At 36.9% G+C, this 72089-nt stretch overlaps 3 gene segments (V, D, J or C); all 3 read left to right on the top strand.

Annotated features, from left to right (window-relative positions):
• The first annotated feature begins 14180 nt into the window (after positions 1 to 14180).
• LOC103231424 (T cell receptor alpha variable 8-3-like) lies at positions 14181 to 26851 on the top strand. The segment is given in 3 exon segments: positions 14181 to 14506; positions 14615 to 15024; positions 26760 to 26851. Coding segments are annotated over 3 exon segments (462 nt in total).
• A 4798-nt stretch (positions 26852 to 31649) lies between these two features.
• LOC119618093 (T cell receptor alpha variable 14/delta variable 4-like) lies at positions 31650 to 33184 on the top strand. The segment is given in 2 exon segments: positions 31650 to 32483; positions 32642 to 33184. Coding segments are annotated over 2 exon segments (471 nt in total).
• A 17847-nt stretch (positions 33185 to 51031) lies between these two features.
• LOC103231422 (T cell receptor alpha variable 9-2-like) lies at positions 51032 to 51605 on the top strand. The segment is given in 2 exon segments: positions 51032 to 51108; positions 51249 to 51605. Coding segments are annotated over 2 exon segments (381 nt in total).
• Positions 51606 to 72089: the final 20484 nt, after the last annotated feature.

Below are 72089 nucleotides of genomic sequence, written 5' to 3'. Positions count from 1 at the left end.
GACTCCGCCTCAAAAAAAAAAAAAGTTATATTTGTTTTTAAAATTAATTTTCCAAGACTTTGGTGGCTGCCATCTTGGGTTGCTCCTTCTTTGGTTTGTACACTTACTGAGAAACGGCTTTTTTGATTTCTGCTTCTTGCAATGTACTCTTAGAGAAAGGGATTTCGATATTGGTATATTCTCTTTCATTCTATTTCCTATGAAGTTGTTGGTGGGAATAGAAAAGGCCCGTCCAAGCCATCATTGATGGATACTGATCACATGGCCCTTGAGTAGAAAAGAGCCTGCATCCTTCATGACCTCCAGCCACCAAGTTCTGCAAGGAAACAAAGCATGTTACGAACAAGAGGAAGAACAGTAGTCGTTTGTGCTTCTTTCTCTGTAGACACAATTACGTTTCTTGCATAGATAACCCTTCATAGTTCTGATTTTCTGTTTAGGTTGAGATGGAAAGGCAGAAAGAGACACCAAATTCATAACTTTTGGAAATTAATTTGAAGATATGAGCTTTTTACAAGAACAGCCATGAGAGAAACCAGAAAAATAAACGGTCATACAAGATGTCATTGAAAGTCTATGTACTACTTCCTAAACATACTGCACATGCTCACTTCCCAAGGGTAAGACTAGTACTGCACATGCAAGCAGCCCACCCTAAGGGAAGAATCATGGGAAAGGAGGAAGCCTATAAAGTCCTAGGGTCAAGCATTTACCTCAGTAAAATGCTTGGCTCTCTTCCAAGTGTACCTTCCTTTCTTTCCTATTCTAAAGCCTTTTAAAATAGCCTTTTTCCACCCTTGCTCTGAAAAAAAAAAAAAAAAAGAAAAGAAAAGAGAGAAAGGCTATGTACTGGCAGGTTTATCTCTATTACACCAACCCGTGTAAGTACTGTTTTGACATGCATGTGTCATTGATGCAAAATGCAATGGCTTTTTCCAAGCCCCTCTATTCCTGGGTCTTGTTAAAAAAATGTTGCTAATGTTGCTAAGGCTGTGAGCTAGAACCATGTTTGTTCAGCTAGATTTTAGGTCATTCTGTTTTGAAAGAATTATTTTGAGTTACAAGAAACTTCTCTAAAAATTGGAGATAGCAGAGTGGTATAGGGATGTGTGGCCTGACATGGAGAAGAGCCATGCAATGAGAAATGCTCCTTGAATTGCAAGAATCTCACCCAAATTTTTATAATAGAATACTTCATGACTGTTATTTCAGTGTAGGAAAGTGGCTATTAGAAACAACTGCTCTTACTCATACAACGATTGACATTTGATATCATACACATACAAACATAAATATCCCCACAGACAGTAACTTGGAGCATTTGCTTCTCAAATTTTTAATTTAACGAATGTGTCAGATTTTTAAAATGACTTGTTCACATAATAAGGCTCTACATTTTGAGTACATGTTTGATCACTGTCATGATTCCACAAGATGGCAGTGTGTTCTTAGGGACCTTGAGGAACGCTCTCAAGTGCTGGTGTGTGTGTGTGTGCGTGAGAGAGACAGAGAAAGAGAGAGAGAGACAGGAGGAGGAAGAGGAGGAGGAAGGATGAGGGGAGGGGCTTAGTGGTGAATTAGGGGTGTTAAAAAGAGCATCATTTTTTCTAGTTGGTAAACAGATTTTTTTTTATGATTTTTAAGGTAGAAAAAGTAGAAATATCCATTCTAGGTTCATTTTTCTAAGGGTTTAAAATTTGAATCCTCAGTGAACCAGGGCAGAGAAGAATGATGAAATCCTTGAGAGTTTTACTAGTGATCCTGTGGCTTCAGTTGAGCTGTGAGTTTGGGGCATCTCTATATAGGAAAATAATGTATAGTATCTGGAGTTATTGTCTGTTATAGGTCTATAGGTAGAAGCATGAATTTTTTTTTCTAACTAAGGGAGAGTGGGGGCACCAGTGAAAAGAGGATTTAAATTCTGGGGAGTAAGCATCTATTACCCAGCCAGTCTTCTCTGTCTGACCACTGCATTTTTTCACAGGGGTTTGGAGCCAACAGAAGGTGGAGCAGAATTCTGGACCCCTCAATGTTCCAGAGGGAGCCATTGCCTCTCTCAACTGCACTTATAGTGACAGTGGTTCTCAGTCCTTCCTCTGGTACAGACAATATTCTGGGCAAAGCCCTGAGTTGCTAATGTCCACATACTCAAGTGGTGACAAAGAAGATGGAAGATTTACAGCACAGCTCAATAGAGCCAGCCGGTATGTTTCTTTGCTCATCAGAGACTCCCAGCTCAGTGATTCAGCCACCTACCTCTGTGCTGTGAACACACAGTGCTCTCTAGACACTGGCAGTCTGTACCCAAACCTGCTATGCCCCAGGAATGCCTGATGTAGAGCTTAGACTGCAGGGTAGTGAAGTTCTCTTTGCTCTCTAGGTTCAAGTGGAAATTATAAGAACTAGTATGGAGGATTAATTAATTAGGGAAGTATTTTCATAATTCTGAAAATAATTGAAACACTGAAAAACATAAAAACAAAAATCTTGGTCTGGTTGAAATATTTTTTAGTCCTGTTTTTCCACTCTAGTTTTAAATATTTTTTTAATTGAGGTCTGATTGATAAACAAAAAGGTGCGCATATTTTCTTTACACATACAGCACAATCTATGCCATAACATACCCATAATTTCTAAAAGTTTACTTCCTCCTTCCTTTTTTAAAAATTAAGGTATGATTGCTATACAAAAAGGCACACATATTTAATGTATATATCCTGGTGCTCAGTCTAGTGTTATGCCACTTCTTTATGAGATTGGTTTTATGGTTTTTAAATTATATAACAAGAAAATATTTTCACACAATGACAGATATTCTCTCATAGTTCCCAGGACACCTTCCTCTTTCCTTCTTTAGTTACTCAAAGCGTTTGACAGTTATTGATTTGGAAATGCAACAGCAAAACAGAAATGCAAAGCAGAGAAAAAGTCATAAATGGAAGACTTCAAAAATTCTATCAGTCAAAAATTCTTTCTTTCTTTTTTTTTTTTTGAGACGGAGTCTTGCTCTGTCACCCAGGCTGGAGTGCAGTGGCGCGATCTCGGCTCACTGCAAGCTCCGCCTTCCAGGTTCACGCCATTCTTCTGCCCCAGCCTCCTGAGTAGCTGAGACTACAGGCGCCCGCCACCACACTCAGCTAATGTTTTGCATTTTTTTTTAGTAGAGACGGGATATCACTGTGTTAGCCAGGAGTTCCGGAAAGGTCTCGATCTCCTGACCTTGTGATACCCCTGCCTCAGCCTCCTAAAGTGCTGGGATTACAGGTGTGAGCCACCACGCCCAACCAAAAATTTTTTTAGTTATAGAACCTTCATCTCCAGCCTCAGCCACAGCACCACTCCTGATTTACGTAAGGGTATATTTAGTGGATAGATGGAAGAACTAGATTCAGAGGGTAGGACCTGGTTAAAACTAGAAGTCTAGACAGTTGCAGTGAGTAAATATTAGAGAGGGTCTATCTTGCCATTTTGGGGTAAAGTCTGAACTGAACTTAAAACTCCTGGCTTGAGCCTTGTAAAAGAATATATTTATACCTATGTACTTAAGTGTGGCTTGGAGATGATAGGGGGCATTAGCCCTAGCCATAACGTGCCATATCCCCAGGCAGGGTATGGGAGCATGGAACAATCTAAACTTTATTGAGAAGGATCTCTGAGTAAGTATCTAAAAGAGGTCCAGACACTAAGGAGCTTTAGTATGATGAGCAAAGACCTGTGTGAATCAATTACCAAAGACTATATGGTATCAAGAATGTTTCAGCAAATTTTTGTCAGGAGAGTTGGAAATGCTGAACAACGTATAAATACCTCCCTCCTCTGACTCCCTGGCATTGTAAATTTGTCCTGCAATGTATGCCAAGTCCAGGAAAAATATTTACTTCCTAATGAAAATAATGCCTTTTAATATTTAGTACATTGAGTTACAGGAAAAAGCTTGAAAAGTTACATTGATTGTAAAATGAATTTGTAGACTGTTAGTCATGACATTATTTAGGTAGTACATTGGAAAAATTTTGGAGATGAAGAATCAAGATTTCTGTTCAGTTAGTTCATGCAGTTACTGATGAAAGATGCAAGCCAATCAACATTTGCTTCAAATTGTTAATTTGCAGAACTGAAGACTTAATAAATTTTTCCAAGTCAGGTAAGATTTGTAAAGCAGTGAGGATGATCAGAAAGTTGTACTGAAATCAAAATACTTAGATTTTAGTGCCACTTTTATCATATGCCTTCAGGCACCCTGGCACTCTGGAAAGAACCTGGGCTGCCATGCTTGTTTGAATATCAATTATGTTCCTAACAGGCCATTTGTATTAAGCTGCACTGTTATATATATTTCAGGATTGGACTCAGCATTAAATGAGATGAAATATTGTCTTCGGATAAGTTCATTAGAGGCAGAGCCTGAATTGGAAATTGTTTATCCATAATTGATTGAGAAAACCAGGTTGAGATGGGAAAAGGCTAAGCATAAACGTGCCAGCTAGTGGAGTCTTTATCCAGTCTGACCTCATGGGAGCTCTGGAGCATGAATTGCATCACAGGATTGATCGTTTCCACACTGAGGCAAGGGGGCCAGAATGCTGACCTGTTGTATGTAAGAATAAGGTCGTCATTGGCTGTGGTGTTTCTTGGGGTAGAGGTATACTCTACTGGACAATGATGACTCTCATTGGCAGAGGTCGATTTTCTAGGGAAAGGGGCAACTGTGAGCTGAGAGTAGCTAACATTCCCAATAGTGATAGCGACAGGAGACAGACAAATTCCTAGGCAGACATGGACAGATCCCCGGTGAAACCCAGCCTTCCTGCCAAGGACAGTTCAAAGCCTTAAAACTGAGCTGCCAGTTCCGAATAGAGTACATAACTGCCAGTTCCGGATAGAGTACATAACTGTCAGTTCCGAATAGAGTGCATAACTGCCAGTTCCGGATAGAGTACATAACTGTCAGTTCCGTATAGAGTGCATAACTGTCAGTTCCGGATAGAGTACATAACTGTCAGTTCCGAATAGAGTGCATAACTGTCAGTTCCGGATAGAGTACATAACTGTCAGTTCCGGATAGAGTACATAACTGTCAGTTCCGGATAGAGTACATAACTGTCAGTTCCGTATAGAGTACATAACTGCCAGTTCCGGAAAGAGTACATAACTGTCAGTTCCGGAAAGAGTACATAACTGTCAGTTCCGAATAGAGTACATAACTGCCAGTTCCGGAAAGAGTACATAACTGTCTGTTCCGTATAGAGTACATAACTGCCAGTTCCGGAAAGAGTACATAACTGTCAGTTCCGTATAGAGTACATAACTGCCAGTTCCGGAAAGAGTACATAACTGTCAGTTCCGGAAAGAGTACATAACTGTCAGTTCCGTATAGAGTACATAACTGCCAGTTCCGGAAAGAGTACATAACTGTCAGTTCCGGATAGAGTACATAACTGTCAGTTCCGGATAGAGTGCATAACTGTCAGTTCCGTATAGAATACATAACTTGAATCCCCGCCTTACCCACTCTCTCTTGATTGGTTCCTTGTGGATGATGCCTTTTAACCAATCAAATGGTGCTTTTTCCAAGACCACCTATGGACCAATCAGCATACACTCCCTCATTCTAAGCCCATAAAAACACTCGGCCTTAGCCTCCCAGAAGGCTACACACGTTGGGTTCCGTTTTGCTTTCCAGAGGTTTCCTGTTACTCAGTAAAATTCTCCTCTGCCTTGTCACTCTCTTGGTGTCTGCTTACCTCATTCCTCTTGGCCAGTGGGACAAGAATCTGGAACCCACCGAACTGTGGGAGTGAAAAGAGCTGTAACACCCTCTCCCACTCGCTGAACTACGGGAGCGGAAAAGCCTCTGGATGCCATTTCCTCCCGCTCTCCGAACTACAGGAAGAAAAAAGCCATGACAGTAGCTGGGGATGGCGACACCGTCCTGGGAAAGGGGGTCTTGGCTGGGCACAAGCAGTGTTCACTATTAACTTGGAACTCACCTGGCATGTGGGCAGCATTCAAGAAATAGTAGACTTTGTAATTATATTCTGAATTTTAATTTCATTCTCTATTTTAAGGAGTTTATATAGCTGGCTTTACTGATCTTGAAGAGTTGAAATAATGTTAGGTTAAAGCACTTCTTTTTTTTTTTTTTTTTTGCACTTATCACATGTAGTGATTTTATTTTTTATATGTTTTTATTTTTTTCCTTATTTCTTCTAAAAAACATGTGAAGAACATGCAGTTTATTACGTAGGTATACCTGTGCCATGGTGGTTTCCTGCACCTATTGACCGGTCCTCTAGGTTCCCTCAGGTTAAAGCACTTCTTAACAGAAAGCATCTAAATAAAGGTAAGGAAATATTACTCAAAGTTAAAACTCAAGGTATTTTAAGAATAATGACTAAGGCAACAGTATATTACCTTACTTCCTTTTGGGAATGATACCATGACATTCTGTTCATCCCTTTGTATTGAGGTAGAAATGACTCTGATGGTTCACAGTTCATGACTCTGGGCTTCCATCTGTAGAAAGAACAACAGAAAGAGATCCCATCTATACTTATACATGATTAATGCTATTTTGTTATTAATTTGTATTTAAGAATGGAGGACTGGGTAGCAGGATGGACTTCTCATATCACTGTGCCCATGTTCCCCACAATGTTTCTTCTTGAGTAGTGTGGGTATGTGGGTATACCATGTGATTTGGCAGGCTTCTTTTTAGGATGAATGAACAGGGAAGTGGTAATTAAGTTGCTCCTCTTTGTTCCTTGCACCTAATATCGTTGAAGATGGCCTAATTCTGTCAACCACTCATAATAAAACTGCAGTAATCTCAGTGGTGCATTTAAACTCTTGTGAAAGTTAAATACCCAAGTAAAAGTTGGCTTACTATTGCCTATCACACGCAAGTACAGAAGCAGGATGGTGAGAATGGAGGGAGGCTAGTGCAGCTATTCCATGAGTGGACCTTCACTATGTTCTCTTGTGTTCTGTTCTTCCCATTGTCCATCACCTGCTCTCTTTCTCAACCTGGAACTTCTCCAGGGTCTCACCCAGTAGGTTCCCTTCACTTGTATTTCCACTGCAATCTTCTCATAGTTCATTCTGGGCTGACTTCTCCCCGCTCTCTGTTTCATCCATCAGTGTGCTCACATCTACTTTTCATTTCATGGTAATTGTGATAGTTTTCATCTTTTCATTATTACTTTTACCATTATGGATTCAAGTCATTCTTTTTATACTTCTAAATTTTATTTCAGTGGGAATATTGGAAAGATAAGAGGAGAATACATGTGCTTAGTTAGGAATTTTGAATCAGGAGCACATCCTAGTAACATTTAAATTTTCAAACTGGCTATATGATTTTGTCTTTCACATAAGTCTATAGGCAGAATCAAGGAATAGATCAGAAATGCAAGGGAGAACTGATTTCAGGCTGGCACAAGTGAACAGAGTACAAAGAAAGGAGGGACTTTGTTCTGACCTTGTGAAAAGAATCCTTGTTGGCCAGATTCTCATTTCACCTGAGATTTCTCTCCTCATTTGGTTTTTTTATTTTTTAGGATGCAATGATCTCTATGCTAAAATAAGTTGGATGAAGATGGTTTCTCATTCAAGAGTTTCATGTTTTTAGGCCATAGAGTCGACCGCTCCAGTTCAATACAGTCTGTCTCCCACCCACAGGGGACTGCTGCTCACCTAGCTCTGTTGAGTATCACTGTCAATCTTTCCCAAATCTACTATACCTCCCACAAGGTCCTCTCATGTCTTGTCTGCTGGTTGCGCTCCTCCCAACTTTCTGAGTGAACACAGGTTGATTTTACTTTTCTTTTCCTAACTCTTCCCAGGAGTATTTATTTGTTATATTTTATTACACTCATCATTCCACTCAAGTTTCTCCATAGATGGGCCTCTGTTAATGTTCTTTTTAGTGTGAGATATAATTTGGCACAATATATCAGTCTATAGGAGCTTTGACAATTGAAACAGGACTCCTTTTAAACATGAAGTACCTAAGTTGTTTTTTCCTAGAGTTACAAATATCAAAGTTGTTGACCTGAAACCAAGGGGCCTCTTTCACATTTTCGTTTAACAAAAAAATCTTGCTTATTTGTTTGCTTTGATTAATTAATTAATGACATGTGATCCATGCTGATTTTAAGTATGAGACTCTGGTCTAATTTGTTTATTCTTTTAAGAATCAAATAAAGGAATAATCTCTTTCACCCACTGTAATGCTCACATTCAGAAACACAGGGCCATATGAAGCTGAGGCCAGACTGAGGCAACTGATCACCTCCCCTCTCCTTGATGAATGATTTTACAAAATAATATAGAATGTCTCAATGGTATTCCAAAGTCTAGAATGTTGTCTTCTGTGACTAATTGCTCAGTAAAGTAAATTAGTCTTCTATTTTTACATTACTCTCATTTCTCATGTATTTAGGATTAAAACCATGTACTCTACAGAAGGTGACATCATCACCGATTTGGGAAGAAAGAAACACTTTCTGTTGGTTTTGATACCACACAGTTTGCTTCCTTGGATCCGTGGTTTCGCCTGTGCCCTTCAGGGGGCAGCGTTGCACTAAGGAGGCATCTGTGTTCATTGCAGACAATCCTCATCCAATGAGCCTCCTCCCTGCCGCTGGCTGATGTAGCTCACTGATGTCTGTGTAGACAGGGAGCTGTGATGAGAACAAGAGGTCAGAACACATCTAGGCTCCTTAAGAGAAAGCCTTTCTTTAACCGTTTTTGAAACGCTTCAAAGGCAGAGACTTGTCCAGCCTAACCTCCCCGCTGCCCCTATCTCCTGAGGCTCAGGGCCCTTGGCTTCTGTCCGCCCTGCTCAGGGCCCTCCAGCGTTGCCACTCCTCAGCCATGCTCCTGCTGCTCGTCCCAGTGCTCGAGGTGATTTTTACCCTGGGTGAGTAACATTCCATTACCTTTCTTCCTTTTGTAAATGTGATTGTGTTGTAATTTTCTCTGAATAGAGACATCTTTTCTTCATAGCAAAGTCTGTGCTGCCTTTACTTACACAGCATTGGTGTTGCAGGAGGAACCAGAGCCCAGTCTGTGACCCAGCTTGACAGCCAGGTCTCTGTCTCTGAAGGAGTCCCTGTGCTGCTGAGGTGCAACTACTCATCATCTTTTCCACCAAATCTCTTCTGGTACGTGCAATACCCCAACCAAGGTCTCCAGCTTCTCCTGAAGTACATATCAGGGACCGCGCTGGTTAAAGGCATCAACGGTTTTGAGGCTGAATTTAAGAAGAGTGAAACCTCCTTCCACTTGACGAAAGCCTCAGCCCACGTGAGCGATGCGGCTGAGTACTTCTGTGCTGTGAGTGACACAGTGCCTGAGACTGCAAGGGAGCTGAACACAAACCTCCTGAGATACTGAGACTTTCTGTGACTCGAGAACTCAAACTTGAAGTCTGTTTTATGATATTAAATAGCAATTCCAAGTTTCTGATGCTTATTGATGTATGCTGTATCTTTTTCGTCTGTTTATTTTTAAACTATCTATGACTTTAAAATCTATTTCCTGTAGGTAGCATAAAAGAGCATCTTTTATTTTTATCTACTTTATTAATCTCTGTTTTTGCATTGTGAAGTTTAGATAATTAAAATTGAATATAAATATCAATCAGGTTGGATTTAAGTATATTTCATTATTGTGTTTCACCCATGTTCCTTTTTTTGTTCTTTTTTTCTGACTCTTTTGGATTATTTAAATACTTTTTCAATTTACATTTTAATTTATCTATGAACTTTTTGGCTATAACTCTGTACTTTTTGAGTAGTTGCTCTGGAGATGGCAATGTACATGCCTAAATATCCCGGGTCTTATGTGAGCAAATACTGTACCTCCTTATGTGAAATGTCGAAATTTTACACAATGTCCCTTTATCTACCAACACTAAAGTTTGTTATTGTTGTTCATATGTATTAGTCACATACATTGAAAACTTCACCAGGCCTGGCACAGTGGCTCATGTTTGTAATCCCAACATTTTGGGAGGCAGAGGTGGGAGGATTGCTTGAACTCAGGGGTTTGAGACCAGCCTGGGCAACACAGTGAGACTCCATGTCTATGAAATATAAAAGAAATTAGCCAGTTATGGTGGCACTCACCTGTAGCCTCAACTACTCGGCAAGTTGAAGCAGTATGATAGTTTGAGCCCAAGAGTTCAAGGCTGCAGTTAGCTACGACGATGCCACTGTATTCCAGCCTAAGCAATAGAGTGAGATCCTTGTCTCAATTTGTTTAAAAAATCACAATATAAAGAAAACTTTACCATACAATGTTATAATTTTTGCTTTCAACAATTATATGCACTTAATAAAACTTAAGGAGAAGAATAAGAACTATTTTATACTTAAGAGCTATTTATCATTGCTGGTATCTTCCTTTATTCCTGAAGATTTGGGTTTTCTTTGATACCAGGATATATAACTGAAATTCCCTTCAAACTTAAACACTCCCTTTAGTATTTTTTCTAGAGCAGATTTGCTGGGAAACATATTTTTCATTTTTGTTAATTATCTGAAAATGTATTTTTAACTTGCCCCTTATTTCTGGAAGATAGTTTTTACTGGGTCTGTAATTCTGTGTCAACACTTTCCCCCTCACTTTAAAGATGCCATTTCATTGTCTTTTGGCCTCCATGCTTTCTGAATAGAAATCCATGGCCATCAAGTAATTGCCCTCCAATGATGTAACATGTTGTTTTCCTCTAGCTGCTTCATATATAAGCTGTGTACACACACACACACACACACACACACGAAAAATTATACAATCTTTTGTTGTCAGTGATTTAATTATAATGTGTTTAGATGTGGTTCTCTTTGGTTTTACCTTGTTTAGGGCTTGAATTGATAAATGCATGTCTTTTCAGTGAATTTGGCAAGCTTTTGGCCATTCTTTCTTCAAATATGTTTTCTGACCCCACATCTTTTTTCTCTCCCTCTAGGACTCCAGTTAGATATAACTTAGACTTTAGAATATTTTCCCACAGGTCTCCAGGGCTCTGTGTTTTTTTCTTTCAATTTTCGAATTGATGTTAAGGGTTGTCAGTGTTTCCTGACCTTGGCACTACTGATATTTTGGGCCTTATAATTTTTTTTATTGGGGTGTGGGGCTGCCCTGTGTGTTGCAGAATTTTTAACATCTCTACACTAGATGCCTATAGCACTACACACCCCAAGTTGTGACAGCCAAAATTGTGTCCAGATTTGCCAAATGTTTCCTAGGGAAAGACAAAGTCAAAATTAGTTGGATTAAATAATCTATATTGATCTATTTTCAATTTTGTATATTATTTTCTCTGTCATCATTTTGCTATTGAGCCCTTACTGTAAGATTTTTATTTTGGATACTGTATTTTTCAGTTCAATATCTATTTTTTTCTTTACTTTGTGGAACATAATCAAAAGAGCTACTTTGACATCTTTGTCTATGAGTTTTAGTATCTTAGTCATCTTGATATTTGAATTTGTTGATCTTTTACTTAAATATTAGTTCATTTTTCTGGCTCTTTGTCAAATAATTTTGACGTACATCTTGAACATTTCAAATATTATGTGTGTACACTCTGTTTTCACCTCCTCTTCTTCTTCTTTAAAAAACAATCATCTAAAAAATGTTAATGTTTTTGTTTGAGCAGAAAGTCAACCTAGTTTGGTTCACACTGTTAGTTGTTTCTCCCCTTTTGTGGAATTTGGTAGCTCAAAATCACAGTTCAGTTCTCTAATCATTTGCAATGTTGGTTTGGGTTTATACCTGTCGTGTGTAGCTCAGGGATTAATGAAACCAGTTTGCGTGGCTCAAATCTCAGGTCAGTTCCTGAACTCTCTGCTACATTGGTTTTAGTTTCTCCTGCATGGGTGCCGCTTGGGGGTAGTCTGAGACTGGAATGGTGATTCAAATATTAAATAACCTAAGATTTGCTGTTCTGGTCTGAGTCAGGTTCACGTATGTAGAGCCTTGGGATTAGGCTGAGACTTAAAACTATTTTCCATCTCTTCCCTAGGGTCTCTCTTTTCTAGCCTGACCCACAGAGGCAGAAAATTGTGTTTCTTGCAGAGTTTTGACTCCCTACATCATTACCATATTGATGTATGCATTGGGGCCTCCCTCAGGGCAAAGTCGAGAGAAAGAAACAGAAAAAATATGAAATTCACCCTTGTGCAGGTTGCTTCTCCAATTTTTGACTTCCCTACACAATCTGCTAGCTCTTGGGTAATTTCAGAGTCCACAGTTAGTTTTTTTTAATTAAAAAAATTTTTTTGTGTGTTTTGTTCAGTTTTTACTTGCAATCCATGGCCGAGATTGGCTGTAGGTATCTTAAAGTTATCTTCTATTCTACTATGGTCCTGCATTAATTTGTGGTTGTCCATAATATTCATCAGGAATGGCTATTTGATGTTTTCTTTTTCCACCCTCTTTAGTTGTATTACCCTTTTTAGTTAATCTAATTCATTTTTTATATTTGCAAATTTTTCCCATCAAGATTGTAAGACCATTTAATTAAGGTCTTAAATTTTTTTTTGATATTTCATTTCTTATTTTTCAAATTTAAGAAGGTCTTTCTTTGGTGCAAAAAAATTGAGAATGCATACTTGTTTTTATAAATAATTCAAGTATTATATTTTTTCCTAAAGTCTAAAAATTTTTTATTCTGAATTATATCTGGATTTAAGAGTATCTTAATGCATAGTAGGACTATTCAAATACTACTTTTTTTTTAGTACCTAAAACAGAGATGATTAGTTTTTAATTTTCTCTTTCACTGCCTATTTTTTTCATTTCTGATTTTTTGCTTCCTTTAAATGAACCATGCATTTTGGTATTTAGGGCTGTGTTTGGAGACCCTTAAATCTTCCAGGTAATCATATGTTTCTTAGAATGCTGCCAACACTGTTCAGTGAGAATATTCTATTTATGATCTTATTCTTATTTAACTATGAGGTGTTGCTTCTACTACTATAGAGGATTGAATAATTCCTTTACTTTCTTCTAGTGCAGAGCAAAAGGCAGTGTTCTAAGACATCACACAACCCTATGACCTTTGACTTTGAACACACTGGGCTTTGCAAATGCTCAGCAACTTTGAGAAAAGTTAAAATGACCACCATTCTGAAATTGAGAAGAAGTTGTTCCTCATGGCTTATTTTCGATTATTTTTTTCTGCTCTAAATTTAATCTTCAATATGATCCCACCTACTTTCCGTCTCCTAGAAATATGTGTCACCAGATGACCTTCACCAGATGACTTTCATTTTTTTTTACTCTTGTGAATTTTAGTCTATTTCCATTTTATTTCTATTCTTTAGGAAGAAATATTCAAGAGAAGGGAAATGAACATATAGCATTAAGAATTAGAAGTTTACACTCAAAGATACACTTTTACAAAATGATAGCATTACTTAATTTTCTTCATTCAAGACAATCTTTTCCGACAGGAACAAGTGAATCAAGAACCCAAGGAGAGAACTGGGCTTATACTTTCAAATCAAAGGAGAGAAGTATTCTGACTTTGTCAAGGGTCCCATTAACCACAAAAAAAGCAGTGACTTTCTCCATTCTCATGTTTTCAGAGTTTTATTTTTGTTCCCATCTACATTTATTATTATTTGTTTTTATTTTTAAATTTCAACTTTTATTTCTCGCTTGTTGTGGTTGTATTTTCTTCAGCCCCAGAGGTTTCTGTAGTTTTATTTTCTTTACCCCTAGAGGCAAAGCCTTCCCATCATGAGTTATGCCTTGTCATTTGTTGCATGGAGGCACTACTCTCCTTATGTGAAATCTTTTCCTCTATGGCTGCACACGCACCATCCGAGGGAAACGTCTCTACCATCCTCCATCACCACTGTGGCAACACTGAACCATCCAAAACTCAGTCCAGGGCAATTGATCTGAGCCCCGACTCTCATGGACTCATATCTAAATTCTGATATACCTTTCAATAACGATTCCTCTGTGAGGTGACGTATTACTCCATTTTTACGTGAAATCTTATTGCTAATGGACTCTAGCACTAAAACACCATCATAGATTTGGTCAGGAAGAAACACGTCCTGTGGAAGTTTTGATACATCTCAGAAAACAGGAAGAACACACTAATGAGCGGTCTCTGCTAAACTCCCGTTCTGCACTTGGCCTCCAGAGGGCGAGGCCGCACAAACTGGAGCTTTTGTTTCTGTTGAAGATCAATTCACTGCTCAGTTTCTGCTTCCTGCAGCTGGTTGAGTTCTTTCTAGACAGAGACAAGTGACAAGAATCAGAGGTTTAAAAGCAACCACATTCATCTCTGCAGGTTTTGTAGTTTTATATAAGCAAGGAGCTCGTCCAGCAAACCTTCCGCACACTTCTTGTTCTTGGTCTCTTCAGCCACTTTCCTTCTTGTTCTCTGGAGATCTTGCAGAAAAGAGCCTATAGTGTTTCCCTTGCTCAGCCATGCTCCTGGTGTTCATCCCACTGCTGGGGATACATTTTGTCCTGCGTGAGTAAAATTTCTTTATGGTCTTTAGTTTCACAGGTTTTGACTAGAAATGCTTACTTTTTATACTGAGTCTGCACTGCTTTCACTGATAGCACATTGTTTTTCCAGGAACTGCCAGAGCCCAGTCAGTGACCCAGCCTGATATCCACATCACTGTCTCTGAAGGAGCCTCACTGGAGTTGAGATGTAACTATTCCTATGGGGCAACACCTTCTCTCTTCTGGTATGTCCAGTCCCCCGGCCAAGGCCTCCAGCTGCTCCTGAAGTACTTTTCAGGAGACACTCTGGTTCAAGGCATTAAAGGCTTTGAGGCTGAATTTAAGAGGAGTCAATATTCCTTCAACCTGAGGAAACCCTCTGTGCATTGGAGTGATGCTGCTGAGTACTTCTGTGCTGCGGGTGCCACAGTGCCTGGGTCTGCAGGGGGAGCTGAACACAAACTGCCTATGCTAGAGAAGTTTTCAGAGACTCAGTGTATCTTCCTGTGGCATTTTCAAAGATCTCTTGCTTTTATGATGGTGAGTGAGGCAAAGAGAGCTGAGTACATCCAGGCATTTCTATATAATTCTGCAATTCCTGCTGTGTCCCATGTCAGGTAAACTTTGTTTTAGAAGCTTTTTGTTAATTGAAGAAACTGCGTAATAGGAAATAGTATTCTAGAATGATGGAGGAGACATACTTCTTATCACCTAAGGTCTCAAGGACCTTTCCTTGACTGTGACTGCATTAAGTGGTTGACTATGGGAATGTTGATACGGTCTAGGAGAACCTTGGTTTTCATTTATCATTTAATCTCTCAACTAACCCAGAAAACGAAAGATAAACTTCTCATGTTCTTACCTTGCAAGTTTGCATTCTTGAGCTGGTCATTCATAGGATATTTTCTTAGAATTTATTTTTTCTGGCTCTAACTGTGCTATTCAGGTTTCAGGATATCTTGTCTCAGTAACTCTATTTAGGAAGAATTATGAGAAATTATTAGCCAACAGTGAAAGTTTCATTAGAGTCATGAAGGACTCAGAAAATTGTCACAGCGATGTGAGTTCTGGCAACTAGGAATAGTGCACAAGGAGAATGAAGACTTAGAATTCGTCAGTGTTTCTCCAAAGACTTTTTCACAGTTATAAAAATAGCTTCTATTCTATTGATATATTAATTATGCAAACCTACATTGTAAGTTTTTCTATGAAATTTCGTTCATCTCTTCTAGCTACTGACACTTTTACTTGTTGCTTTCACTCTGTTGTTATATGGTTTCACTATTGAAATATTAAAGATTGATTCTTTTTTTTGAGATAGGGTTTTACTCTTTCACCTAGGCTAGAGTGCAGTGGCATGATCATAGCTCACTGCAGCCTTGACCCACACCCCCAGCCTCAAGCAATTCTCCCACCTCAGTCAACTTCCTGAGTAGCTGAGACTACAGGTGCGCACCACCATGCCTGGCTGATTTTTTTTTTTTTAAATTTTATTTTTAGTGGAGAAAAGGTCTCACTATGTTGCCCAGGCTGGTTTCAAACTCCTGAGCTCAAGCAATCCTCCAAACTTTGCCCCCCAAAGTACTAGTATTATAGGAATGAGCCACTGAACCTGGCCAAAGATTGATTCTTTTATAGTAACATTTTGATAATCTGTCATGTGGTAAGTTTTGCGATGCCAAGCTCTGTTAGAAATACTGATAAGAGTTACAATGGTACTGGATTCCAGGCAGCTGCTGGAAAGTATAAATGTGTGACTTTCTTATGTCTAGAGTGGAAAGAACTGTATCAGAAACTTTTGTACTCCTTGTCTGCTTGCTGCCTCGGAGGATAACCAGTGCTTCGGAGGAAAAGGAGAAGGAGGAGGAGAGAGCTCTTTAGCTGCCATTTAGCTCATACTATAATGTCTACGAGGGTAGGTACCTAGGAACCCTGAAAATATAGATCAAATTAGTAAATTGTGGGCAATGGCACTCCTTAGCCAAATGGTGAACCAAGATGTCAACAGTATGTTTTAGGATGTGGTGATATGACTACATGTGATAAATATGTTTAAGTGATTTCTGGAATGCTGTGAGGAAGGTGAATGATGTGTCAGATATATAAAATTGTGAAAAAGAAATGTATGCTCATTTAATGTTCCTGCCTCAGTCCCTTCCTTCTTTGCTGGTTTTGGACCACACTCTCATCTACCACTGATAAGACAAATAATTTCAAGTGACTCATTGTCATCAGCTCAGCCACACTGCCCAAAAGGACTCATCATAGTATCATGAGCACTTTATGCAGATCGAGTTGAGAAAGAACTGCCCATTTCTTTTGATTCTGATCTCAAACTGAATATTAAAGAAAAATAAATTTCATACCAAGGACCCTAAGCAGCTGGGAGAGCATTCCCCATCTCTCCTACCTCACTTCTGCCTGAAAAATCAAAGTAGTCTTGCTTCCTTCTACTAATAATTTGTTGCTTTTGTATAAGTACATGATTTGTAGGAGAAACTTCCAAAATAAGGAATTATGTTAAGAAAGTGGAAATTCTGAGTTATTTTATCAATGATATCAATCATTCCGACTGTTCAGAAAGAATTCTGAATTTTCTTGTAATTAGCTGATCTTACTACATATTCCATCACCCAGAAGCAGGTACCCTAATTGAAAGGCGGAACATTTTACTGAAGACCAAGCTAAAGCCCTGATTGGGAGACAACAGCACATATGCTAAACATTTTCTTCTCTCCCTACATCGTGTTTTTATCTTGTGTACAAGCTGTTGGAAATAAACTTTATAATTTAGTGTAAAGGTAACAGAATTTTCAGGCTGAGTGAAGTGGCTCACACCTGTAGTTTCAGCACTGTGGGAGGCTTAGGCAGGAGGATCACTTGAGGCAAGGATTTCAAGACCAGCCTGGGCAACACAGCAAGACAACATCTCTACAACAATTAAAAAAATTAGCCAGGCATGGTGGTGCCCACCTGTAGTCCTAGCTACTCAGGAGGATTGCATGGGCCCAGGAGTTCAAAGTTACACTGAGCTGTGATCATGACACTGTTCTCTAGCCTGGATGACAGAACAAGATCCTGCTTTTAAAAAAAATTTAGGAAGGACTGTCCCTGAATTTGAAGAACTATTAATGTAATCAGTGATAAAGTCAATGACTTTTGGGGTTGTGCATCTCCTCATTTTGGAGAAAGAATGAAAATTTCTTCAGTTGCAAGACAGATTTCTGTATCTCGGAGGAGATAGAAGTATAGAATTATTTTGTTGTTGTACATGTTTCAAATGTGTGTAGAAGAATGTGTGTGTTGCATAGAGAAGCTTGAAGTAGTTGAAGGAATCAGTTTATTGACTCTCAACTCTAAATTCACCCTTGCTTCTTCTGTGAAGGTGGATCTGGAACCTTCGACCATTTTCCTTTGCCGGTTGACACAATGTTAAGCTTTGTAGTAGAGAGTCAGGAAGAAAAGGTTTTGCTTTCTGCTTTCCGTGTGCTCACTCATCAGGATCCTGCACCATGGGAGTCTTCTCCAGTGTCCAGTTCACGCAGAGCACTTGCACCAGTTTCCTGCAGTGCACAGTGCCCAGGAGTTTCCTTCAGAACCCCCCTGTTTTGGGGTGATTCTGTGGAAGAAAGCCTGCAGTGAGACACCTCCCCGTGAACAGCTTTCCCCAGTGTCCTAGAGGATGATTTTCTGCCATGTTCTAGACGGTGGATTTCTAGCAAGTTCTGCTGGTACAGCACCACAGCGACTTCCCTTTCATCCAGTGAGCCACAGCTGTGTCTTTTCAATAACATCTGGGTCTCAGCCCTGAGGATGGGGCTAGTGGCCTCTTCCCTGGTTATCCTACCCTGCCCTAGGAGTAGAGGCTGCACCTTATGTCTGCTATTCCTACAGGAATAGGAATAGCAGAGTTTTCTGTTCTTCATATTATTCATTCTCTTGTTACTCTAACACTCTGTTTATTAATCCTTAAAATTTTTCTGTTGAAATTATATGGTTTCTCTTTCCTGATTGTACTAGACTGAGACATGCACCAAGGACTTCAAGCAACTGGAAAGCATCCTCCATCTCCCCTCCCACTCCTGCCTGAGATATCAAAGTAGTTTTCTTGTTTTATTTCTCTATTGATTTATTGTTTTACTTACTTATTGTTTTATTTACATTATTGTTATATAATTATGAGAAAAATTTACAATAATTTTATTAAGAATTTGGAAATATTGTTACTATATTAATAAAATTAATTTTACTATTAACATTTTGTGCACATTATACACAGAATATTATTATACCATTGGCGCAAATTGAAATCAATTTTAAAAGGTTTTAGCATACCACACAAACAGGCATTCATTCACCTATGAGGATGTGTCTGGAGATTATAATTCTAAGTCATTTTTCTGGCATGTAACTCTCTTAATACATCATTATTTTTTGATTTTCTATTTCCTTCAGATGGAGGGAGAAGACAATGATAATTGCAAAACCATCTGTAGACAGAATATTTCTGTCACCCTAGAAAGTTTTATGTGTGCCTTTCTAGTCAACTCACCTTCTGGAGACAATAGATGTTCTTATTTCTATCACCTTAGATTTACTTTACCCATTATAGACTTCAAATCAATGGAATCATACATACTCTTTTGTGCCTAGTTTCTTTCATTCATCGAGTTTTTAAGATTCCCCCATGTTCTCATGTGTATCAGTCTTTCATTATTGCTATTGCTGAGTAGTACCTTATTATATGGATAAAGCACAATTTGTTTATCCATTCAGCTGTGCATACCACTGACTGGACATAGAATCTTTTAGGGATTAAATCTTTGGTATCATTCTTAAGAGTGCAAGGTACAGTTGTTCTAGATGTTTATATCCTGTATTTCAAGGGTAGGGTGTGCCTCTAAAATACTTTAGTTGAATCATGTATCTTAAATACCTTTATTTAAAAACCATTTTCTATCATCCATTATGCTACCTAATATGTCACTAGTTTTGCAAATAAAAACCCAACATCTAATATTGCCTATGCTATTTAGCAAAGCTTTGGGTATTATTCAAACTGTGGGTAGCTGAACTGTAGTTTCCTCTGTCGTGGCCTTATGTATTAATCACAACAGTGGCTGACCACCCTGGAGTTTGCTTTCTTGACTAAGTCAATTGACTCTCCTTAGAGTTGAGACTTAACTAGTACATATCCAATATTCTCTGGCTTTTGTTAAAAAGATTTAATGTAAATTATACATCCTAACACTGTGATATTTTTATTCTTACTTGGTAACTGATAGTCAGATATTATGAACAAAATTTAGGTCATTGTTCCTGCAGGTCCTAAAGATCTGTAAGTCATGTAATTATAATCCTTGCTCAACAGTCAAATTGTTTTTTGTGATATGTCTTATATAATAGGACAATAAAATTGACCTTTATATTAATATTCTAAGGCTGGCATAACAAAATACCACAGACTAGGTGACATAAACAACATAATTTATTATCTCAGAGTTCCACAGGCTAGAAGCTCAAGATCAAGTTGTCAGCAGGGTCAATTTCTTCTGAAGTTTGCAGATCATGTTGCCTTTTCACTGTGTCCTTACACGGTCTTGCCCTTGAGGGTACACATGTCTGTGTCCAAATTTCCTTTTCTTATAAGAACAGCAGTCATACTGAATTAGAGTCCACCCATGTGACATCATTTTACCTTAATTATTTCTTTAAAGACCCTATTTTCAAGCACCATTACATTCTGAGGTACTGGGGGTAAGGGCTTCAATATGTAAATTTTGAGTCGGATAGAACTCAGTCCATAACAACTCTCCAAGTAAATATTACATTCGCAAACAAAACAGTTGAAACCTTTCTTTATGCACTGCTTTACTAATTTCTCGTGCACACAATGATCATGTATAATTTTGATGATGAGATTTTCCTGTATTGAGTTTCTTTCTAGAGGAATGAGAAATATGCAATTACAAATACAGATAGCTTATAAAATATTCTAAACTGCAAAAAACCAGTGATAAAAATTGAAAGCTCTTTTTCAGAGGTGGCTTCTTTTTCCTTTGTGCCATTGGGGTGCAGAATTCTCTCATGTTTAGATTTGTTCTTTCCTGAAGATAAATCTTAATTTCTGCTTGGTATTTTATCTCGACAGTTTTCCTTTCTTTCCCCATTCTGTTTTCTGTCTGAATGTTATTTTTTTTTTTAACCTCTGTCTTATTGTTTCTCTAATATTAGAGTCTACCTGTGCAGAAGCCAATTTAGCTAACTTGCTATTTTTCTCTTGCACTCCTCCTTTACCACCTCATCAGCAGAACTGACATTATAAAAGAAAAAGAATTGAAATTCTTTTGAAGTTGTTTAGGACAAGTGCAGTGGGTTAAGCAGATGAGGAAGGTGGCTACAGTCCTTAAACACAGGAGCAGCAGGAAGGAAGAATCCCATCATATATGCTCAGCTTTCTTGAGGATTGTTTTCTGTTTTTTTCAAGTAGTATGTATCAATATTTTAAATTTTGATTCAATCAGATAATCTTTTTAAAAAATATATGTTTTGATTGCTGACATGCTTGGATCCATTTTAAATTTATTTGTTTTATGTAGTGTTTTCTTGATTTTTTCTTGTTTCTTTTTAGCCTGTCTTCTCTTGCATTGATAGTTTGATGTTTCTTCATACTGCTTTGAAAATGTAATGTATATTTCTGTTATGATAAGTACCCCTGTTATACAAATGTATGTATAGAAATATGCATATAAATGTATGTATATATGTGTATGCATATATAAATCTAATTTTTATGCCCAATGTTATTCTTTTTCTTCCCTCAGTGTTATTCTGTAACATTTTTTCCTTGTATGTCCCAGTCCTTCTCCTTTACCTCCTGCTGACTTATGATTTTTAGAATTACCTTTGTGGCTGATTGGAAGAAACTACACATAGCTATATACATCAGGACAATAATTTCAGCAAGATATTATGAAATGAACAATAAACTATAGCTCCAATGTACATTAAGAAAAGTAATAAAAAAGAAAACCATCTGACACAATAATTGCAACATGAATTTACTCCCTTCCTCCTCAGAGCCGTTGTCCCTGATCTTCCCTCTGCCTGGAGTGTTTTTCACTATTGGCCACATAGATGCCTTCACTGGCTCATAGTCTTTGCTCCTGGAGAAACATGGGAACATGTGAATAAAGTAGAATGCTCAAAAAGTTTATTGCAGCATTGTATTTCATAGCTAAAAAACCCGTTGTATTAGTCCATTCTCACACTGTTGTAAAAAATGCTGAGACATGATAATTTATAAAGAAAAGAGATTTAAGTGGCTCACAGTTCCACAGACTGTACAGGAAGCACAGTGGCATCTGCTTCTGGGGAGGCCTCAGGCAGCTTTTACTCAAGGTGGAAGGTAAAGACGGAGAGGCCGTCTTACATGGCAAAAGCAGAACCCAGAGAGAAAGGAAGGTACTACACACTTTTAAACAAACAGACCTCAGGAGCACTCTGGACAGTAGCAAGGGGGAAATCCACCCCCATGACCCAGTCACCTCCTACCACGCCTGACCTCCAGCATTGGGTGTGGAATCCTGATTAGGGAAAAGGAGTCAGGCTGGCAGGACCAGGGGAAAGCAAAGGTATAGGTCTGCCTTTTTTTCATGGTCCAGGACATATAAACAGAAAGAGGAAGCAGATAAGTTATAGGTCTTTCTTTATGTCTCAGAACCTATAGCTCTCCTGAGCAAACAACATACGTAACTCACAGACTTCCTGCTTATCATCAAACACCTCTATCTATCATCCAAAACCTCAGTTGACAGAAGAGTGCAAGTTAGTTCCTTGCTACCTTAGTTAGATAATGCTACCTTGGCATTATCAGTACTGCATGTAGCACTCTGCAACCCAAAAACATCCTGTAAAATCTCCAGCAAGCCTTTGTTTCCTTGCCGTCAGCTCCTCTTCTGCTGATTGCTCCCTGGCAACTACTTTCATACTTTCTTTAATAGATCTGCCTTTCTTTATCTACAACAGTCTTGGTAAATTATTTTATCCCCACACCATGAGCCCAGGTAGTCATCGCTCACCTGTGACTTTGGGGATTACATTTCAACATGAGATTCGGACAGGGACACAGATCCAAACTATATCACATATCATCTTAAGTCTTCATCAATAGGAGAGGACTATATAAACTGAAGTATATCTCTAATAGGATGCAATGTAGCAGAAGTTCCCATATGTGTTAATATAATAAGCTCTACAAGATACATTATTGAATTTATAATGTGAGTTACGAAAAGGTATGCATGAGATGCATCATTTTGTATTAAATTTAAAAATAATAACAAAAATACCATTTTCAGTTTTTTTTTTTTTTTTTTTTATTTAGTACATGTGTATAATGCTATAGTAAAACATTTGGAAGTATCAACTCCAAACTGATAAGATGAAGGGAGAATTAGGGTAATGAGTGATGAAAGAATCAGAATTGGGAGTGGTAGTAAAAGTAGATTTTTGTCTACCTAGTATGCTGTATCACTTTTAATAATTTCAAATGTTCATCAATTCTTTCTAATATTAAACCAATAAAAAGTCATAAAAGCCATCATAAAGGTTTATCCATATCCTATTCTATTGTCCTCATGAAAAAGGAGAGAAAGGGGAAAATGACCACCCTCTTTATAAGGTCTTGTCCAACCTTCCTAAGTGTTTCCCCCACCTCTGTGGGATCATTAGCTTTTAGTTCACACTCTGCTTAGGATCGCAGTGTGATTTTATTATAGATTTTACTGATTTTATTATAGACATGTGTAGTTTTGTACTCTTCAGTAGATTATAAACCAATGTCTCATCACTTTTTATATACTCTTAAAACCTAATAAATTAATCACTTATGGTAATACTTCAAAAAGTCTTTTTGGATTTTCTAAAACAAAAGCAGAAAATTCAAATAAATTGCACAAGATGGGAATTGTCAAATTATTTTAAGATATTAATTTCCATGAAATGGCATTTTAGAAGTGGTAATTGGTTCACTGTTAACCCCCATTCAATCTAGGCAGTTACATTGTTTTCTGACCACCTCCGTTTCCTTCATAGGAAACGTGAAGTGAATGGGGCTGTGTTGTGTGACTACTGAGGAGCTAAGTTGGTGCAAAGTGGTCGTTGTTGATGGTTTCAGTCCACTAGGGGGCACTCGAGGAGTTCCAGAAATGAAGACTTTCTGATGTTCTCAGAGGATGGAACAGGATACAAGAGGACATGCGAGTCAGTCAAATCACAGATAACAGGCAGCTGGTGCGGGGTGGTGGGTGATGTGTGTGTAAAGTTCATCTTAGGTTTTCAGCTCTGACATTCTATATAAAACCTCAGAAAGCTGGAGTTCATAGGTCTATGAATCCGTTGTGAAGATGATTCTATAAGCAGAGGTAAGGGAATTAGAATTTTAATGGGCATTGGGAGCATGGATGCTCATTAGAAAAAATCTTCATTACATGTTTTCAGTTTCTAAATTCTTATGATTAAAATTCATGAAATTCACTGACCTGGAAATTATTCTAAATACCCCTGATATCTGATCTTTTCTTATATCTTCTCTGAGACTAGAAGGAAGAGGAATAAACAGAAGAGAAGAAAATAGGAATAAAATAAGGATCAAGAACAGAAAGAGAATAGGGAGAGGACAATATTTAATTTGACCAGCAATGTGTGACCTGGTCAGAGCAGTTGTGAGAGCCTGCAGGGTGTGTGGGGAAAGGTCTGAACAGAGGAAGGGGAGAGGTAGAAATTAAATCAGAGTGGATATCATACACACATCCTATTTTTCCTCCAACCAACCAATCTCTAGTTGGAAACATTTTCTAATCTCCTAATTTCAAGAAACTATTTACTTCTAAATTCGCAATGCATGTTATCAAATAGTTTTCATTTATCAGAATTTTCATATATTTGAATTCTCTAATTTTCTGTCAAACTGTGTAATTTGGGAAATGGGGTCTCTCTTCCCGTGACTCTTTAAAGCACTACTTAACACAGCTGAGACACAGATTCTTCTGAGAGGTACCATCTCCCTTCCTCACATATTATCCGTAAACTACTCTTCCATAAAGTGCTTTTAAAAAACCCTATATCTTCACACATTAGAAATAGTGCCTCTTCCTCTCGTAAGAGATTGCTGTGCAGTCTCACTGGGCCACTGTGAGGGTGGTTTCCTGTTCAGATGAATTTTTAAAACTTATGTTTTTAAACTTAAAAACTTTTAAATAAAAGACTGATCATGAACATTGCAATAAGGCATGTTGAGGAGTTATCTGAATCCTTCAAAAAGTTTAGAAACTCGGCCAGGCGCGGTGGCTCACGCCTGTAATCCCAGAACTTTGGGAGGCCGAGGCGAGCAGATCACAAGGTCGGGAGATCGAGACCATCCTGGCTAACTCGGTGAAACTCCGTCTCTACGAAAATTATAAAAAATTAACCGGGCATGGTGGCGAGTGCCTGTAGTCCCAGCTACTCACGAGGCTGAGGCAGGAGAACGGCGTGAACCCGGGAGGTGGAGCTTGCAGTGAGCCGAGATCTCGCCACTGCACTCCAGCCTGGGGGACAGCAAGACTCCGTCTCAAAACAAACAAACAAAAAGTTTAGAAACCCTAGTTTTGAAAATTAATACATTACAATTTGAATATCTGCAGGTTTCAAAATAGAAATTAAATGTAAGGGTAGCAGCTTGATGGAAAGGAATATTATTTTCCTGTGAAGTTTTGAATGACCCAGTTATCGACTTAGAGGCTAATTTTCAGATTAATTGTTCTTATAATTGAAGATACAATGATAGAATGCGCAAACAAACATAGTGAATCATATACATATCAGGAAGCCACTTTGTTACTTTTTAAAAAAAATTCATTTTTTAAGAGAAGAGGTCTTGCTCCGTTGCCCAAACTCAAGTGCAGTGACAAAATTATAGTTTGCTTTAGCCCTGAACTCCTGGGCTCAAGTGATCCTCCTGTCTAGGTCTCCCAAAGTGCTGAGATCACAGAAGACCCTGTCTCTGCTTCTGACGGAGCCCAAGGATTGGTTAGGGTAACCTCAGACCCACTAGATTGCATGTGGGTGTGACAATGGTCTTGGAGTTCCTTGATGCAGGATAATTTCTGACTACTCCCGTGCTCTATATTGTACACAATCAGTCTTCAGTAAATATTTGCTCTGTTAAATAGTATAAAATAATTTTAGACTTATAAAAGCACTTACAAACCTTTTAGTTCAACTTCATTTTACAAACACGAAAACTATATCCAAAATGCCAGTATGAAACCATTAGATAGTAAATGATCTAGGAGTAGAAAGAAACTGGATTTCCTCACTTCCTCCTTAGCATTCTTACTCTTGCCTATTCCTGCAGGCACATATTGTTGAACAAAGAAAAACTTGAAATATTGAGCGGTCCTCTCTCTTACTCTTATCTTTGGCTTACATATTCCTTTAAGAAAGAGTTTTTCTCCATAACAAGCAAATTGTGATGATAGATTTGACTGCAAGGGAATATATTACTTTTCTTTATCCAGGAGAGTGAATCATGGTGCTTTCCTGATTTCAAACATGTAAACTTGGCGCATCATTGTATAAACACCTGCAACATCTACCTCTTTCCAACTTTTTAACAACGACTCATTAGTTTGCATAATATCAATCTTGATGTCTACATTCTTACTGTGAACTTAATCTCAGTGTGAGGACTTTATTTGTTTGACCTATTGCTCCTTTTGTTTATCTGAGTTCCTCACAGGGTTATAGAAAAACATTCAAACAGCAAGTTTAGTAGCTACGAATGTGACCACAAGATGGCAGTGCTTCTCTGCTGATGCGGAACACATGGAGGGTTCGTTTTAGTGGATACTGAATAAATAGGTTTATGGCAGAAGCAGAGCCTTTTTCTATTGGCTGAGTAGACAATGTGAGAAACCGCTATGATTTTTAGAGGAAAGCAAGGAAAACCCGATGATAGAAGTAGCTTTTATGGCTGGAGATTGTAGGTTTATGACTGATCCTATTCGGGAAGAACAATGATGGCATGCATTCGAGCTTCATTTATGTACTTGTGGCTGCAGCTGGACTGTGAGTTTAGAGTTTTGGGTAACACAGTATATTAGGTGATGTTTTTGAGATGTCCAGGGGAAGAGTTGCTTTATTTAGGTTTCCTCTAGTTACTGTAGAAAAAGAAAATTCTGGAGAATAATAGCTTGATAAACCTTCTTCTTTTTCTTTTTCTTTCTGCACAGGGGTGAGCAGAGGAGAGAGTGTGGGGCTGCATCTTCCTACCGTGAGTGTTCAGGAGGGAGACAACTCTGTTATCAACTGTACTTATTCAGACAGTGCCTCAGACTACTTCCTTTGGTACAAGCAAGAATCTGGAAAAGGTCCTCAATCCATTATAGACATCCGTTCAAATATGGCTAAGAGGCAAGGCCAAAGACTCACCGTTTTATTGAATAAGACAATGAAACATCTCTCTCTGCAAATTGCAGCTACTGAACCTGGAGACTCAGCTGTCTACTTCTGTGCAGAGAAGACACATTGCTTCCCAGGCACCTGTAACCATCACCCAAACCTGAGATGGGAGGTGAAGCAGCATCTCCTTTCCTTTAGAATAAATTTTAATTATAACACTTATCATTTTGTTTGTTCATAAGTGGAAACTAACATAGAGATATTAAAACCATATAATAAGAAGGTTAGATTCAAGGAGACCCAGAAAGGTTTAGAGCATTTTGTTGGACAGTTGCTGCTTAATGGATTCCGTTTTTCAAAAAACAGTGTGGTACACATTTAAGTTAGCAACATGAAGTTTTGATACATGTACATAGTCAAGAGTCAGCTAAAGAGATGCATAGGGCAAGGTATGGGAAAACTGGCACTGAGCTTCCATGCCTTCTCTGGCTATGCCACCCACCATGTGTTCAGCAATCAGGAAGCTCTGCTCAAGGGATCCTTACAGAGGTTTAGTGATGTTTGATTTTGTAATCTAGTCTTTAAATGTGACTTTACATTTGCTATTCAGACTCCTCTCCTATATATAACCCCTTAGTATCAATATTGTAATCCCTATTATGGATAAATTATAACTTAGTTTTCAAAATTGCTTTTGTTATCTTTTTCTTATTGTAAAACATTGCATGCCAACACCAGATAATGTGTAAAATACAAAAAACACAAAATTGATAATTCTGTATCCAGATGGTTTTTTGCTAATATTAGATTGGTGCAAAAGTAATTGCTGTTTTTGCCATGATTTTTAATGGCAAAAACAGCAATTACTTTTGCACCAGCCTAATATGTAGCTTTGTTTCTTCATAGAGTCCTATTATAATTAGGATCATGATTTTTTCACCTTTTCTTATGTCTCAAATTGAGTTTTTCTCACTTCGTCAAGTCCTCTCCTCAAACACATGCTTTTTAATTGCTCCGTGAGAAATTTTCATAAGTCACAATTATTTTCATTTGCTTGCTCTCTGTATCTGTGGTAAAATTTGACAGCCCCTTCTACCTGCTGTTTCTTGTAGGGAAAATGTGATGCGTTTTCCTTTAGAGTCAAGTTTGGATATATACCCTGTGTGTGTGAGGGAAATTAAAACAGGAAGTGACTTTAAAACGTGAACTTCAGATTAGACTCATCAGTATATTCTTCTTCAAAATCTTATTGGTATCTCTTCTTATTTACCCTCTCACAGAATTAAGACGAGTTATGTTTTTTAATCACTGCTATTTCTGCAGAACCTAGTGTAAGCTTTTTCACATGTTCATAATCAGTAGATGTTTGTTAAAGAGAGAAAAAATGGATTAAACTTGTATATTCAAAATTTTAATGTAGGCTTTGTGGTTGAACTAAATGTATAATTTTATTTGTGAATAATTAAACTCATAAAATATATATTTAGTTTACTTGAATATTTGAGAGCTTAATATTTCTTTCCATTTATCTATGTCATTCTTTTCCATAAAACTTCATTGTTTTAAGATAATTAAATTTTTTCTGGACATTTAATTTTTATTGCTACCTTTTTCTTTCTGAGGTATGTGAGAATGTTTTTAATGAATGTTTTTCAGCTACTTTATTCAATTCTTATTAGTAAATTGCAGGAGGCATTTGCATAGTTAATTTGTAGTAGCTTGTTCCAAATACCCCACCTCATTTTCATGTTTTGACTGCTTTAAACAATACTAGCACAGCTTCCTTTTCGAAAGTCTTATCTTTTAGTGTTGTCGATAAAAATAATGAAAATAAAGAAGTTGCACAAATAATTAATTCCCTAATTCTCCCACCTGTGGTCAAGAGTAGGCTAATATTATTCCTCATATTATTCCTCATATTATTACTAAGGATGGATATAACTGGCGATTGATAGGGTGAGAATGATCCCTTCTGGCTGAATTATGGCTGTTAGTTATTAGGTTGGTCTTATAGGAAAAGTCAATAGATTAAATTAGGGTTAAAAACAACTGAACAAGCAAGGTCAGTATTGTAGCCCAACAACTCAACTGGCTTTTGTTATTTCCCTGTCTATACCACTAGCTTCTCTCCAGAGAAGCAAGCTGACTCTTGATCAGTCCATTTCTTCCAAGATTGAAATGGAGTGAGTGGGAATCATGGCTTATAGTCTATTTATTTATTGCTTAAAAGAGTGTAATTACAATTGGCTTATTTGCTGTATCTTAGTTGTCAATTTTTCCAATGTAAGAAGAAAAATTCTCTAGCTAGAGTGTGCAAAATCAGTACACAGCTTAGATTCAGACACATTTAAGCATTCAACTTTAAATGGAAAATAGTACTGATGAGGAGAGACACTAGTAGGTAACAAAATTTACTATAAAATTACATTCTGAGGTTGGCATAGAATGAAACAGATCAATGGAGCTAAATAAAACACATTGAACAAATACACCAAGTTTGGTGTATTTTTTTGTTGCCTCTGTACAAACTTGCTGTCTTAAAACAATAGATACATATTTTTTTCAATCAGTTTCACTGGGCTGAAATCAAGGCGTCAGTAGGGCCCCCTCCAGGGGCTGCAGAGACGAATCTGTTCCTTGCCTCTTCTAGCTCTGCCAGCATTTCTTGGCTTGTGGTGCCATCACTGCAATCCCTGTTGCTATAGTCACGTTGGCTTCTCCTCTTGTGTTGTCAAGAACACATTTCCACAAGTTCAAAGGCAATATTTATTCGAAATATTTTTTGAATACTTAAGTAAAGTAAAAGCTGATTAAATGAAAGGCCAGGAAAGAACCTGTACCTGTTGGTTAAAGGACTGAATATAATGGGTTTATTTGTCTATTAATAGTTAAGTGTGTAAGAATGGAATATGTGTGGTTCAGAACATTCTGAGTAATATGGGCCTACTAGTGACCAGTTCATAGTGAGATGACACATGACTTTGGGAGGGGGAAGAATGCAAGGCCGTTAGAGCTAAAAGTAATAATGCTTTAGGCCATGGGAGTTCACAGATGTCTGATAGGGTAATTAATTCTATTCTTAATAGTCCTATGTTGTTTCAACATTTTCAGAGGACCAGGAGGTGATAAGAAAAGCAAAGTTCCTGAGTGAGAGCAAAACCTTACATAACTGTCCTAGAAAAATATGTTCCTCTACATATAGATAATTTGAATTGGCACAGATAAGACATAGAAATCAATTGATTTAGCTATTGCAGGTGCTGTGTCTTTATGACAGGTGAGTGCTTCAACTCATGTAGAAAATAAAACAACTCTCACTAGTGCACAGTCACAACCCCTTAGGGAGTAGAACTGTCTAAAACATACTCAACTGTTCCCTTAGGACAGTATTCCAGTTCATATTCAATTTTTACAGATTTCATGGAATTTTGGAGGTTTCAAAAAAGACATGAACTGTCTACTTTCCCTACTATTCTAGAAAAGTCTCCCCACAGATGTTTAATATTGCAGTCAACATGTCCCTACCCTGATCAGTGGTCCTTGAGGGGTATTAACAAGTGTTCATTGACAATCATTTGGTTCCACCAAACAGCCTTTATGGCCTGGATATATCTTATCATCACTGATCAAACAAATCAATAATTCATCTAAGATGGAGTTATTGACATTTTCCATGGATGTGCCGTTAAGTTCCATAAGAGGTGCTCGCATAAGGACTTTAGTCAGAAAGCCATGTCTAGCATGATCTCCTGCTCATGTATTTTTTTTTCTAGCTTCTAAAGTGCCTTTCATACATGGGACTTTGTCTTCATTAGGAAATTTATTTGAATAGCATCAAGGCATCAAATAATTTAAGTATTTGGTGTCCATTTTTATAAAGATACATGAAATATACGAGAAGGTTAAGAAGAAGTAAAGAAGGTCAAGAAACCTCATCAGCTCCATTATATTTGGAAGTTGTGAACTATGTTCAAACATTGACTATCACTATTTATATTTATCATAATTTGACATGCAAAAACGAGAGTCACAAGTTTAGCTACTTGCATTAATTTTTCTTCTTCTAAGAGATTGAATTTTATAAAAGAGTCTTGGGTAGTTATTACATAATAAGTTTCATGTTATTCCTTTTCAACTTTGAATATAAGACATTAAAACAATTAATTAACTAAGTGTTTAATTAATTGTTCAATTAGTTAATCAGAAGTTGATATAAGACTGTCCAAAATATCTGTTTGGGTATGAACACTTCTTAAATAACAAAAATGCAATTAAAAGATTTATTGATTGAGAAGTGTAATGAAGTTGAACACTATGAAGATAAATTTGTAATATTTCATAATTAGTCCACCAACTGGAAGAAAAAATAATGGATGCTTTTACAAAATAGGTAACTGGTACTGTATGTGGTATCATAAGATTTAATGGTGATTCCTGTGAAAGATCTGAAGATACTTCAATCAGTTTTGACAAGGCTAAGATAAGGTATTTTAAGACAAGAACGATAAGCTATGGCTACTATATTAAGAAATAAATTACAGTAGCAAGGCAATGACCTTTGTTGTTTGCAATGTTGTTGGGTGGTATCACTAGGGCATGGCCTTTAATATTCACACAGAAAGAAAAGTTTATTGCAATCAGTGATCCTATAATCAGTTGTCCTGTATATGGGATCGCCCAGAATACATTCTCTTCAGAGCTGGGCGTACAAAACGGAATGGCTTGCTGGGGCTCATTTGGGGTCTGAATTGAAGTCATGGAAAAAATATAAATTCAAAGGCTTAATAAACTAATAACCAAACTCTGATATATAATATGATCTGTATGAACAGAGCTGGCTGTTGAAACTGAATAGAAAAGAGAACGGGACCTTTAAAATACAACTTGATATCTGAGGGGTTAATTTTAAACTCTTCATCAAAGAGAGATTGTTTTTCTGAGTTTGGCGCCAAGATTGGCAACTGGATAGGCATTGGAATTGAGGAGGAATATTGTTATATCAATAGATAATGCAAAAGATCTGCAGAGATTTGTCCAAACCTTCTTATCACAATGTGATGTATTTGTACTTTAGGAGAAACAACAACATACATAAATGTGAGGCTAGAGGATTATGGTATCTTACATTGGCTCTATAATTCATTACAGGCATAAAATACGTGTCAATCTCCCAGTTCCATCACAGGTGCAATGACAAAATACAGTAGCTGGTCGAATGATCATTTTTCCTCTCAATGTGACCATGTTTATTTTCAGATTTGTTAACAAATTAAGAGTTGGTTGATCCAAAAGAAAGTTTGCATTGGGTGAGGTTCTCATAGAGAAGTGTGAGATAACACACATTAGTTTGCTATACCAGGAAACCTCTGTTTCCTGTTCTAGGGCAGCAGTAGCAGCAGCACATGGCCCAGTAATTCTTCTCCCACCATGCCAGGTTCACCTCACAGTGCAGAGTCCTGAAAATAAAGAAGAAGATTTTTTTTTTTGTCTAGAAAAAGAACCAAACATGTTACTTTCTAGCCTGCTGAAGGTGGTCACAGCTTCACTCTGGCTAGGTAGGGATGGCCTAATGGACTTTCTGTTTGAACTAAGGACCTTGGAAGTATCTTTATGGAAACTTTGGGAAGGAGGGGTAATGGGGTACAAAAATCGAACTTCTTTGTTCCAACCCACTTTATCCTTAAACCTTCAAATTCTCTTTTTTTTCCTTCAGGATCTGGCATTGCCCAGAAGATAACTCAAACCCAACCAGCAATGTTCGTGCAGGAAAAGGAGGCTGTGACTCTGGACTGCACGTATGACACCAGTGATCAAAGTTATGGTCTATTCTGGTACAAGCAGCCCAGCAGTGGAGAGATGATTTTTCTTATTCTTCAGATGTCTTATGACAAGCAAAATGCAACAGAAGGTCGCTACTCATTGAACTTCCAGAAGGCAAGAAAATCCGTCAACCTTGTCATCTCTGCTTCACAAGTGGGGGACTCAGCAGTGTATTTCTGTGCAATGAGAGGGCACAGTGAGAGAACCGTCGGAGGGAGGTGTACAAAAGCCCCGGGGACCTGCTTGAGACCTCCATCTGCTGGAGAACCAAGGCGGGAAATCAACATCACAGACAGGAAGTGGCTACAGCTGTAGCAGCACAGAGGCAGTGTTGTAGGAAATACACTCACTCTAAGAAAACACCTCTTTAAGTTCATAGGCCATGATCAAAATTATCATTAATTAAAAACTTTCTTATCTCTGAATCTTTGGTTTAAAGTTAGACATATCAAATTTGTGACTGAAGGTTGAAGATAAAAATCTGCCACAATAAACAATTTGCCATTTGGCCACTAAATTGAACTGGATTCAAAAACATACGACTGAAAAATCATTAAAAATCTCTGTGAATTTTCACATCAATTTGTTCAGCAAATACTGGGGATCTACAAAAAGTTCATGAAAAATGTGTATTATAAAAACTATTTTTGGATTTCAATTTTTTTTGCACCAAAATAAACTTACACTTAAATTGTTATATGTAGACAGGATCTACTTTGAGGCGCTAAGAAAAATAAGACAACAATCTGAAAAGAACCCCTATTTGAGCAACAGATTCTGCTAAAATGAAGCAAAAAAAAAAAAAAAAAAAAAAAAAGCTTCACATTTATGGTGAAGGTTGGGTAGTAGAATCATGAAATCATCAATTCTCTCTGAAAGTTTACGAAGTCAATGCTTCAAATAAATCAGCAGTTTGTAAGTGGATAACTCATTTTAAGAAGGGATGAGACAATGTTGAAGGTAAAGCCTGCAGTGGCAGACCATCCACACCAATTGGTTTGGAAAATGTTAATCTTATTTGTGCCCTGATTGAAATAGACTGGTGACTAATGGCAGAAACAATAACCAACACCATAGACACCTCAGTTGGCTCAGCTTACACAATTATGACTGAAAATTAAAGTTGAACAAACTTTCCATTCGATGGGTGCCAAAACCATTGCACCTAGATCAGTTGCAAACAAGATCAGAGCTTTCAATAGAAATTTTAAAGCAAGTGGGATCAAGCTCCTGAAGCGTTTCTTTGAAGAACTGTAACAAGAGATAAAGCATAGCTTTACCAGTATAATTCTGAAGGCAATGCACAATCAAAACAATGGCTACCAAGAGGTGGAAGTGGTCCAGTCAAAGCAAAGGTGGACCAGTAAAGTGAAAAAATTATGGCAACAGTTTTTTGGGACACTCAAGGAATTTTGCTTGTTGGCTTTCTCAAGGGCCAAAGAGCAAAACCATTTGCTTATTATGGGCATGTTTTGAGATATGTAGCCAAAGCTTTAGGAGATAAGTGCCTAGGAAAGCTCCATCAGAGATTTCTTCTTCACCATAACAATGATCCTGCTCATTCCTCTCATCAAACAAGGGCAATTTTGTAAGAGTATTGATGGAAAATCGTTAGGCATCTACCTAGCCTTGATTTGGCTCCTTGAACCTCTTTTTGTTTCTTAATCTTAAAAAAATCTTTAAAAGGCACCCATTTTCTTTAGTTAGTAATGTAAAAAAGAACTCATTGACATGATTAAATTCCCGGGACCCTCAGTTATGCAACAATGAACTAAATGGCTAGTATCATTGCTTACAAAAGTGTTTTGAGCTCGATGGAGCTTATTTCAGGAATAAAGTTTTTTACAATTTTTATATTTTATTTATTTTTTTATGTTGGAAGGTCAGTTCTTTTTTTTTTTTTTTTAACTATACTTTAAGTTCTAGGGTACATGTGCACAACGTGCAGGTTTGTTACGTATGTATACATGTGCCATGTTGGTGTGCTGTACCCGTCAACTCGTCAGCACCCATCAACTTGTCATTTACATCAGGTATAACTCCCAATGCCATCCCTCCCCTCTCCCCTCTCTCCATAATAGGCCCCAGTGTGTGACATTCCCCCTCCCCTGTCCAAGTGATCTCATTGTTCAGTTCCCTCCTATGAGTGAGAACATGCGGTGTTCGGTTTTCTGCTCTTGTGATAGTTTGCTGAGAATGATGGTTTCCAGCTGCATCCATGTCCCTACAAAGGACACAAACTCATCCTTTTTTATGGCCGCATAGTATTCCATGGTGTATATGTGCCACATTTTCTTAATCCAGTCTGTCACTGATGGACATTTGGGTTGATTCCAAGTCTTTGCTATTGTGAATAGTGCCGCAATGAACATACGTGTGCATGTGTCTTTATAGCAGCATGATTTATAATCCTTTGGGTATATACCCAGTAATGGGATGGCTGGGTCATATGGTATTTCTAGTTCTAGATCCTTGAGGAATCGCCATACTGTTTTCCACAATGGTTGAACTAGTTTACAATCCCATCAACAGTGTAAAAGTGTTCCTATTTCTCCACATCCTCTCCAGCACCTGTTGTTTCCTGACTTTTTAATGATTGCCATTCTAACTGGTGTGAGATGGTATCTCATTGTGGTTTTGATTTGCATTTCTCTGATGGCCAGTGATGACAAGCATTTTTTCATGTGTCTGTTGGCTGTATGAATGTCCTCCCTTGAGAAATGTCTGTTCATATCCTTTGCCCACTTTTTGATGGGGTTGTTTGTTTTTCTCTCGTAAATTTGTTTGAGTTCTTTGTAGGTTCTGGATATTAGCCCTTTGTCAGATGAGTAGATTGCAAAAATTTTCTTCCATTCTGTAGGTTGCCTGTTCACTCTGATGTTAGTTTCTTTTGCTGTGCAGAAGCTCTTTAGTTTAATTAGATCCCACTTGTCAATTTTAGCATTTTGTTACCATTGCTTAATTTTTATATTTTAATTTTACTTTATATGAACCTTTTGAAATCTCCTTGTATTTATTGTGTTATTGGCATTGTTTTAAATAAGAAAGGCATTGAAACCTTTTATGTTTCCCTTCTAAATATGTTGTGTTGTTTATATTGTTTAGTGGATTAGTTTGATTTAGGTTTGTTTGCTGTGAGTAAATGGTACTCACATTTATTTTCTAAAGATATCTACTATGTGACAAACTTTGTGCTAAGAGCTCATTTCATCTTATTAACACCTCGAATGTGGAAGAAATCAGTTTCCATACTACAGATTTACCTGCCTTTCAACATTCTTATCCATGAAGTGATAATTATTTAGTGGCTTCCAGAAGGACATGTGGTGAATCTTCCTCAAAGAGGCACAAACCTTTTCATTTATATATAAATAAGACATCTTTTCTTCTAAAATGAATCACCATTTTTGAAATATAAGAAATTTCCCTTTCACTATGTTTCCACACAGTTTATTTAGTTCTACTGATCTATTTGTTTCATTCTATGACAATCTCAAAATGTCATTTCACAATAAATTTTATAATCTCTTAGGGTAAATCACTTTTCACGAAAAATCTTTTTCAAGGTTTTAAAAAATAATTCTTGCACATTTAGTTTTCAGTATGTTAAAAGTTCTGTCACATTTTCCTTATGTTCAATACCCTTCTGTTAAACTGACAAAACAAAAATGTCTAAAAACCAGGAAGTTGAAATGGCATTTAATGAATATGTTAACAAATATCAACTTGCTTTTGTACGTTTTTATTGAGAAAAATGATATTTTTTCATTTGTATAGGGTCTTTTATGTTCTCTATTACATTGTGAAGTTTCTTAATTTTATCTTCATATGGATTTGTATATAACTGTTCCCACACATTCATCTATATATACGCATTTTAAATGAAATTATCTTTTATATATTAATTTTTACTGATATTCCCAGTACAAAGAAATGCTATTTAAAAATCATCTTGGTTATATAGCTAAGAATTTCTAACTTTAAAGTGTAGATAATTTGCAATATATTCATACTGCTTGAACCATTAAATTTTATTTTATGAACCTAGCCTAATCTTAACCCAACACCTAAAAAAATAGGGCGATAAAAATATTTACTCCCCGATTTTTTTTTTTTTTTTAAGGTGGAGTCTCGCTCTGTTGCTCAGACTGGAGTGCAGTGGTACAATCTCGGCTTACTGCAACCTCTGCCTCCTAGGTTCAAGCAATTCTCCTGCCTCAGCCTCCTGAGTAGCTGGGATTACATGCGCACGCCACCACCATACCTGGCTAATTTTTGTATTTTTAGTAGAGATGAGGTTTCAACCTGTTGTTCAGGCTGGTTTCGAACTCCTGACCTCGTGATCTGCCCATCTCGGACTCCCAAAGTGCTGGGATTACAGGCGTGAGCCACCACCACACCCAGCCTACTCTCCTATGTAAAAGTCAAGAAACAACAGATGCTGGCAAGGGTGTGGAGAAATAGAAATGCTTTTGCACTCTTGGTTGGAACGCAAATTAGTTTAACCATTGTGGAAGACAATGTGGTGATTCCTCAAAGACCTACAGCCAGAAATACCATTTGACCCAGCAATCTCATTACTAGGTATACATCCAAAGGAATATAAATCATTCTATTATAAAGATACCTGTACATATATGTTAATTGGAGCACTATTCACAATAGCATAGAAGTACAATCAACCCAAATGCCCACCAATGATAGACTGGATGAAGAAAATGTGGTTCATATACACCTTGGGTACTATGCAGCAATAAAAATAAATGAGATCATGTCCTTTGCACGGACGTGGATGGGGGTAGAAGCCCTTATCCTCAGCCAACTAACACAGGAACAGAAAATCAAACACCACAAGTTCTCACTTATAAGTGGGAACTGAACAGTGAGAACACATGGATGCAGGAAGGGGAACAACACACACTGGGGCCTGTTGGGGAGGCAGGGGGAGGGAAAGCATCAGGATAAACAGCTAATGCATGCGAGGCTTAATACCTAGATAATAGGTTGATAGGTGCAGCAAATCACCATGGTACACGTTTACCTATGTAACAAAGCTGCATATTCTGAACATGTATCGAAGAACTTAAAAGAACATATTTAAAAATTCACTGAAGAAACTGAATATATATTTGCAAGTGTCCCATGCCAATATAAAACACGTTGTAATAAGCATGTATACATCTTATTAAATCAGTTAGAATGAATATCCATATATTCATATTCATATAATTTGATATAAAATAGCAGTTGGATACATAGTATTAATTTTAAAATTTTAATTTAAATTTTAAATTTCAAATTTAAATTTAAAATTAAAAATTTTTAAAGTACCTCATTTTATTTCTGAGATCTGGAATCTTATTTAGTTGAATATGTCTCTTCGAGTACCTTGAGCTTGTGTAGCTTATGCTGCTGCCTCTAATGTAGCTGCTACTGTTTTCAATATAGAAAGAGCAAGGTGAGTGGATTTCTTGAACCATTTACTATAATAGAACCTCTAGATATTTCTACCAAATAAATAGTAGAGAACAAATTAAAATAAGCCAAATGTACTTTTACAGCTATTTTCACATCTATTAGATGGAGTCTTTCATAGACATATTTTTTTTTTTTTTTTTTTTTTTGAGACGGAGTCTTGCTCTGTCGCCCAGGCTGGAGTGCAGTGGCCAGATCTCGGCTCACTGCAAGCTCCGCCTCCCGGGTTCACGCCATTCTCCTGCCTCAGCCTCCCGAGTAGCTGGGACTACAGGCACCCGCCACCTCGCCCGGCTAGTTGTTTTGTAATATTTAGTAGAGACGGGGTTTCACCGTGTTAGCCAGGATGGTCTCGATCTCCTGACCTCGTGATCCACCCGTCTCCGCCTCCCAAAGTGCTGGGATTACAGGCGTGAGCCACCGCGCCCGGCCTGATAGACATTTTATGAAAGAGTTTCATAATCCTCACCCTTGTTACAACACACAGTCTAGACAGGCAAGATATGTTCACTCTAACATAATATCTAAGGGATGATGTGAAGGATATTGCAGGCATGTACACACACACACACACACACACACTCACATCTCACTCCAAGTTCGAGTTTACAAATAGTAGTTTACCTTTTAGGTAGTTAGAGAGAACCAGTAAAGAAATCACACGCTTTCAGCCTAATCAGTAATTAGTTCAAATTCAATAGAAATGACATCTAAAATTGGAATCTTAGAAACAAGACTCTACTGAAAGATAACTTTGGAATGCACCAAAAATCAGTTTTTTAGTTGAGAAATGTTGTCTTTCACTAACTCTTCAGTCATTATCATTGTATTTCTTGGCACCTACTTCTGGGAAAACCTTTGTAACCACAGGTAAAACATAATATGGAAATGGTCACTCTACCTTAGTTTAATAAATGTATTCAGTTTTTTTTAATGACAAAAAATTTACTCTTGAATAGAGATGCAAATATTTAAATTAAGTAATTAAAACCCGGAAGGCAGTGTATTAACAAAATAATACAGCTTGATTTTTAAAAACTTATTTATTCACTTATATATCCATTTATTTTTAAAAAAATCATTCAGCACCTATAGAGTGACAAACTTTGTGCCGAGAACTCAGTCCATGTAACAATCTTATTGTGATCTCTAGCATGTAATAGCTCAATTTCTATACTGTAGGGTTTACCTGCCCCATACCAGATTTATCCATAAAATGATTAATAAATTACTGGCTCTTAGAGGGACATTGTAGAGAGACAGAATTTGAAGTCTCTCTTTTCTCTGCTTTTGTCCTTCATTTTACTAATCTTTCAAAAGCATTTATGCCATCGTGTGGATCACTTTGCACACCCGCAGACTTGTTCCACCATGCAAAATCCTCATTCTTTTCAATCTTCTTCTACCTCCAACACCATTTTCTCCTTCCCTAAGTTTTGAATGGTAATGGTTGGTTGCTAAGTGATCTTGTATTGCAACATCCTCTTATATTTTTGCGTTTGAAAAGTAGATGTGTATAGTCTAAATCTTAAAGAGAAACATGTTAAAAAAATTTTAAATTATTTTTAATTGTGGAAAAATATATATAACATAAATTTTGCCTTGTTAACCATTTATAAACGGACACTTCAGTAGTGTTAAGTACATTCCTTTGTTGTGCAACCATCACTACCATCCATCTTGAGAACTCTTTTCATCTTGGAAACCTGAAACTCTGTGCGTACTAAACAATAGCTCTCTATTCTCTTCTCCACCTAATCCCTAGGAACCATCCCTACTTTCTGTCTTTATAAGTTTGACTACTCTAGGTACTTTGTATAACTGGAATCATACAATGTTTTTTTGTAACTGACTTATTTCATTTAGCATAATGTCCTCAAAGTTTATTCATGTGATAGCATGAAGCAGGTTTTCAGAATTTCCTTCCTTTATAAGGCTGCATATTATTCAATTGTGTGTACATACCCTATTTTGTTAATCCATTTATCTGTCAATGGAAATTTGAGCTGTTTCTATCTTTTGGCTATTGTGAATAAGTTGCTGTCAACATGAGTATGCAAACATCTCAATATTTGGGGTATATCCCCCATTTCTTTCAATTTTGGAGGGGATATACCCAGAAGTGCAATTGCTGAATCACATAATAATTCTATTTTTAATTTTTTAAAGAACTGCCAAACTGGTTTCCACAGTGGCTGCTGTACCATTTTACATTTTTACCAAGACAAAGGTGTTTTGATTTCTCCACATTTCATCAACACTTCTTTTGTTATCATTATTTTTGATATTAATAGTAGCCATACTAATGGGCATGAAGTAGTAGTATGTCATTATGGTTTTTATTTGCATTTCCCTAATAATTCGTGATGATGAGTATCTTTTCCTGTGCTTATTGGTCAATTGTATATCTTCTTTGGAAAAATTCCTGTATAACTTCTTTATCCATTTTTAATTGGGCTTTCTTTCTTTCTTCTCTTTTTTTTCTTTCTTTGTTTCTTTTCTTTCTCTCTTTCTCTCTTTCTTTCCTTTCTTCCTTTCCTCTTTCTTTGTCTCTTTCTTTCTTTCGAGATGGTGTTTTGCCATGTTGCCCAGGCTCGTTTCGAACTCCTGAGCGAAAGCAATTCACCTACCTCAGCCTCCAAATTCCTGGGATTACAGGTGTAAGCCACCGTGCCTGGCCTGGGTTATCTTTTTTTCTACCGATTTGTAAGAGTTCTTTATATATTCTGGATATTGACCTTTTGTCAGATATATGATCTGATATATATTTTTTCCATTCCATGGTTGTTTATTCACTCTGTCACTCCATTAACTGTGCACTTGGATGCACAGTTGTTTTTAATTTTGATGTAGTCAAATTTATCTAAGTTTTCTTTTGCATCCTACGCTTTTGGTATCATAGCCAATAAATTATTGCCAACTTCATGCTTTCTGAAGGCTGAAAAAAAAAAAAAAGAAAAAAGAAAAAGAAATTATTGCCAAATCTAAATCGTGAAGCTTTTCCCTGTAAGATAAGATGTAGTTTCACTCTTTTGCGTGTGGATATCCAGTTTTTCCCAACACTGTTGAAAAGACTTTCCTTTCATCCTTAAACAGTCTTAGGACCCTTTTCTAAAATAATTTGGTCATAAATGCAAAGGTTAATTTTGGGCTGTCAGTTGTATTTCATTGGTCTATATGACTGTCATTATGCAAGCACCACACAGTTTTTGCTGTATTACTGTAGCATTGTAATCAGCTTTGAAATCAGGAAGTGTGAGACCTTCCAAACTTGTTCTTCATTTTCAAGATTATTTTGGCTATTTGGGGTTTCTCAAGATGTCATATGAACTTTTGAATGGATTTTTCTATTACTGCAAAACACTATTGGGTTTTTGATAGGGACTGAATTGAATCTGTAGATTGCTTTGGGTAGCATCAACATTTTAATGATATTAAATTCCCCAATCCATAAATATCAAATGTCTTTCAACTTACGTGTGCCTTATTTAATTTATTTCAGGAGCATTTTAGTTTTCATTGTACAAGTCTTAGCATCGTTGTTTAAGTTTATTCCTAAATATTTTATTCTTTTTGATGCTATTGTAAATGGAATTATTTTCTTAATTTCCAAAGTGTTCATTGTTAGTGTATAGAAATGCAATTGAGTTTTGTGTGCTGTTCTGTATCCTTCAAGTTTGCTAAATTCATTTATTAGTTCTAACTACAAGCATCTTTAATGGTGGAATTTCAGATATTGTGACAGTAGAGTGGAGGATGGGACCTTAGTCTCATGTCCCTCAGGATAACTCATGTAGGCTGCAAAACTTCAAGTATACATAGAAGTATGAACTTCATAATGTAATCATTTTAATCTTTAATACATCAGGCCCTTCAAAATTTAGTTTAAATGTTGAGAAGTCAAAGAATGATGTCCTTCTGAGAATAAATATTCTAACACATGATGATGTGATGAACGAGATGAAGAATTTGTATTTGGATACATGTTTTTAAAGCAATGTTTAGTTAGTAATTGAAAATACTAAACCAGGAGAAAATAATGTGCACTCTTCATACTAGAGAGATATAGAACCAGAAAGTTTTACCTCAGTCCATTGATCTAGTAAATAAAGATTCAACACTTAAACTTAAGTCATTTGACTCCAATTGATGAATTTTCAGTAAACAATGAAAAATAAAAGTAAACCAATTCAATATACAACTCCAGGAGTTATAAAATAAACAGTAAAATAAAATGGTTGAGAGTAGATTGAAGGAATTAAAAATAAAAGCAAGAAATTAATGGCTCAAAGGAAAATAATAAAATCAATGATAAAACCACAACATGATATTTTGAAAACAATTAGAAAACTAACACGATCCAGGAAAAAAAAGTGAGAAGGGACAAATACATGCACAAAAAATACAACGTAATTAAGTTGAATTTATTTTGGGAATGTAAAGGTTATTTAATACTTGAAAATCTGTTAATATAATGCTTGATATTAACAAACTTTAAGAAGGCCAAAGATGTTCTAATACCTGGTTTGGTGTATTGTTTCATTTGGATCTAGGATGATTCACTGTACCTGTATGTGTATGTGCATTTGTGCAGGCTCATTTAATTTTGTTGGCTTTTAAAAATATTTGGGTTCTCTCTCTTAATTTGACCCCAATTATAGATATAGTGTTATTGTTCTTAAATTTCTGGTTGCATTTAGATTATTTCTATGAAGACAAGGGGAAAATGATGAATTTGTTCAACCATATTTATCACAAAGTTTTGACTTCCATATTATTGTTTTTGTATTTTTCTTTTATTGTGAACTGTACCAAGTTTTATTCTAGAAATTGCTGGACCAGTAAGTATTGTTCAAGTTGATGGATTGTATAGAGTTCAGATTTTTGGAATATTCTTGAAAATTATTCTCATTTATGTCCTTAAACCTTGCATAATCTTGTGAAATAATGCTTCATAATGATGACTGTGCACAGACTAACCCATGCTTTAAATAATGTTAGTTATTAGAAAGAATTAAGCTATCATCCTGTATGTGAGAAATTTTCATACTGGTTAATTTGAACAACTATGCTTTAGACTCCTTTATCACAAGCAAGTTTCCAGGAAGAGAAAGAGAGTGATCACTGGCCATGAATAAAGTTCCAGTACTCTGGTGGTTCACAGAACTTTAGAAACCTTTTCAGCCTTGCTACCATGTGTTGCTCATCAGGTGTTTAATAATTGGACTGAAAAGAATGCTTATGCCACTACCTGGTGGTCAGCTCCTAAACTGCAGTTTGTTTATCCTTTAAAATATATTTTCTTCTCTTTTTTTTTTTTTTGGAATGGAGTCTCGCTCTGTTGCCCAGGCTGGAGTGCAGTGACCGGATCTCGGCTCACTGCAAGTTCTGTCTCCCGGGCTCACTCCATTTTCCTGCCTCAGCCTCCCGAGTAGCTGGGACTACAGGCACCCGCCACCTCGCCCGGCTAGTTTTTTTAGTAGAGACGGGGTTTCACCGTGTTAGCCAGCATGGTCTCGATCTCCTGACCTCGTGATACGCCCGTCTCGGCCTCCTAAAGTGCTGGGATTACAGGCTTGAGCCACCGCTCCCGGCCTAAAATATGTTTTCTTTCCTCTTTTAGTCAAATAATCAGACCTGAAATTATTTAGTTATTAAAAAAAATTCATTTGGATAAATGGAGCACCTATTAACTTGCTGTCTTAAAATATTTCAAGGGCTTGGGAAAAAGTCATTTTGGTGTCTTCTAACTTCCCTCTCAAATTTCTCTGAAAGCAATTTATACTGGAAAAAATAGGGAACGCATGTTTTGCTATTAATGAGGTTTATGTTCAAAACTATTAACTTTGCCATGTACTTGCTGAATACTTGTGTGCTGTGTTTCATTTTTTGTAAAATGTGATAGTGATAGCTTCTTTAGTATGTGTTGTGAGAATTCATCAATAATGTATCAAAGAAGATTAACAAGTAGCAGATGATCTAATAATGAGAATATTCTCAATAGACCCAGAAAAGGCATGTGACAAAATCCAGCATCCACTCCTGATTAAAAACTCTCTCTAAATGCGAAATTAAAAGGAACTTTCTCAACTTAATAAAGGAACCTTACAAAAACCTATGTCAAGTGTCATACTTGGTGAAAAACTAAAGGCTTCTTTCTCCCTAAGATCAGACATAAGAGAAAAGTTATTGCTCTCACTGTTTTTCTTTAATATTGTACTAGAATGTCTATCCAGTGCAATAAGGCAAGAGACGGAAACAACAGGCATACAGTTTGGAAAGGAAGAAATAAATCAAGCTTTATTTGCAGATAACATAATCGTCTAAGTAGAAAATCCAAAGCATCTACAGAAAATCTACCAGAACAAATAAGTAAGATTTTAAAGGCTGCAGGATAAATGATCAATTTGCAAAAATTAATTGTATTTATATATTTTCACATGGGACAATCAGAAATTAAAATTAAAAACACAATACCATTTACAATAGCATCAAAAATATTAAATGCTTACAGATTAATCTTATAAAGTTTAGAAGACCTGGTAACTTAAATCCACAAAACCTCAGGAGAGAAATTAAGACCTAAAGAATGGAGAGATAAACTATGTTCACAGATTGATAGACTCAATATTGTTAAAATGTTAGTTCTGTTTCAATTATTCTATAGATTCAATATAACCACAATAAAAGTTCATCATTTTTTTGTTTAAAATTAGCAATCTCATTATAAAATTTATTCAGAAATATAAGGCACCTAGAATAGCCAAAATAGCATTGGAAAAGAAAAAATTTGGAGGGATAATACTATCTTACTGCAAGCCGTTTTCCACAGTAATCAAGACAATGTGGCATTTGTGTACAGATAGACTAACAGATTAATAGAACAGAATAGAGCCCAGGAATAGACCCATATATACATGAACGACTACTTTTTGATAAAGGTAAAAAGGCAATTCAATTTGGAAAGGATAGTCTTTTCAACAAATAGTGCTTAAATAATTGAATATCCATATGCAAAATAATAAACTTTGACACTCTCATACCATATACAAAAAGTTACTTAAAGTGATGAGTAAAACCCCAAATCATAACACTTCTAGAAGAAAATAGGAGGAAATTTTTGTGACCTTGGCCTATGCAAACATTTCTTAGATATGATAGCAAAACATGACCCATAAAAACCAAAAAGTTGATAAACTGATAAATTGGTTTTCATAAAAATTTAAAACTGCCTCTGGAAACAACTCTGTCAATAGAATTAATAGATGAGCTATAGACTGGAAAAATACTTGCAAATTGGGTATCTGATAAAATCATTTATTTGAGTTATGCAAAGAGCCCACAGAATCCATTAACAACAACAAAAAAAAAAAAATAGAAAAGTGAATAAAATGGGCAAAAGACTTGAACAAACACTTCAGCAAAGAAACTATATGAACGGCAAATAGGCATATGAAAACATGCTTAGCATCATTAGTCATTAGGGATATGCAAATTAAAGTCACAGTTAAGTACTACTACATACCTATTAGAGTGGGGTTGACAAGGATGTGGAGCAACTGGAACTCTCAGGTACTACTGGTGGAAATACAAAGTAATATAATTACTTTGGAAAATAATCAGGCAGGTTTTAAATAAGTCAAATATACACCTGATATCTGATGCAGCCATTCTACTCCAAGTTATTTGCCCTAAGAGAAAAGACAGGATATGCCTATACAAAATTTTGAATACACATATTTGTAGCAACTTTATTTGTAATAGCCTCAAACTGGGCCTAACTGAAATGTGCATCAACAGATAAATAACAAACACATTGTTTTATATCTATATAATGTAATAGTACTACTCAGCAATACAAAGAAATAAACCATTGATTCAAATGACACCATGGAAGAATCTCAAAATAATTATGCTAAGTGAAAGAAGATAAACCAAAAAAGTGTACATAATTTAATTTTTATAAATTATAAAATACACAAACTAATATATAGTGACAGAGAATTGCTTGGAAATCGGCATGGGAGATAGGAAGGTTAAGAGAAAAAGCACAAAGAAACATGAGAAACTTTTGGGGTGATGTAAATATTCATCATGTTGATTGTGATAACAGCATCATAAGTCCGTATGTATGTCAAATCTTATAAAAATGTTCACTTTACTTTGGTGCAGTTAATTTTTATGTAAATTATACATCAATAAAACCATTAAAAAATTCAAATTTAAAAGTACATGTCTTCAACATCACAGAAGTCTTCTGATATGGTCCAAAATGCAAACTATTCTCACTGGGTTTAAACTATTTTTCTTAAGTATAGATAACAGTTTTCACCCATGTGCTCTACTGTTTATTTTCAACCCAGCATCATTCCAGCTTATTTTGCATTCCCCTTTGTATATCAGAATAGAAATTTATAGCTGATTTTTCAGAATTCATTTTCAACATAGTTCTAGGCTTGTTTCTGATGAAGTGATTGGGAAGGTGGAGGAGAAGGAGAAGAGATTTGCAAACCCAAACAATATCTGGGCCTGAATTTCTTATTCAAGTCTGTATCTGAGAAACTATTCATATGCTGACTCTGGATGCATTCTTTATCTGAATCTGGGGAGAGTGAACTCCAGGAAACAGAATGAACTAAATGTCTGTTCTTAGCTATGTGTCTAGGTATAAATGTTTACAGGTCCTTGCAGAAGGTTGGGTCCTTCTCCGAAATTTTATTCTGTTAACACTTCTGAAGGTTTTTTCTTTCCTTTTTCATTTTATTTTTAGATTTACAGGTGGAGGTTTGTAACAAGGGTATATTGAGTAATGCTGGGTTTGGGCTTCTAGTTGGTCACCCAGATAGTGAACATAGTACACAACAGGAAGTCACCTAGATAGTGAACATAGTACGTTTTTCAGCTCTTCCCCCTCCCTCTCTCCCTCCTTTTGGAGTCCACAATGTCTGTTATTCCCATCTTTATGTCTGTGTGTACTCACAATCTGGCTTCCACTTATAATGAGAACATATGATATTTTGTTTTTTGTTTCTGCACTAATTTGCTTAAGATCATGACCTCTAGCTGCATACAAGTTTCTGCAAAGGATATAATTTCATTCATTTTATGGCTGCATAGTATCCCATGGTGTATATGTACCACATTTTCTATAGTCTATCCACAATTGATGGGCACCTAGGTTGTTTCCATGTCTTTGCTATTGTAAATAGTGCTGTGATAAACGTATGAGTGCATGTGTCTTTTTGGTATAATGATTTATATTCCTTTGGATATATAGCCAGGTATGGGATCGCTGACTTGAACCATAAATGTTTTTATTTGTTTTCTGAGAAATCTCCACACTGCTTTCCACAGGGGCTGAACTAATTTGCATTCCCAACAACAGTGTATAAGTATTCCATTTTTCCTGCAAACTTGCCAGCACCTGTTATTTTTTGAATTTTAATAATAGCTATTCTGACTGGTATGAGATGGTATCTCATTGTGATTTCGATTTGCATTTTTTTGATGATTAGTGATATGAAAGAATTTTTAACATGTTTGTCGGCCACTTGTATGTCTTCTGCTGAGAGGTGTCTGTTCAAATTCTTTGCCCACTGTTTAATGGAGTTATTTGTTCATTTCCTGTTGATTTGTTAAAGTTCACTATAGATTCTGGATACTAGTCCTCTGTAGGATGTATAGCAAATAATTTCTCCCATTTTATAAGTTGTCTTCTAACTATGTTGATAGTTTCTTTTGCTGTGCGGAAGCCTTTTAGATTAAATAAGTCCCGCTTGCCAATTTTTGTTTTTGTTGCAATTGCTTTTGAGAATTTAGCCAAAAATTGTTTGCCTAGGCTGATATCCAGAAGTGTGTTTCTTAGGTTTTCTTCTAGGATTTCTATGAGGTGTTACATTTAAGCCTTCAATCTCTCTTGAATTAATTTTTGTATGTGGTGACCGACAGAGGTCCAGTTTTATTCATCTGCATATTTCTAGGCAGTTATCCCAGCACCATTTGTTGAATAAGTCCTTTCGCCATTGCATATTTCTGTTGGCTTTGTCAAAGATCAGATGATCATAGGTGTATGGCTTTATTTCTCAGTTCTCTATTCTGTTCCGTGGGTCTTTGTGTTCATTTCTGTACCATTACTAAGGCCAAGTTTTAGTTACCTAGCCTTGTACTACAATTTGAAGTTGGGTACTGTGATGTCTCTAGTTTTGTTCTTTCTTTTTTTAAGGATTGCTTTGGCTATTCAGGTTCTTTTTTTGTTCCAGATGAATTTTAGAATGTTTCTGCTAATTCTGTGAAAAATGACATTGACAATTTGATAGGAATAGTGTTGAATTTGTAGATTGCTTTGGGCAATATGGACATTTTGATGACATTGATTCTTCCAATCCATAAGCACGGAATGTTTTTCCATTTGTTTGTGTGCTCTATGATTTCTTTCAGCTGTGTTTATAGTTCTTCTTGTATAAATCTTTCACCTCATTGGTTAGTTGTATTCTGAGGTATTTTGGGGCATGTGGCTATTGTAAATTGGATTGCATTCTTGAAGTAGCTCTCAGTATGATCACTATTGGTTTATAGAAATGCTCCCAATTTTTTAATGTTGACTTTGTATCTTGAAACTTCCCTGAAGTCATTTATTAGTTCTGGATACTTTTGGTGGAGTCTTCGGTGTGTTCTAGGTATAGAATTATATTGTTAGTGAAAAGAGATAATGTAACTTCTTTTCCTATTTGGAGGCCTTTCACTTCTTTCTTTTGCCTGCTTGCTCTGGGTAGGACTTCTAGTACTATGTTGAATGGGAGTACTGAGAGTAGGCATTCTTGTCTTCTTCCCATTCTCAAGGTGAATGCTTCCAGCTTTTGCCCATTAAGCATGATGTTGGCTATGGGTTTGTCATAGGTCACTCTTATTATTTTGAGGTATATTCCTTCAATACTTAGTTTGTTGAGGGTTTTTATCATGAAGAATTATTGGATTTTATAGAACGTTTTTTCTGTATCTATTGAGATGATCACATGAGTTTTGGTTTTAATTCTGCTTGTGTGGTGAATCACATTTATTGATTTGTGTATGTTGAAACAACCTTGGATCCCAGGAATGAAGCCTACTTGATCCCAGGAATGAAGATGAGCTTTTTGATGTGCTGCTGGATTCAGGATGCTAGTTTTTGTTGATAATTTTTGTGTCTATGTGCATCAGTGATTTGACCTTTGGTTTTCTTTTATCATTGTGTCTTTACCAGATTTTGGTATCAGGATAATACTGAATTTGTAGAACCATTTAGGGAAGAATCTCTCTTTGATTTTTTGGAATAGTTTCAGCATGATTGGTATCAGTTCTTCGTACGTCTGGTAGAATTTGGCTGTGAATCCATCAGGTATGGGGCTTTTTTATTGGTACATTTTTTATTACTGATAAGCTGCACTTCACTAAAATTTAAAAGTTACGCTCTTATGAAATGCGATGTCAAGAAAATGGGAGACAAAACACAAACTGAGTAATCCATTGCACTTGAACAAATCTTTCCTGATATTTTAGTTTCTCTCACGTAAGAGGCATATTTCAGCTGCGTTTAGTCTGCCATCTTACCAGAAAAGGTTTTTGTTTTCTTTTGTTATGTCATAAAATGAAAACTCATAGGAAGGAAGCATAATGAAGTGTTTGTTTTTGCTGCAGACACTTCATAGGAAAAGACCAGCTTTAACAATCTGTGTAATCATAGGGACTTCTTTTGTGATGACCTCAGAGTGTTATCTCTGATAGTTGATAGCCATCTTGGTATAGGACAGTGTTCACAAACAAAATCTTGCAAACAACTATCAGGCAGGCAGCAACAAAACCACCAGGGAAGTTTTTAAAAAATGAAACCCTTTGAATCTTGGAAATTGTGGTTTGAAATCTTGGAAGTTGTGATTCCTAAAGTTAGTGGTTTTGTCCCAACATCTTTAATTTTAAATGACTCACGAGTTAATTCATTTCTCACATAACCAGGTTTTAGAACCTCAATTATCAGCTGATGTGTCTTTATCAATTTGTAAAGCAAGAGAAGAGGAAAGTTCTAACTCATGCTTCAGTCTATTGATGCAAATCTACATGTGGGTTCCCTACATCACCAGAGGAAATTATTTGATTAAACTTTGGCAACAAAATGTTGCATATGACCACAGTAGAAAGCGTCCTTGAGGCCAGATCTCCATGAGTATAGTGTTAACACTTATTGCCTGCCTGTTATAAGCAAGCAATTTATCTTGGAGTCATTGAAATTGTGAGGGAATAAGCTATTAATCTGAGGTCATATCTTATCAGTAAATGTCAGTCACTGCTCTACATGTTAGGATACAGTGCTGAAAAACAAAGACTTAGTAACAGCAAGACTTCTTAACACTCTCTCTGATTTCAACTCAAAACCCTTGTCTGACATCCCATTGAGTTATACCACTGGCCTGCAATGGATACATGAAAGTATTGGCCTGTATTAAAATATCCAAGAAAATGGAAATCTCACCTACAGAAATACCCTAGGATGCTCTGCTAAAGATCTTTTATGTCAGATAGTGTCCAAAGAACAAAATTGATAAAATAGACCATAGAGATGATAACATCTGCCCTTCATATTTACAAGGACCACCTGAGACTGGCATGGGCCTTATAAATGAGGTCAGGGTTGAGGACCTATTTCGGACTTTTGGAAGGAGTCCAGGAAAACATTCATCCCAGTTCAGCCCCTGTCCACCAGAGGGAGTGGCTGCCTAACACAAGCTCATTTCCTGCTTTCGCTGTAGGTTTCACTGTGATTTCTTCATGTTAAGGATCAAGATCATTATTTGGGTAACACACTAAAGATGAACTGTTCTCCAGGCTTAGTATCTGTGATACTCTTACTGCTTGGTAAGTAAGATGCCTTTTAAAATTTGGACTCTGTCTTCTATCAAGCCAAAAAAAATCTTTAACCACAATTTCACCTAAGAGCATTATGCTCAAGGCTAAACATATCTCTCTATGTCTCTCTCTCTCTTTTTTTCCCCTAGGAAGAACGCGTGGAGATTCAGTGACCCAGATGGAAGGGCCAGTGACTCTCTCAGAAAAGGCCTTCCTGACTATAAACTGCACGTACACAGCCACAGGATATCCTTCCCTTTTCTGGTATGTCCAATATCCTGGAGAAGGTCCACAACTCCTCCTGAAAGCCGTGAAGACTGATGAGAAGGGAAGCAACAAAGGTTTTGAAGCCACATACCGTAAAGAAACCACTTCTTTCCACTTGAAGAAAGACTCAGTTCAAGAGTCAGATTCAGCTGTGTACTTCTGTGCTCTGAGTGACACAGTGACAGGGACTGCAAGGGGAGCTGAGCACAAACTCTGAGCAGCACGAGGGGCCCGGGTGCTGAGTGTCAGCCACTGTGATCCACTCTGGTTCCAGCACAGTCTGTGGTTGTTTGTGCCTCAGTTTCTCTGATTAATGCAGTAATCATACGCATGGCTAGAGGAGAAAAACAAGAAACGGACATCCCCAAACCCAGCTTTTGGTTAGTGAAATTAGAAACAGACATTGACACCAAGTAGTTCCTCATCCAGTGCCAAAGTAATTTCAAGGTTAAACCACAGAAACAATGAAGCGGTCCCTGTGCTCATCCTTGCAGACAAAGTTCAACCTCCACCTCTTGTTCCAGGTCACTCTGGCAGATATTGGAGGTAGATGTGTTCTATTACATTTTTACACAGCCAAATGTGCCAGAGAAGGTGGCATCTCTATAATGTCCCCCTAACAGAGTACAGCAGGACAGATGACAGGAGAGCTACAGCTCCTCAGTTCAGTTCAAATGTCTATGCCGGATTCCTAATAGAGAAAGAAGGGAAGAGAAGAGAGGAGGAGGGACAGAGTGCCGCATGTAACAAAACAATGCAGAGACGAAAGCCACCACTGTCAGAAAGAGGAAGGGCTTCTTTTCTGGTAGACCAGATGGTAGACAAAGTCTCATGTTCCAAAAAGAAAGGGAAGGATCAAAAGCATTATTGAAGAAATGACTCATTTGTACATCATAAGGATTCTTTACTTGTTTCATTGATCAATAGGCTCTCTAACAACAAGTCCTTAAGTGAGTTAGTTTTGCAGTGCCGATGGAAGATTAAGCATACAGATTTATATTTGTATCCCTGTGAAATCCTATTAAAGACACACTAAAGAAATTGAAAAGGGCATAAGACTACAAAAAGAATAGAAAAGGAGGTGACAGCAGACAGTGATATCAATAAAATTTTAGAAGGCAAGAGCGTATGGAGAAGTGAAAACTTGCATAGAAGACCAGATAAAGAAGAATCATGGGCCTAGTGAAAGAAGACTACAAGGAATACCCAGTGTGTGTTAAGCCTTGGTTAAAAGGTTTAGAAATCAAAAGTACCAATGACCTTTGAATAATTGGTGAAGACAATGCTTTGTGTATGTGTTTCTACTTTGAGGGTATTTGAAAAGAGGGTATGAAAAGAGGAGAAGAAAGTGAGAAAATGTATAATTAATAGACCACCTATGCTCTCCACCACTATCTGTTTAACAAGCGATGATCACTTCCCAAACCCAGAAGAAAATTGGAATTTAATATTTCATTAATTGAAGTGCAGAACATAATAACACAAGAAAGCAGAATAAAATTACAGTGTTAAAATATCATAGTCAATTATTTAGTATAAGAAATATAAAATATTGTTTATGAAATATTCTCATAGTAGTCTATGTGTTTCAACCCAATTGTCTTCTAGATAAGTTTCACTAATTTATACTACCCGTAGTGGTGATTTGGCAGAATACCTATTTTCCTTAAACCTTATGTATTACTAAACTTTTTGACATTGACTCATCAGTTAGAATTTCGTTTAAAGAATATTTCATTTACTTATGAATGAGATGGAGCTTCATTTAATATATTTAAAAGCTATTTACATTTTTTGATATATTGCCATTCATATTCATATTGCCCCCCCTTTTTTTTGGTTTACCATTTATTGTCATTATTTCCCACATCTACCATTGTTCCAACTATTATATATTGGCAAACCCTCACCCTTTGAAAAATTATTTATTTTTTAAGAGCAGTTTTAGTTTACAGCAAGATCTAGAGAAGGGTACAGAGATTTACCACATGCCCTCTATCCCTTCCCAGGTATATGTCCTCTCCCATTATCAACATTCACCACAACAGTGGTGCATTTGTTACAACTGATGCACTTACACTGACACATCATAGTCACTCAAAGTTCATAGTGTACATTAGGGTTCACACTTAGTGTGGCATAATATATAGATTTGGACAAATGTGTAATGCCATATATCTATCGTTGTAGTATCAGACAGAGTAATTTCGCTGTCCTAAAAGTCCTTTGTGCTCTGGTATTCATTCATTTCCCTATGTAACCCCTGGCCACCTCTGATCTTTTAGTGTTTCCATGATTTTGCCTTTTCCAGAACGTCATATACTTGGCATCATAAAGTATGTAGACTTTTCACACTGACTTCTTTCACTTAGTAACATGCATTTAAGGTTCCTCTGTTTCTTTCATGTCTTGACAGCTCATTGTTTTAGTATTGAATAATATTCTCTTTTCTGGATACACCATAGTTTATTTATCCATTCATCTTCTGAAGGGCATTTTGGTTGCTTCAAAGTTTTGGTAATTATGAATAAAGCTGCCATAAGTATCCCTTTGGAGGTTTTGGTGTAGACATGTGTTTTCCACTACTTGGATAAATACCAATGAGGAAAACTGCTGGATCATATGGAAAGAATATATATTTTTTAAAGTTGCCAAACTGTGCTCAAAGTGAGTGGACCATTTTGCATTCCCACCAACAATGAATGAGAGTTCTTTTTTGTTTATATCCTTGCTAGCATTTGTTTTGTCAGAGGTCTGGATGTTGGCCATTCAAATAGGTGTATCGTGGTATCTCATTGTTGTTTTAATTTTCATTTCCCTGATGCCATGTGATAAAGAACAAATTTTCATATGCTTATTTGCCATTTACATATTTTCTTTGCTGAAATATGTGTTAAAGTCTTTTATCCATTTTTCTTGGTCAGACTGTTTTCTTATTGTTGAAGTTTAAGATGTTTTGCATAACAGTTCTTGATCAAATATGCGTTTTGCAAATATTTTCGCCCAGTCTGTGTTTTGTCTCCCATTTTCTTGACATTGCATTTCATAAGAGCATAACTGTTAAATTTTAGTGAAGTGCAGCTTATCAATAATTTTTTTCCAGAGAACATACCTGTCTTTGTATAAATCATTGCCAAACCCAAGGTCATCTAGATTTTATCCTACGTTGCCTTCTTGGAGTTTTGTTTTGCATTTTACACTTACATCTATGGTTGCTTTTTGAGTTAATTTTTGTGAATAGTAGAAGGTCTGTGTCTAGAGTCTAGATTAATTTTCTTTCCTTTTTCTTTTTTTGCCTATGAATGTCCAGTTATTCCAGCACCATTTATTGACAAAACTGTCTTTACTCCTTTGTATTGCTTGTGCTCCTTTGTCAAAGATTAGTTGACTACTTTTATGTGGGTCTATTTCTGGGTTCTCTATTTTGTTCCACTGATCTATTTGTTTATTCTTTTGCCAGTGTCATGGTGTCTTGATTATTGTAGCTTTACAGTAAGTCTTAAAATCAGGTATTGTCATTCATCTGACTTTATTCTCCTATAAAACCTTTTTTTTTTCATAATTCTGGGTCCTTTGCCACTCCATATAACCTTTAGAATGAGTTTATCAATATTCACAAAAAATTGCTGGGATTTTAATTGAGATTGCATTGAACCTACAGATTAAATTGTGAGGAATGAACGTTTTGACGACATTGAGTCTTCCTACTTATGAACATGTCATCTGGGAACAAAGTTATGCTTCTTTTTTCCCCAATCTGTATACCTTTTTTTTTTTTTTTACTTATCTTATTGCATTAGCTAGGACTTGCAGTATGATGCTGAAAGGGAGTGGAGAGAGGCCCATCTTTGCCTTGTTCCTGATGTTAGTAGGAAAGCATCAGTTTTTCGTCATTATGATGTTAGCTGTAGATTTTTGAACATATTATTTATGAAGTTGAAAGAATTCCACTCTATTTCTAGTTCACCAAAAGTTTTTATCATGAATGGGTGCTGAAATTTGTTAAATGCTTTTTACGCATTTATTGATAAAATCATGATTTTTCTAGAGACTTGAAAAGTTGGGAAGTTTATATAGCCCATACACACAGGCTCACTAAAAGACTGAGAACAAATTGTGGGCCTATAGAACACTTCCTCTCCCCTCACACCTTACCACCATAGCACTAACAGCCTATTTACAGCAGTTCCTTTTACCAAGTATGTCATGTCTGACTGTCAAGAAAAAAATTACAGGGCATATTAAAAGGGAAAATACAATTTGAAGAGACAGAAAAATCATCAGAAAAACACATCAGGGTTGCTGGAATTATCAGACCCAGGAATTTGAAACAAATATGCCAACAACTCTGATAATGAAGTAGAGAGCATGCCAGAACAGATGGGCAATGTAACAGAGAGACAGACATCGTAAGAAAGAACCAAGAGAAAAAACGCCGGAGATCAAAATACTGCAACAGAAATGAAGAATGTCGTTGGCTGACTTGTTAGTAGACTGGACATAGCTGAGGAAAGAATTTCTTAATTTAAATATATATCAGTAGAAACATCCAAAACTGAAAAAGCAGAGACTAAAAAAACCCAGAAAAGAATATCTAAAAATATTCAAAAACTGTGGAACAACTATAAAAGTGTACTATACATGTAATGGGAATGTCACACGGAGAAGAGAGATAAATTAACAGAAAAAATATTTAAAATAACGATGGAGAATTTCTCCCAAAATAATGCCAGATACCAAACCACAGATCTAAGAAGCACAGAGAACACTTGGTATCATAAATGCCAAAACTCCCCCAAACCTTAAGCATACCATTTTCAAACTAGAAAATCATAGATAGAGAAAATATCTTGAAAGAAGCTGGCAAGGGATGGAGTGGGGGAAGTGCCTTACCTATACAGGAACAAACATAAGAATTACATCCAACTTCTCTTCAGAAATCATGCAAGGAGGAGAGAGTATAGTGAAATATTTAAAGTGTTAACAGAAAAAACCACCAACCTAGAATTCTGTACCCAGAGAAATTATCTCTCAAAAGTGCAAGAGAAATAAAGACATTTTCAGACAAAACTGGGGATATGTGTTGCCAAGTAGCCCTGCCTTACAAGAAATGTTAAAAGTTCTTTAAAGATAAATTAAAAGTTCAGGTTTCTTCTATGGCAGACTTGTATAAATATGAATTCTTTCAAAATATAAATATATAAATAAAAAGAAACCTTGAGTAAGTCTCAGTTCAACTACAGAGAAATAAGAAAGTGCTTTTATGAGATATTTAGCTAAAAGTGCAATTCCTGTTCATCCTTTTGCACACTAGTGGAGACTCTTCCATAACCAGAGAACCCACTTGCAAATCTGAAAACCTAATTAGCTTCTGCTTATTCTTACATTTATCAGCTTGTGAGAACATGACAGCAGGTGTAAGAAGGTTCCCCATCAGTAATCCAAACTCGGTGCCTGTCGTTGTAGGGAATATGCAACTGATACTGGAGACCAAGGATTTGATTCCTGCTTTTGCAGGGAAGAAGTGAGCTTGTGTAGACCATGATCTCTCTCCTGCATCTGTGACAAGAATTCTGCTACTGCTTGATGAAAAGGGGTCACTGAGAACTCTGGATTTTTTATGCTTATTGGATTCCAATGAGGGGGCAAGTAAAGGCTCTGAGAGCCTGATGGTTGCTCTGTCTGAACTCAGCAAAACATAGTAAAAATAGTCCATGAAAATAAAAGGTAAATGAAACAGATAAAATTTTATTCTTCTCTTGTAAGTGTGCTGAAAATGATACTCTGTCTTAGTTTTCCCTTAGTTATATCAAAGTCTTGAAAATTTAGCCTTTACCAAAGCATTTCTTTTTCCATCTAGGCATAACACTTCTGCTCTAAACTCATATAAATTATTAGAACATTTCTCAATTACCACAAAATCCTTCAATTTCCTAGTAATTAGTCACAGAAGAAAACTATTATGATAAAAACAGATGGTATTTGTTCTAGCATATAAGTGAATAATTTATGTTTCATATGAGAGTAGAAGTCACAGCATCAAATGATCAAAGCTGAATAAAATTTTTAGCAGTAGCTTTTTTGTATCCTCCCCTCCACATTTCATCCTCTCCTTTTTAAAAGAGGTTAGCAAGGACAAAGTGTGGCCTGCCTGTGTTCTCTCAGCTCAGTCACTTTCATGTCTTTGAAATCAGATAATGTCATGGGACTGAGTCCTTCTCAGCTGAATCCATGAGAAATAGTTCCATCTTTTCAGAAACCGGTAAACAAGTGAAGCATTTCAATGCACACATTGTGAATGTCACCATTTACCATGTGATTTGTTGATTAGGGAACAAAAAGGAGAGGTAGTGAAGTGAGCAGTTAAGAGTAAGAATTTAGGAGCCCGTTTGCCTGGGTTTGAATCTGATCTTGGATGCTTACAACTGTATAATCTTGGCTAAGTTGCTTAACTTTCGAACTACCATTTGTAGCAGGGATTAAATGAATATATATATTTGAAATTCTGGTCCATGATAAGTGCTCAGTAATTGTTAGCTGATTATAAAAGCCACCATAAAATCTTCTATAATACTGAGAAACTAAGAAGTCACTTGCGTTCAGGGAGAGAAAAATTACCATTTCGGTGGTTAATCATTTAGTAAATAAGCAAGAAAAGAAGAATACATGTTGACCTAAAATAATAATGAAGCCCTTATATGTACAATGTGCTGTATCAGGACATTTGTCTACTGATAGCAGTATAAAATACTGCTTTTACCTGGAATGAACTTATTAGAAAAAAGCTTATAAATTAAGTGAGGAACAAGATAAAATACATAAAAACTTAATCAATAGTTAAAATTATAAGTATGTAGGCAATTAAGTTTTAAAGGTATTTTCAGGAGGAGATCACTGTGTTACAGAAAAGACAAGGGGAGACATCATGGGGAAATAGAAAATTTAATTAAACTTTAAAAGGCAGACACACATTAAATTTGTTGATGATACAATCATTTCTTAAATAAGCAACCGGTGTTTTTGTAGGTTTGATGAATAGAATAATAAACAAAATAGACAAATTCAGAGACCAAAAGAGCTTCGCTCATGGGGCTTGCATCTGGCTTTGTCTACAGTGTTCAACTTTCTCTTAGAGAAATATCCTATGAAGTTTTTGTTTTAACATAGATCTTTCTCTTGCTTCCTATAACAATTGGCCTGTTTTACGTGATGATTACAAGGTAAAGTTTTTTTGTTCTGTTTTGTTTTGTTTTTGGAAACAGGTATCACTATGTTGCCCAGGCTGGTCACAAACTCCTGGGCTCAAGTGATCCACCTGTCTCAGCCAACCGAGTAGCTGGGACTATAAGCCCACACTACCACACCTGGCCAAGGTCTAGGTATTTAACTGCTGTATCTGTCACTTACTAAATTATGTGGCCATGGACACATTACTTAATTTAGAGCATCTACACATCATCAACTTTAATAACATACAACTTACTACATCACTGTAAAGATTGAATTAAATCAAATGGATTTAACTACATGATTGAATTTAACCAGAAATGATGATAGTTATTCTGGAATGCAGATGAAATGTGACTAAAACAGAACATAAGATAAAATAACTAGAAGATTTAAGTATGGATTAAGGTTTAGTTTTCCACTCTCCTGCTATTGATTATGTTATTTTACTATGGTTAAGGCTGAGTCACCCTTTATTTCACATTGACCTTATTCCATCCAATTATTTGATCTGACTGTAATGGCTTTCTTGTTTGGTTTCTTTAGTTCACAGGTTTTATGCACAGGATGAAACATTTTTGCTCCTGGTGTAACTTAGCGTAAATTCTAAGATGAATTCGCATGAGCCTTATGGAGCGGGTCTCAGATATAATACTATTACATTGAGCTACAGTGCCGACAATTAGAGCTGTATTTGGGGGGTCATTTAACAGCTTTCTGCATTGGAAAGGAGAGAAAATAAGCTTTCTAGGCTTTCCTCGAGGAGGAATGCTTTTTGGGTATTCAATTTATAACTTGTATATATACATGGCAGATGCTCAGGAAGTATCACAGAAGAAAAAAAGGAAGGACAACAATCTAGCAGATAAACAAGTGTCGCTCTCCAACAAATCAGCACCTAGTCCTACCAAGGTCCTTTTCCATGTTACCTCTTCAGAGATCAGGAGGAGCTGTGTGATCTGTGCATGGGAGAATGGATCTTGTTTCTGGTTGGCTGGGGGGACTCTCAGCTTCCTGTAATAACAGAACTATGAATATTCACTCAGAGAAACAAGGTATTGGCTTGGTAGTGTTTGAGGGCTCCCAGACCCCAACCAGAGCCCGCAGTAAGTCTCATGGATAAAGTGGAGAAGCCCTTGGGAGTTTTGTTCTTGATTTTCTCTTGGCAGCTGTGCTGTGAATTTTGGGGCTCTGGAAATATCATTGAAAAGAGCAGTTTGTAGTATCTTCTTTAAAAGTCTGGAAATTACAGAAGGGTGGTTAGGGCCTCTATGCTCACCTATGGGGACTTGAAAAGAAAGTATATCTTCCAAAAGTAGTTAGCCATGAATGAATGCCCTCTGTCTGTGCTTCTCTGTTTAAATAGGGGTGAACAGCCTCCATATTTTGGAGCAGAGTCCTTCATTCCTGAGTATCCAGGAGGGAATGCACACCATTCTTAATTGTACTTATGAGGAGAGAATGTTCTCTAATTTCTACTGGTTCTGGCAGGGTCTGGAAAAGGACTTGTGTCTTTGACCTTAATTCAGTCAAGCCATATGGAGCAGGGAGACAAACATTTTAAAGAAGCGCTTGGTAAAGAGACGTTTTATAGTGCTTTGAATATGCTGGTCTCTCATGATGGAGATTCAGGCACCTACTTCTGTGCTTTGCAGCACAGGGTCCCCAAGCACCTGCAAAGTGTACTACAACCTGCAGCTGGGACCCTGGACACAGGTCTTGCCTTGCAGGTGGGAGTGAAGGTATCATCTTTATATGTAGAGGGAACTTCTTTATAACCTCTGTCTCCAAACAGAAGTGAAGGATAATGCAGAATCTTTCTTATTTGATGAAGCTGAATTTATATTAAATTAAATTTCATTTTGTTATTATTGAAATTTCATTCTTCAATGTAGATTGTGCTGTGCTGGTTCTGGGCCTGTTTGCCCACAGATCCCTTCCACTGCTCTGTCCTTTACTCTAAAGTGGCAGACCTCTATGGCACAGGCTCTGAGGCCAAGAGGCAAGTTTTCTCCATGCTGTACTCTCACCAACAGTATTTTATCCATTTGCTTGTAAATTCATGATGTTTCTTGTGTTTGTATCATCTATACTATTATTTACTTAATTTAATATTAAATGAACTTTAATGTTGAGTAGACTTCAAAACTCTGTAAAACATTGTTCTTATTTTAATGGATACTATCAGTGAAACCATATTTGTATATAAACTATACATCTGATATGCAGGCTATATTTGTTCTTGATACAAATTAAAATAACATTACATGTATAACAATTAAAAAGACCATCTGTGTACTGCCTAACATGACCTCCTATGTTAGCCACAATTTAGAAGATGCTGATCCTCATTTAATAGATGAAAAAGGTACAATCAACAGGGACAGCATTACTTACTCAAAGCGTGAATTATAGCAAAATGGAAGCTAGGAGTGGAACACAGACATTCTGGCCCCTTGTCACTTGCTTTTTCCATGAAGGGTGTAAAGCAGGTTTCAGTGTTTGAAAAAAGGAGTGGTATGTTGTAATTTTAAACTAAATTACACTTTTATTACTTAAGTTTATGTTCATTAGAATAAATTAGGAGATATAAACACCCAGAAAAGATAGAACACTCCTATAATTTCATAACCTAGAAATGATAGCTATTTGCATGTAAAAAAATGTTTGGTGCACATATAAGGCTATATTTTTGTATAAATGTGGTTTATAACATATCAAGTATTTATTAGCACACTTTTTTTTCAACTTTATATTTAGGTATTTTCAACTCAGGAAGTATATATTTTGGAATAATTTTAAATTATTGCCTAGTTTCCATTGTATAAATATGCTTTTATAAAAAATCTTTTTTTGGTATTGTTTCCACTTATACAGTATTATAGACAATGTTTCTATTAACATCATTACAGTTGTAGCTTTAATGGAAGTGGAGTTGCTTGAATAAAGAAAAACACATGATACTGAATCCCTAATTTCCATGAAGCTGTTTCTCACCAAACTGTAATTTCAGCAGTAGCACATGATGATGCTAATTTTCCAACATAATTAGCTTCCATTTTGTTAAGTAAAATATTCACTTTTTTATTATTCTTTTCTTTTAATTTGTGATTTTATACCTTTTATTATTAAAATAAATAAATAAAATGAGATGAGAAAACATCAGATTCCATCACACAGAATAAGTATCCTTTTATGCAATAACATGTATTTTTCGAAAGTGTGAAAAATACTGTTGTGATCCAAGCTACCTTCTAACTGGTCTCTCTTGTCTCAAGGCAATCAATTCTCTATGATCTTGCTCTCAAAGTGTGAACCAGCATTGTCTGAACTTATGCTGATTCTCAGGCTCCACCCTAGGCTGATTGAATTTGAATCTGAATTTTATCAAGATTTCCAGGCAAGGCCGGGCTCGGTGGCTCAAGCCTGTAATCCCAGCACTTTGGGAGGCCGAGACGGGCGGATCACGAGGTCAGGAGATCGAGACCATCCTGGCTAACACGGTGAAACCCTGTCTCTACTAAAAAAATACAAAAAACTAGCCGGGCGAGGTGGCGGGCGTCTGTGGTCCCAGCTACTCGGGAGGCTGAGGCAGGAGAATGACGTGAACCCGGGAGGTGAAGCTTGCAGTGAGCTGAGATCCGGCCACTGCACTCCAGCCTGGGCGACACAGCGAGACTCCCTTTCAAAAAAAAGATTTCCAGGCCATTCTATCACATCAAAGTTTAAGAAGCACCCATCTGATGAGTTGTCAGAATGATTTTTTAAAGTATAAGTAAAGAGCATTCTCCATCTGTCAAACATGCTTCAGTGACTTTCTATTGCTCCTGGGATAGTGTGGTGGCTTTCAGGCTGTGATAGAAAAGGATCTATATAATTCAAACCTCCCCTGTCCCTTTTCCTGGCTCTCTGTGCAGCAAAACTTCTGATTCTCTTTTAATTTTCTGGACTTGCCGTGTCCTTTCCCACACATAGGCTCTCTTTCGTCCATTTGAAATGTTCTTCCCCTAAATCTTGTTGAGCCTGACTCAACAAGAGTCATCCTTCAGGTCTCAGCTCAAGTGTTACTACTATAGAAAAAAACCTACTGACCTTCGCTGCTCTTCCTGACTAATGTAGCCATCACTAATCCTCCCCCAACTCTATCAGAACACTCTAGTTATTTCTCTTATGTTAATTATCACAACACGCAGTTACATTCTTGGTTTATTTGCCAATATGTTCATTGCCCATAATTTCTACTAGAATACAATCTTTATGATGTCAGGGGTATTGTTGGTTTAGTTCATGGCTTGATTCTTTATGTTTGCTTTTCCTTTTTTTTTTTTCCAACTTTTATTTTAGGTTCTGAGGGTACATGTACAGGTTTGTTATATGGGTAAATTGCATGTCACGGGGACTTGGTGTAAAGATTATTCCATCACCCAGGTAATGAGCATAGTACTTGGTAGGTAGTGTTTGGATCTTCACCCTCTTCCTACTCTCCATCTTCAAGTAGGCCCCAGTGTCTGTTTTTTCTTCTTTGTCTTCATGTATAATCAATGTTTAGCTCCCACTTATAAGTGAGAACATGTAGTGTTTGATTTTCTGTCCTGTATTAGTTTGCTTAGGATAATGGCCTTTAACTGTATCAATGTTGGTGCATAGGACATGATTTCATTCATTTTTATGACTGCATAGTATTCCATGGTATATATGTACCACATTTTCTTTTTCCAGTACACCATTGATATGCATCTAGACTGTTTCCATATCTTTGCTATTGTGAATAGTGCTGCAATGAACATGTGTGTGCGAGTGTCTTTATGGTAGAGTGATTTCTATTTCTTTGAGTATACGCCCGGTAATAGGATTGATGGATCTGATAGTATTTGTTTTATGTTATTTGATAAATCTCCAAATGGCTTTCCACAGTGGCTGAACTAAGTTACATTGCCACCAGTGGTGTAAAAGCATTCCCTTTTCTCCCCAACTTTGCCAGCATCTGTTATTTTTTTACTTTTTAGTAGTAGCCTTTTTGATTGGTATGAGATGGTATCTCATTGTGATTTTGATTTGCATTTCTCTAATGATTAATGATTTTGAGCATTTTTTATATGTGTGGTGGTTGCACTGATGTCTTCTTTTGAGAAGTATCTGTTCATGTTGTCTTCCCATTTTGTCTGTCCATGTTGTTTGTATTTTGCTTGTTAATTTGCTTAAGTTTCTTATAGATTCTGAATATTATACCTTTGTCTGATACATAGTTTGCAAATATTTTCTCACATTCTGTAGGTTGTTGTTTACTCTGTTGATAGTTTCCTTTGCTGTGTAAAAGTTCTTTAGTGTAATTGGAACAGGAATTAAAAGAAATTAAAGACTGTGTAAGCAAAAACTCAGTTATATGTAAGAAAACCCAGTTCCCTCTGAGGAAGAGAAAGGGCTGGAGTCCTTTAAAATTAACTGCCTGTTTTTCTCTCTGTGGCTAGTGAGCCTTATCTCTCCCTTTCCCAGGCATTGTGAAAACTCTGTTTCTCTAGCTGTACAGCTGCAGGGTCACTAGACAGATAATCTCAAGTCGTAAAACATGTTGTTCCTTGAAAAGTAAGAAATATGCATGTCTTAATTGAATAACTGTCTTTGTTTTTCACTTCTGTAATACGCTTCTCCCTGCACAGATCTCCCCCAACCCCACGAAATGCTTAAAAGGTAGCTTGACTCTTTGTTCAGATCTCAGCCCTTTGGATGTTAATCCAACTTGGTTGGTGCATCTAAGTAATTCGATAATTCCTCCTCAACCTCTTGGTCTCTCTGATTCCTTAATTATCCCGCGGCATAATTAGGTCCCATTTGTCAATGTTTGGTTTTTTTTGCAATTGCTTTTGGAGTCTTGGTCATGAAATCTTTGCCAGACCTATGTCCAGAATAGAATTTCATAAGTTTTCTTCTAGGGTTTTTTGTTTTAAGTTTTACATTTAAATCTTTAGTCCATCGTGAGTTTATTTTTGTATATGGTAAAACAAAGAGATCCAGTTTCAATCTTCTGCACATGGCTAGACAGTTACTCCAGTACCATTTATTGAATAGGGAGTCCTTTCCCCATTGGTCGTTTTTGTTGGCTGTGTCGAAGATCAGGTGATCATAGGTGTGTGGCTTTGTTTATTGGTTCTCTATTCTGTTGCATTTGTTTATGTGTCCAGTTTTCTATTATTACTAAGGCTAATTTTTGGTTACTTAGCTTTGTACTACAATTTAAAGTTAGATAATGTGACGCCTCCAGTTTTGTTCTTTCTTTTGCTAAGTATTGCTTTGGCTATTCAGGCTCTTTTTTTGGTTCCATATGAATTTTAGAATGGTTTCTACTAATTCTGTGAAAAATGACACTGATAATTTGATAGGAGTAGTGTTGAATCTGTAGATTGCTTTGGGCAGTGTGGACATTTTGATCACATTGATTCTTCCAATCTGTGAGCCTGAAATGTGTTTTTATTTGTTTGTGTGGTCTATGATTTCTTTCAGTTGTGTTTTGTAATTCTTATTTTAGGTATCTTTCACCCCCCTTGTTAGCTACATTCCTAGATTACTTTTTTTGTGTGGCTATAGTGAATGGGATTGTGTTCTTGATTTTGCTCTCAGCTTGGATGTTTTCAGTTTATAGAAATGCTACTTATTCTTATACATTGATTTTATATCCTAAAACTTTGGTGAAGTTGTTTATTAAATCTAGGAACCTTTTAGCAGAGGCCATGGCGTTTTCTAGGTAAAACGTCATATAGTCTGTGAGGAAAGAGAGTTTGACTTCCTCACTTCCTATTTGGATGCCATTTATTTCTTTCTCTTGACTGAATGTTCTGTCTAGGACATCCAGTATTACGTTGAATAGGAGTGGCGAGAGTGAGCATCTTTGTCATGTCTTGGTTCTCAAAGGGAATGCTTCCAGCTTTTGCTTGTTCACTATTACATTGGCTGTGGATTTGTCATAGATGGCTCTTATTATTTTGAGGTATGTTTCCTCAATGCCTACTTTGTTGAGGAGTTTTAACCTGAAGAAATTTTGAATTTCATTAAATGATTTTCATAAATCAAATAAAATGATTAAATATTTTATGTCTATTGAGGTATGTAGTTTTTTTAGTTCTGTTTATGTGATGAATCACTTTTATTGATTTGTATATGCAACCTTGTGTTTCAGAAATAAAGACTACTTGATTCTGCTGGATTAGCTGCGGGATTTGGTTTGGTAGTATTTCGTTTAGGATTTTTGCCTGTATATTCATCAAGGATATTGGCCTGAAGTTTTCTTTTTTGGTTGTGTTTCTTCTAGGCTTTGGTATCAGAATAATGCTGGTCTCATAGAATGAGGTAAGGAGGAGCTCCTATTTCTCAATATTCTGGAATAGTTTCAAAAAGTACCAGCTCTTCTTTATATGTCTAGTAGATTTTGGCTATGAATCTTTCCAGTCCAGGGCTTTTTCTTGTTGTAGGTTTTTATTACTAATTCAATTTCAGAACTCCTTATTGGTCAGTTCAGAAAATTTATTTCTTTTGGATTCAATCTTGGGAGGTTATATTTTTCCAGGAATTTATCCATCTCTTCTAGGTTTTCTGGTTTGTCTGCACAGAGGTGCTCATAGTAGTCTCTGAGGGTTTTTTGTACTGCCACTGTCATTTCTGATTGTATTTATTTGGCTCTTCTCTGTTTTTTTCTTTATTAGTCTAGCTAGCAGTCTATCAATCATTTTTATTCTCTCAAAAAGGCCATTTGGTTTTATTCATCTTTTGTACGGTTTTTTCATCTCCATTTCATTCAGTTCAGCTCTGAGTTTTGTTATTTCTCTTCTGCTAGTTTTGGGGTGGGTTTGCTCTTGGATTTTTTTAGTTCTTCTAGGTGTGATGTTAGATTGGTAATTTGGGATCTTTCTAACTTTTTGATGTGGATGTTTAGCGCTATGAGCTTTCTTTTCAACACTATTTTAGCTGTGTCTCAGTGATTCTGATATATTGTATCTTTGTTTTCATTAGCTCCAATGAGTCTCTTGTTTTTTCCTTAGTTTCATTGTTTACTCAAAAGTCATTCAGGGGAAGGTTGTTTAATTTCCATATAATTGTATGGTCTCGAGAGATCTTCTTGTTATTGATTTCTATTTTTATTGCACTATAGTCCAAGAGTGTGGTTGGTATAATTTGGAGTTTTTTGAATTTTTTGAGAATTGCTTTATAGTCAAGCATGTGGTTGATTTTATAGTCAAGCATGTGCAGGTAAGAATAGTGTGTATTCTGAGGTTGTTGGGTGGAGTATCCTATAGATGTCTGTTAGGTCCATTTCGTCATGTGTCGAGTTTACATCCATCCCAAATATCTTTCTTATGTTTGTACTTCAATAATCTGTCAAATACTGTCAGTGGGGAGTTGAAGTCTACCAGTATTATTGCATGGTTGTCCAGGTCTCTTCATAGGTTTCTAAGAATTTGCTTTATGAATCTGGGTGCTCCAGTGTTGGGTGCATACTTATTTCGGATAGTTAGGTCTTCTTGTTAAATTGAACACTTATCATTATTCATTATTTAATGCCCTTTGTGCTTTTTCATTATTGTTTTTAGAAAGTCTGTTGTAACTGAAATTAGAAAAAGCAACCCCTGCTCTTTTTGGTTTTCTATTTACTCTGTAGATCTTTCACTGTCTCTTTACTTTGATGCTATGTGTGTCACTGCTTGTGAAATGGGTCTCTTGAAGATGGCATACAGTTGTCTTGCCTCTTTATCCAAATTGCCACCCTCTGCCTTTTAAGTGGGGCATTTACTCTGCTTATGTTTAAGTTTAATATTGATATGTGTGGATTTGATCCTGTCTTCATGTTGTTAGCTGGTTGTTATGTAGACCTGATTGTACAATTGTGTCAGTGTGGTGGCTGATGCCTGTAATTCCAACACTTTGGCAGGACAAGGCGGGCAAATTGCTTGAGCCCAGTAGTTTGAGACCAGCCTGGGTAACATGGCAAAACCCTGTCTCTGCAAAAAAATAAAAAATTAGCTGAGTGTGATGATGTGTTCTTGTAGTGCCAGCAGGCTGAGACAGGAGGATTGATTGAGCCTGACTGGTCAATGCTGCTGTGAGCCATGATTGTACCATTGCACTCCAGCCTGGGTGATAGAATGAGACCCTGACTCAGGAAGAAAAGAAAGAAAGAAAGAAAGAAAGAAAGAAAGAAAGAAAGAAAGAGAGAAAGAGAGAAAGAGAGAAAGAGAGAAAGAAGAAAGAATGAAAGAGAGAGAGAGAGAAAGAAAGAAAGAAAGAAAGAAAGAAAGAAAGAAAGAAAGAAAGAAAGAAAAGATGGTGGAGCTGTTTCATAGTGTCAATGGCCTGTCCTAATTGTGTTTTTGTGGTGGCTTGTAGCAGTCTTTTATTTCCATGTTTAAGCACTCCTTTAGGGACCTCCTATAAGGCAGGTCTGGAGGTTACAAATTTCTTTAGCATTTGCTTGTCTGAAAATAATTTTATATTTCCTTTGCTGATGAAGCTTAGTGTGGTTGGCTATGAAATTCTTGTTCAAAATTTATTTTCTTTAAGGATGCTGAATATAAGCCCCTAATCTCCTCTGGTTTATGGGGTTTCTACTGAAAAGTTCACTCTGAGCTTGATGGGGTTTCCTTAGTGAGTGACCAGCCCCTTCCCTCTAGTGGCCTTTAGTATTTTTTCTTTCCCACTCTATCAGAACAGTTTGGTTCTTTCTTAAAATGGCTATTTTGTTTTTCAGCTCTCATATTATTTTATTTCTTTAGATTGTTTAGATTCTTTGGATTGGGTTTCAATTTTCTTGTGAATCTCAATGTGCTTACATTCAAATTGTGGCTTCTCTGTGTGTCATTTCAGCTATTTCAGCCTGGTTAATAATCATTGCCTGGGAGCTAGTGTGTTGTTTGGAAGTAAGAAGACACTCTAGCTTCTTGAAGTGCCAAAGTTATTGTGTTGGTTATTTATCATCTGTGTAGGCTGATGACCCTTAATATTTGAAGTTTCTGTCCTTTGAATGAGTTTTTTTTTTTTTTAACTTTTATATTACTTTATGCCCTTGAGGGATTTGACTATGGAATAAGTTGGGTTCAGTCAACTGACTTCATTTCTGGATGATTTCAGGAGTCCCGGATTCAGATGAGCATTCCTGGGCTGCGTGCTCTAACCCTATGGGGCTGGGACCAGGCCCACTGCTTTGTTCTCTGGCCCCTTTAGGTTAAGTACCTACTGAGCCAGAGGGCCTGAGGTATTACTGGTTTGCTGACATCAACACTCCACTTGGGGGTGCTGGCAAAAGCACCTCATTGAACTCATGGCAGCAGTATTAGCACTCACGTATACATGTGCCAGTGGCAATGGGGTGAGGGTGTGGAAGGATGTATGTCAGGAGTGGCCTGTCTGCATAAGCTCTATAATGGTTAGGCAGAGTTTGCTGGTGAAGTAGCTATGGCACCAGTAGCCAGGAAGTGCCCTGGTTGGACACCAAAGGCAGAGCTGCAAGCAGGCATGGTCAGGTAGGGACCCCAGGAGAGGTCGGCAGACAAAAGGGTGCTCAGATCAGACTAGTCCTGACCCATGGGCAAGACAACCCTACTCTGTCCAGGTCTAACAGTCAACAAAGGCCAGAGCCATCTAGAGGAGCATGGTGCACCTTGGGGAATGGGCGTCCCTCGCTGTACTCACTGCTGCTATTCCCATGCTAAACACTCTGGGCTTCACACAGGCTAGAGTTCTGTCACTTCTAGCATTCCAAGTAGCTCTCCCTGCCAGCTCAAATTTCTATGGGCTTCATGGGGTCTCCTGCAGTCAGGATTCGAGAGGTCCATGGGAGGAGTTAATAAATGCTCGCCTACCTAATTCAGCCTTTCCTCGGGAGACAGTGGGCATCATGAATGAGTCCCAGTGCTTGGCAACCCTGTGCAGGGTTCCCAGGTTCCTCTCACTTTGGTCCAGGGTCTGAGTCTTCTCTCCACCCATTCTCAATGCATTCTTTCTGAAGATACGCTCAGAGAATGCCATTCTTCCTGATGGTCTGACTTATTGGTAGGAGAAGCTCTGGCTGCGTCTAATCGATCATCTTGGAGCTTCTCTTCCTGGCTTTATTCTTAGTGCCTAGAATAATGACTAGTCCAGAGTAGTCAGTCAAAACATCTACTGAATGAATGAAAGAATGAAATTTGTTGGGCCCTCCTCTCTTTCTCCCTTTTCCCTTCCTCTCTCATTCTCACTCTAGCAACTTTGACCTGTATGTATATTGTCTCTACTTCATCATGTGGAGCAACTCAGTTTTCTCTGGCCCTCACCCCAAGACTCAGAACACAGTCTTTTTGTACTTAGTGGCTTCTATCAAATAGATTCCCTCAGGGCCTTAGCCTTTCCTCACTTAATTGACCTCACCTTATCAGATGAAATGTGAAGAACTGAGTCAACTCTTAAGACTACTAACCCATAGCGAAATATCTAAAAGAAAAAAGACATACCTAAAAGATGTTTGGAAAGTATAAAAATAACTTCTCAAACCTAATAATTATGAACACATATCAAAGTTTTATTTCAAATTACTGCAAGAGAAAAAGCTCCTCAAGAGACAAATTCAAATAAGTAGCCTTGGTATATTGTTACGGGAAGCCAGATTTTTAAAAATCTGGCTTAAGATCATTATTACATTCAAATAACAGTTACATAATTACCCTGCTTTTGACTGCCTGTGTAGTGGCTATTAAGGTTCTCACAAGATTAATGGTCATTTGAGTTTGTAACACTAATTTCCCAGAAGGAATCTTTATTTCATTAAAGGATATTAGAAAATTGCTCAAGCATTTTATTGGAAGTGATGGTTAATTACCATATAGGGCTATGTATATTATATCTTCCAAAAAATGCCTACTTCATACCAGATTGGAGAAACTTACCTTTGTCAGCTATGTATATTATATCCTCCATAAAAGGCCTGTTTCATACCAGTTTGGAGAAACTTACCTTTCTCACATGTAATTTAAGTCTTTATTTTACAAATCTTTATAACTCCTTTAGTGAGGAGTTGTTAGGTCTTGGATTTTGTCCCTTCTTACAAGCTAATAAGCTTATTTCATTGAGTCTGTCAATAAAAACACAGGGCTCCTTTGTAAGAGACAAAGGATTTTTATTATTTATGGCACAACAAACAGCATGAACATTAATGCATTTCCATTAGTTTCTCCTTCCTTTAAGTCCTCAAAAGATGATGTAATATGTAGTAAGCGATGCTATGCATCAAGTGGTATTGTGTTGCAGCTGAGGAACTCTGAGCTTAGGAAGTTCATTGCTTTTATAACAAGCACTTAGCCAGCTTGCTCTTTGTCTTGGAGGGAAACATTACCTCATCTCTCAAGGTTGCTTGCTGGCATAACCCTGAGAAGTGACCCAGGTAGAATGCTCATGTTTTTACACTGTTGGCACATTCATCAGGTCATGACGAGTACAAGAGACTCACGGTGGACTGTCTTTCAATAATATCCACTCCATGGTCCTACACTGGGTTAGTTGCTAGAAATTTATTTTATGAGTATGCCACTTTGTCAGTCATTCTGATTTATGTAACTGAGAAATGTCATGACGAAACACATTACATTTGTCTCAAATAGCATTTAATTAAGGCTACTATCAGCAGAACTCTAAGAAGCAGAATAAGACCAACCTGTAGTATTAACATTAATTGTGCCTGATACAGCCAAATGTGAGTAAAAGTTCCAAAGTACAGATAGCTAGCATGTAGTATTTTACCTGTTATAACCCATACATGAAACTTTAGACTGAAATTTTGATCTCTGTTTGAATTGCCACAAAGAAAAAACCCTACCATTCCCAATACAGAGATGTTATATGGCCCCTCTTCCCCAGGCATAACCCTAAATGCACAGGTTAATCAAATTTGGGATTTATTATTAAACTTGATTTGGACAAGCATGGCATCACTTTGGTTAAACTACATGAGCAGTGTCAGTGAGTATTTGCAATATTTGCAACGTCTGTAGCCATTCATGACATAACCCAACTGTCAAGATATCAGGGGAAGCGTATACATTTGTATCTGTCAGTTTGAGACAAGGTTGTGTTGATTCTTGTGTTAGTATACTTATGAAGATGGGGAATCTATATTGGAAAGCTGCCACTGATATAACAGAATAGTCTGGGAGCCATATTCACAGGAGTTTTCCTGTGTTCATGGAATGTGGAAGGAGATAACAAAGGAATAGCAGGTCAGAGAGTTGCTGCTTGGTTTCAGAAGACAATATGATTGTTTTTCTATACTTCTTTTAGCATACAAAGAGAGTATTAGACCCTCACCTCTCCCCACTGGCCAGGGTCTAAGAGTTTCTCTTGCTATGTGCTCATCATCACTAATCATCAGAGAAATATCCATCAAAACCACAATGAGATATCATCTCACACCAGTCAGAATGGCTATTATTAAAATATTATAAAACAACAGATACTGATGAGGCTGCAGAGAAAAGGGAACACTT

This window comes from Chlorocebus sabaeus, chromosome 29 (genome assembly GCF_047675955.1).
Source record: "Chlorocebus sabaeus isolate Y175 chromosome 29, mChlSab1.0.hap1, whole genome shotgun sequence".
Taxonomy (NCBI): domain Eukaryota; kingdom Metazoa; phylum Chordata; class Mammalia; order Primates; family Cercopithecidae; genus Chlorocebus; species Chlorocebus sabaeus.
The sequence above is the reverse complement of the archived record's forward strand: the minus strand, read 5'-3'. Positions and strand labels throughout refer to the sequence as shown.